Source organism: Phlebotomus papatasi, chromosome 4 (genome assembly GCF_024763615.1).
Source record: "Phlebotomus papatasi isolate M1 chromosome 4, Ppap_2.1, whole genome shotgun sequence".
Taxonomy (NCBI): domain Eukaryota; kingdom Metazoa; phylum Arthropoda; class Insecta; order Diptera; family Psychodidae; genus Phlebotomus; species Phlebotomus papatasi.
This window is the reverse complement of record NC_077225.1, coordinates 3,279,302-3,351,390: the sequence shown is the minus strand read 5'-3', so window position 1 is coordinate 3,351,390 and position 72,089 is coordinate 3,279,302. Positions and strand designations below refer to the sequence as shown.

The following is a 72,089-nucleotide window of genomic DNA, read 5'->3' as shown; positions in this document are numbered from 1 at the left end:
GTGTTGTAAGGTGGGACGGAACCAACCGTTATAAACGAGGAATCTGATAAGAATAAATTCACGGTGGTGGTAGTCCTACGCAGTTCGACTGCGCGAATCCCTCTACCACGGCGTTTGGGTCGAGCACTTGTGAGCCAAGTGCCTGGAAAACGTCTTCTGAAAAGGTTGGAGGATCGAAGAGCTCCTCATAAACCTAACGAAGATAAATCTCTGCTGAATCGGGCACATCATTATAGAGCATACACCGCTCCTGCGGTTACGACAGTATGTCTCCAGCAGACCTGAAAAAGATCTCTTTCTTCATTATAGATATTTTATATTATCTGATTAATTTCTGTTTTAAGCGTGGTGTTTTCCCGGATTGCCTTTGTGGAGAATTACCTATAAATATATTGTGGTGTTATAAATCTGTCAGGGACTGTGTGTTTCTTGGGCTTCCTTCTACCGTTTGTGATATTCACGTACCTGTGGTAAACAATAATTTCTCTGTGATAGGATTCTGTGATATCTAATACCCTCTTCTTCCTGCCCAGTTTACCTGGAAATATATATTCCTTTATTAAATATCTTCAACAGTGATCCGGAACGTAGGCGGCTGGATTTTCCAGAAGACGTTTCCTCGATGACCGCCAAATGCCCTTCTCCAAATCCACTGAGGCAGTGAAACACACTTTTCACCTTCACCAATTATTTTATTTACAAATATTCTCCTCTTAGATTTCACTGAACACGTTTAACTCTACGTCACGTAAATTTTTCTGTAGTTTGGACTAATATTTAATTTATAATTCACAAAATAAACTTATAACTTTTTCCCCTCACGTCTCTTTGCAAAAATCAAGTCTTACGTAACTCCCATACTCGTTCCCCTTATTCCCCTACTTTCTTTCCAGCTGATCTCATTCACCACTTTTTCCTCTTTCTCTCTCCCTCCATGCATGTTCAAAATCCAACCGTCTTTTGTCTCTTATTTTTAAGAGATCTCCAATCAATGGAAATTCTCTACAGCCTTAAAAAAGCCTTAGTCACGCCGTTGTATAAGAAAGGAAGTAGGTCGGATATTTCGAATTACCGACCAATTTCTTTATTACCTACTTTCTCCAAAATCGTTGAAAAACTTATTAAGTTCCAGCTTATTTCATTTCTTGAATCATCAAACTATTTTAGTGAAAACCAATTTGGTTTCAGGACGGGTCGCGGTGCTGAGGATCCTTTGCTCGAAGTGGTGGAGCGCATTCATGAGGGTTTAAATGGAGGTTTTTGCATGGCTGCTTTGTTTTTGGGCGTTTCGAAGGCATTCGACACAGTAGATCATAATATTCTGCTTGATAAATTATATGCTACTGGTTTTAGAGGTCATATTTTGGAATTCTTTAAATCCTATCTTGCAAACCGATCACAGGCTGTCCGCGTAGAAGGCTCAATTAGTGATTCTGCTATCTTGAATTGTGGTGTTCCTCAAGGGAGTGTTCTGGGACCAATATTCTTTTCGATATATACAAACGATTTATGCTCTCTCCCTTTAAGTGGTAAAATCACAGCCTATGCAGATGACGTCTGTGTTACTTTTTGCGGCTCATCTTGGGGTGTTGTGGACGACATGATTAATTCAGACTTATTGATGATAAGAAGATGGATGGATAGCCATTGCCGGGTTCTAAAAGTGATAAAAGTGTTGCCATGCGTTTAGGTGTCTTGCCCAATGTTGTCCTTTCTACTAGTATTTCCTCGCATTTGTCGACCTGTGAGGGAACGTCTTGTGATAGAGAAAATTGCTTTCACATTCCATTAGTGACTGAGGTTAGATATCTTGGGTGTATGGTTGACTCCAGACTTAGTTGGAGACCTCAGATTGAAAAACTTAAAAATGTTTTCTATCCGATCATCCGTAGTTGCTTTGAATTGTCAAGAAGTTGTCCGGCAGACATTAGGCGCAGTTTCTTTAGACATTATGCTTGTATAGAGAGTAGTCTTTGTATGGCATTTCTTCTTGGGGAGGTGCTTGCAAAACTGTTTTAAATCCTCTACGTGTAGCACAGAACTCTGGTTTGAGAGCATTACTAGGCATGCGGAGGCAGCAGTCAGTTAGAAGGTATTATTGTTCTTGGCGTATTTTGCCATTACAATATATTTTTGTGTACAAATCTCTGAAGACTTTCTTTCGCAGAGGAGGTTTCAATTTTTTTCGTAGACAGCGCGTATCTAGACACGGCCCACAGGTGTCAATTCATAGACCTAGATCAGAGCTCTTCAAGCGATCTTATTCTTATAGAGCTCCAGCTTTGTTTAATGATCTTCCTGTTAGTCTCAGAGCATCTACCAGTGTGTTCCTTTTTGAGAAAAACTTCAAATTTTATTTGTTGGAAGAGTATAAGTACACCCTGGGTTCCTATTAGTTCCTATTTGAAGAATTTGATTTGCAATACTCAATCAAAATTATCTACTTTGCTTTATATAACTGAATAATACTTCTCTGGTCGTAAGCTCTTTCTAACCAGGGATTCTCTCGCCTCTCTCTTGCCCTAATCTAATGTACAGGAGAAGCTTTCGACTCAGGGATGTGTGGTTTTTTTTTTTAATGAAAAACTTTTATTTTATTTTTCTTGGTTTGTGATACCCTTCAACTGGAACTCATTTTTTTCTTTTATCCTTTTTAGATTGTGTTTTTCATTGCTTTGAAATTTCTGTACTTAACTGCCGATTTAAAATTTAAAAATTTAAATATTTAAAATTAATAATTTATAAATTTATTAATTAATTCCTTAATTTAATATTTTTTCATTAACGATTTTTCTTTTGCTGTGGGTTTTACTTTACTTTAATACTTTACTTTTTTTTAACTTTTTTTTCCTATCTCCTTTTTTTTTGTTCCTGCTGCCTTATTGCTCTCTCTAGTATTTTGTATTTTTGTGACACCTTCTGAGCCTACTCGACATCTCACCCGCTTTTTCTTCCGATATATTGGTGATTCTCTGCTCCGACTTCCTAAGTTCTATTTGGGTATTTCTGGGTTTGGGCTGACTTTTCTTGGCTTCTCTGGTGTTGGTTCTTTTTTATTAATATGTGTTTTCTTTATAAACTAATTTTTCGGTTCTGAACTATTCTTATATATGGTATTGGTTGTGGTCTTAAATTTTTTCTTCTTTCCTCTGGGTAATTTCTTGCACTTTCGTTTGCAATTTCATTGGCAACGACACGAAAATCCTTTGGTTTTCCAGTTGCCTCTTATCTCGTCCCTTTGCTCCCCACTCTACCCACTAAACTGCTTTAGTTTCAGATGTAAATTAATGATTTGTAACTTATGTATGTATGTAATTCAGCCTGAAGCGGGGTTTCCGCCGTTTACTCGTGAAGGCTGCTGTTAAGACGGCGGCGGCCGCCGCTTGAGTACCAGCGTCAGGGTAGGGGCGGCCTGTGGGTTTAGTGGTGTGGGGCGCATTGGGCTCGAGTGTTCAAAATAAATTAAAAAAAAATTTTGTGTTTCATAAGCCAATTTCTCCATGTCCTCAACTCAAATACGGCTAACCAGATTTTGCAAATCCGAATGAGTGGACACATGGTATTGACGGTAAATAGGGATATGACATTGTCAATTAGCTTAAGGTAGAAAGTCAGACCCTCGACTTTGTCGATTCCCAAATCTTGAAGGGCATCTAGAATATTTGGCGAAATCAATTTCTGTACTGATGAAAAGTTCATCTTGTCCGTTGGTTTTACAACATAAGAGTTGAGGAAATGTCTGTCTTTCGGGACTTCATTAATCAATTTTACAAGTAGACTTGGATCAACATGGTGCTTTCCTACAAATTGGGCATTGTCTGTTTTTAACAGACGAACACGCAATTTGGCAGCAATATGTACGCTATCCTGTACATAATGTGTCTTTAGCCCTAATGTAGTATTAAACCATGGCCATTCTGTGTTTTCCTGACTCAGAAAGTTCATCAAAATCCTCACTGTCCTCAGGTATTTTGGATCACCGTCTGTCGAAACTCCTGGTATCAGAATATTAATATAAAAAGGGACAGATAATCCTAACCGGCTTATGTAGGTGAGATTCTTAACGTGAGCTAACTCGGAATGTATGCAAATTCGATTTAGAGCTGAAGTCGGGGGACGCCATTCTTGAATCAAATTCGTGAAATTATACTAATTTTGTATTAAAACCAAAATATCAAGGATTCGGATGAACTAACAGAAAAGTGATATATGGGTGAAATGTAGACGAGAAAGTTTTCTATAATTTTCCTATAGAACATGATCTCATCGATTACTCAGAAGCCAAGATAAGCGAGGTTTTTTGTTTCTTAACTTGTTTTTTCATCCAGAGTGCCCCAAGTGTTCATTTGGTGAACTTCAACTATATCAAAGAATTGTTGTATTTTGTGAGACTTTCCATTTAAAACCCTATTTTAAGTGTCTTGGTGGAGTAGAGGCAGTCAAATTGGCATCTGAGTGGTTTCAAAGCGTTATTATGGGAAAAGTCCATTTTTTCACACTTAAACGGCAAAATCGGACATATCGCATTATCTGATCGAAAAATGATGTATGGACGAAATATAGAGACAAATGTCCTCTACAATTATGTTAAAGTAATCATCAAAATCGGTTAAGCACGTGTCGAGATAATTGAGATTATGTGATATTGAAATTTGTTTTTTGACTGTAGCGCCCCTGGTGTTGGTCCCACGAAGTTTAAATATTCTAGAAAGTTGTAGCATTTGGTGAAATCTTTCGTTTGAGCTCTCACCCATTAAAATCGGTCACATAGAACCGGAGATATGATTTTTTGAATTTCGTGAACTTTGACCCCTCATATCTCCGGTTCTATTGAAACCACAGCGCACTTACGCCCCATTTTGGAAACGTCCTAGACTGGACTACAACACTCCAAAATTTCATAAACTTGCACAAATGAATTTTTGAGAAATTTGAGTTTGAATTTCGATGAATTTTGACGCTATCGCAGCGCCACCTGTGGTGACTTTTTGAACTTTTATCTGAAAGTGCTCATCGAGACAAAACCAAAAGGACAAAATTTAGGTCGATATGTTAATTAGAACCGGAGATAGAGGCCGGTCAATATTAGAATTTTGACCCCTTATAGCTCGGGTCAGGGGTTATGGATCGACTTAAGTATTTTTTGGTTTGATAGGTATAATCAGCGGCTATAACACACTAAAATTTCAATCCGATCCATAAAAAGATTTTTGAGTTATTCTACTTAGAAAATTTAAAAATCTTCTTTTTAAAAATAGCGCCCCTAGCGGTGGTTTTATGAACTTGTGATGTTAGAAGGGGAAGTGGCATTTCACGAGAGCTTTCCAAACACCCTCACTTTTTAAATTCTGATAATTAGAACCGGAGTTATGACCATTTTAAAAATTGTTTTCTGGACCCTTATTTCTCGGGCCAGGGGGGTCGAGGGACCTTAAGTTTGGTATTGATCGAAAGCCCTAAGGCCCGGCTATAACATACTAAAATTTGAGCCCGATCGATGCTATTGCGGCGGAGCCATTAAGAAAACAAAAAAGGGGGGTCTTCAAAATGGCGAAAGGAGGGGTGGCGCGTGGGGGGTCAATGCACCATGTTGCACTTTTCATACGATATATAACCTTTGCCGAAAACCGCAAGTCGATATCTCTTTTAGTTTAGGAGCTATTAAGTTCCAAAGAGCGGCCGGCCGGGAACGTAACTTGGCCCCCCATATATTCGTGATCAGGAAGTGGCGAAACACATTTTGGCCAAGTTTGAGGTCGATCGGACGACATGAAATTTTGTTAGGATTATAGTAGGTGAGATTGTTAAGAATCCCACCTAATAAGCGATAAGACAAAAAAATGTTAGCGTATTAAAAATGTGTAAAAGAATGGTGTTCCTTAACTTCATGTATTAGGTGAGATTCTTAATAATCTCACCTACTATAATCCTAACAAAATTTCATGTCCTGCGATCGCGCTCAAACTTTGCCAAAATGTGTTTCGCCACTTCCTGATCACGAATATATGGATCGCTAAGTTACGTTCCTGGCCGGCCGGCCGGCCGGCCGCTCTTTGGAGCTTAATAGCTCCTAAACTAAAAGAGATATCGACTTGCGGTTTTCGGCAAAGGTTATATATCGTATGAAAATTGCAACTTGGTGCATTGACCCCCCACGCGCCACCCCTCCTTCCGTTATTTTGAATACCCCCCTTTTTTGTTTTCTTAATGGCTCCGCCCCTATGGCATCGATCGGGCTCAAATTTTAGTATGTTATAGCCGGGCCTTAGGGCTTTCGATCAATACCAAACTTAAGGTCCCTTGACCCCCCTGACCCGAGCAATAAGGGTCCAGCAAGCGAATTTTACAAATTCAATGTGAGAATGAGATTCTCAAACTCAATTCAACTAAGATTGAGTTGAGAATATTTTTTGAGAATATTTCAAACTGTTTTACTGGAAAGTGATGTTTACATTTGGTAATTCCAGTGTCAGAACATTAATGTTTTCAAAAAGTGACTTAATCGAATTAATTCTATAATTCGCACCCTAAGGCACAGTTTTTAGTTCACGAAATAATATTTGAGGGTATCGAATACCCCTTAAATTTGCTAGAAAAAAATTCAAATTTTTATGCAAAATCATAAATTATGTGTATAAGCACATACATTCTACATGACTTGTGATTCTTATTTTGACCACACTACCGCAATTTTATTTTTTACTTGTATATAAATATTTTTAAAATTATTAGCATTTACATTAAAAACCACTGTAAAAAAAATTGGAACAAATCTTCGGTTTGGGAATTATAACTTAATTTTAGCTGCTCGAACTCCAAAAGAGAGCAGTTTCCACAATCGACTTTTTTTTAACTTCTCACCACCCTAGCTGCCAAACGGCAAGAGATATTGATTTCCAGTCTTTGGTAACCCCCCCCCCCCACAAGTCAATATATTCTCTATCCAACTAAATTGCTCAAAGTACCCCCACTCCTTCTATCCCCTCCAAAAACATGTTTTTTGACTTTGCAAAAAGTTGGCCCTGACGATTTCGTTCATTTTGGATATGTTTCGGAGGTAGTTCAGCTGAACATTTCGTCCTTAGACACCTGTCACCAGTTAATTCGCCATCTAGAATTATTTAAAATCAAAGGCCTAATTTTCACCCGCTTTGTTTAATTAAAAGGTTAATAATTTTTGAAATCCTCTTGAACAATTTTCAATTTTAAGCTGGTTTTGTGGTGATTTAAAGACAAATTAAATTCGACAATAATTTTATATGCGTCAGAAAAATTGCGAAAAGGTATATAAGGGCCTTGACAGACATGAGGATTCGCCGAGAGACGGCTTAGCGTAATTATATCAGAAATAATGGTTAAACTACATTTCTATAATTTTTCACTAAGTCGTCACTCGGCTTAAGTCGCAAGTGTGTCTAGGGCAAGGCAGAGATCTTTCTCGGGAGTTCGAGCAACTCGCAAAGCCTCGGACGCTTTGCCACCCTTTTTATATAATAAAATGGTACTAAAATTATCCCCACTTTAGGGATAGTCCTCAGAATGAAGATTTGTTGTTCAAACAGCGTTGGTGCTTTGACAGAGAAAGAAAGCACTAGATAAGTTACTATGTTCACCGTTATTTGATTCTCTTTCTCATGCGGTGAAATCTCTGTGTCATTTTGGTGAAAAAATACTAGTAAATACAAATTATTCAAAGTGTTTTTGTGAAAATTGTGCAAATGTTGCTTACAACTGACTCATAAGAAAGTAGTGATTAACTTAAAATTGCTTTGCTCTGGTTTTTTCGTGGATTTTTCAAGGATTTGTGGCAATTGGAAGTGAAAATTGCATTACAATAGACTACTTTGTCTAAGGTGGAAGTCCATGGTGGACAAAAGTTCATCGGAAAGTGTTGCTGGATATTCTAGGAGTTCTTAGTAATTGTCAGGGAACGTACCAATTCCATCATCTTCGAATATGAAATTGACTAAATCGGCTTCTCAAAAACTGAGTCCGGAAGTGCAGAAGATTGCGAAGTTCATGCTTAAGCTGGTCAATAGAATTCGCAACCACAAAAAATATGAAAGTCATCATGATCACTAACAGCATTGTCACCTTCGATCTAGTTCTCTTGTGTCCTGAACGCTTTGGCCAGAACATCAAATTCCCACCACCAAATGAGGAAGCTTGACTAGACATACTCATATTCCATTCGCGTAAGGTGAACCTCACCCGAGGTATCATTCTCAGGAGGTTGCTGAGGTGTAATGCGTGTAGCGTCGAGGGAGTGTGCAAGAAGGCTAGAAAAGGAAAAGCGGATCCGTATGACAAAAGAGAACTTCGAAATCGGGCGAATATCTAAAACTTTAAAGCCCATTTTCTCCCACTTATTTTTACATTTTTTTCGAAATGGCTGGAAAGATAGCAAAGACACTTATGGACCTTGAATCAATTTGCAGATTAATGTTGAAACGAATTATACAGATAATACGGGGATGATCTGCCATTTTGTAATGTTTAAACGTGAAGTAGAATAAATTAAAGCTTAAACCAAAGAGATAGTAAAGCGTCCCAGCTTTGCGGAATACTCGGATTCATGAGATAGAGATCTCTGTGAATTAAGTTTTCGCTTGATCTTTTCGTGCTTACTGATCTACTAGAGATCACATTCTTTCATAATTCACAAAAAAAAAATCAAAATCAAAAACTGGTAATAAGAAATGATCATTTTAGAATCTTCTGGCATGAGTTACATGCTCAGGGACAAACCAAAAATATAAACACGAGAAAGATAAGTTATTCTAGGATATTCAACCGTTTCATTACTGATTTCAATACCAGTGAAATTTTGGGTTTAAAGAATTGCTCGCTTGGATCACCTCCAAAACATTTCCGAAAATAAAAGAAAACATAAGAGCCGTTTTCGAGCAAAGGCAAAAAAAACATGGTTTTTGAGAGGATGAAGGAGGGTGGGGGAAAATAAAAATCATAGTAATGTTTCTTGGGTCAACTTATGGGAGGGAGGGGAGAAGAAAAACGTTTGGTGATATCGTTTTTTTTTAATCCGGGTCACTGAAGATCGGAGTTTGGTATCTCTTACCGTTTATGATCTAGAATGGTAACAAGTTGAAAAACTCGATTATATAACTGCTCTCTCTTTGAGTTCGAGCAGTAAAATTAAACCCTCGATTTTGTGGTCTAATTTTAGGCATACCTAATGGAACAAAGTTCCAAAAAAATGATTAAATTATAATAAATTAATATGATCTACACTTTAATGGGTTTAATAAAAATAATTAAGGCTTTCACTGTATTTACCAGTTTGTTAAAAAGCGAATTTTATATGAAATAAAAAGAAACATCCACTACAGTAGATTTTAAAAAATCACGTTTAGAGCAACAGCCGCACTTTTTTGTAGTCTGAGACATATACGTTCTTTCAGATCCGCAATATTGAATTTCATTTTATTCTAACAACCTGGGTGATTCAAGATAATCAAAAGTCGAAAAAAAGCTGCGGTATCTTGTTAAATCGAACGAAAACACCGATGAATTGACATTTTCTGGCATGTCAGAAAGCCAAACATATGAGAAAAACAGCTTACGCCAAAGCACTATTCCACGTTCCGGCATACGAAAATATATTTAAAACTGGCTTGACTTTAACTCTAGAATAACTTTGGTATGTGATACAAACTGAAGTTATTTTTCATTTCAACATTCAACTGTTAAGGTTTATTGTCTTTAGAATTAAATTCCCTTTTAGTGAAACCTATATAATTATTGAAAATCTATTTTTAAATTTTTTGCATATTTTACAATCAATATTTTATCTGTAAAAACTCATTTTTGCTAAACTGAATAAATGTTTCAATTTCACAATTTTCTCTATTATTTTTATTTCATGTTTCACAATTAGATTTTTTGTTATTTAGGAACACCATGACGAATTGGCCTGCTAATTCAGGAAGCCCTTTAACAGATTTAAGCAAATTTAGGTTCTATAGAGAAATCTTAGAACCCATAATGCAGTGGGAATTATTTTTTAAAATGAAGAGCGTAAAAATAAATTACTGAGTGTATCAAAAGTACCATATTTTCGTAAAAGATTGTACTAAATCAACGAGAAAATTGTTCAAGAACTTGAATTCAAAAAATTGAAAATTAATGCATAACGTAATTTAATAAAAAGTAAAATATCTCGCTTTTCAGTCAATTACAATAGCTGTGAATATTTGTAAAGATATGTGCTGACGTTATACATAACCTCCAATAAGTTCTTGGACAGTGTCTGTGTGTGGAGGGAAAGTGACTGAATCCCTGGATGAAAAAAATATGATCCCAGAAGCGTCTGGAAGGCTCTGACCGCGCTATCCGCCACCTGGAGTAAAGCAATTTTTGGTGTTGTGTTTTGTGTGTGCGGGAAAGGTGTAGTGAATGCATCTCTGGCTGCAGGAAAAAACTGCCAGAGGCGTCCGGATAAGTCTGGCCACGCTACCCACCACTCCAGGTGGAGGTTCGATCTCTTTCAGGTTATCTTCTAGACAGAGCCACCAGACGCTTCTCCTCAAAGTGAAATAACTCTTTTAGAGTTGTGTGTTTTCCGTGGGGGGAAATATGCGGTGACTGCATCTCTGGCTGCAGGCAAAAAGTGCCAGAGGCGTCAGGATAACTGGCCGTGCTATCCTTCACCTTGGGTGGAACTTCAAGATCTTCCAGGGCATGTGCTAGAGCCACCAGACTCTTCTGAGCCAGAAGTTCCCAGTACTTCTGCCTCGGACAAGTACTCGGAGCCGGTGTTGAGATCACATCTGTGTTGATCAAGGCTCTCCGCCTTTTCTTCACATAGAATTTTCTTTCCACTGGCTCAATGAAGAGTCTCAGGATTTTTTTTTCTCTAATTTAGCATTTTTTTCTGAAGCATTGAAGGTGCTAAGATTATATTAGGTGAGATTCTTAACAATCTCACCTACTATAATCCTAACAAAATTTCATGTCGTCCGATCGACCTCAAACTTGGCCAAAATGTGTTTCGCCACTTCCTGATCACGAAAATATATGTGGCTATTTTACGTTCCCGGCCGGCCGGCCGGCCGGCCGCCCTTTGGAGTTTAATAGCTCCTAAACTAAAAAAGATATCGACTTGCGGTTTTCGGCAAAGGTTATATATCGGGTGAAAATTGCAACTTGGTGCACAGACCCCCCACCCCCCACCCCTCCTTCCGCCATTTTGAAGACCCCCCTTTTTTTGTTTTCTCAATAGCTTCGCCCCTATGGCATTCAGCGGACTCAAATTTTAGTATGTCGTAGCTGGGCCTTAGAGCTTTCCATCAATACCAAACTTAAGGTCCCCCGACCCCCCTGACCCGAGCTATAAGGGTCCAAAAAAAATTTCTTAAAATGGCCATAACTCCGGTTCTAATTGTCAGAATTTAAAAAGTGAGGGCTTTTTGGAAAGCTCTCATGAAATGCCACTTCCCCTTCTAACATCGCAAGTTCATAAAACCACCGCTAGGGGCGCTTTTTTTAAAAAGAAAATTTTTAAATCTTAAAAGTTAAATAACTCAAAAATTCCATTGTGCATCGGGCTGAAAATTTAGTATGTTGTAGCCGTTGATTATACCTATCAAACAAAAAAAACCTTAAGTCGATCTAAAACCCCTGACCCGAGCTATAAGGGGTCAAATTTCGAACATTGACCGGCCTCTATCTCCGGTTCTAATTAACATAGCGACCTAAATTTTACCTTTTTGGTTTCGCCTCGATGAGCACTTTCAGATGGAAGTTCAAAAAGTCACCACAGGTGGCGCTGTGATAGCGTCAAAATTCATCGAAATTCAAAGTCACTTTTCTCAAAAACGGCATTGTGCAAGTTAATGAAATTTTAGTATGTTGTAGTCCAGTCTAGGACGTTTCCAAAATGATGCGTAAACGCACCGTAGTTAAAACAGAACCGGAGATATGAGGGGTCAAATTTCACAAAATTCAAAAAATCATATCTCCGGTTCTATGTGACCGATTTTGATGAGTGAGGGCTTAAACGAAAGATCTCACCAAATGCTACAACTTTCTAGAATATTTGAACTTCGTGGAACCAACACCAGGGGCGCCACAATCAAAAAACCAATTTCAATATCACATAACCTCAATTATCTCGACTGTCGCTAAACCGATTTTGATGATTACTTCGACACAATTGTAGAGGACATTTGTCTCTATATTTCGTCCATACATCATTTTTCGATCAGATAATGCAATATGTCCGATTTTGCCGTTTAAGTGTGAAAAAATGGACTTTTCCCATAATAACGCTTTGAAACCACTCAGATGCCAATTTGACTGCCTCTACTCCACCAAGACACTTAAAATAGGGTTTTAAATGGAAAGTCCCACAAAAGACAACAATTCTTTGATATAGTTGAAGTTCAACAAATGACTACTTCGGGCACTCTGGATGAAAAAACAAGTTAAGAAACAGAAAACCTCGCTTATCTTGGCTTCTGAGTAATCGAAGAGATCATGTTATATGGGAAAATTATAGAGAACATTCTGGTCTACATTTCACCCATATATTACTTTTGTGCCAGTTCATCCAAATCCTTGATATTTTGGTTTAAATACAAAATTTGCATAATTTCACGAATTTGATTCAAGATAACTGAATGGCGTCTCCCAACTTCAGCTCTAAATCGAATTTGCATGCACTCCGAGCTAGCTCACGTTAAGAATCTCACCTACATAAGCCGGTTAGGATTATCTGTCCCTTTTAAAATTTTAGAGATATTTTTGGAGACTCAGGGACTGTCCGGGAATTATTAATTCATGCATTCTGTACAATGTCTTCATCCTCATCCACTATGATTTAGGAATTTGCAAATTTTAGAGAGCAACTCTTGGATTTTCATCCTTTGCTCCTTACCGTCATCACATTTTCACAAGTCCAAGACTTTGTGAGAAATTTTCAAATTTATTTTCAACATGTTTTGCGCGCTGTTATACAATTATCACTGGAAAGTTATTTACATTTGAGTAAACTTAACCTAACTTTTCTCGCGCCACGCACAAAAAATTGATTTATATTGTATTAATTCATTATTTCCCTTAAATTAAAAGGTGTTTGTCAATAACTTTTCATGATAAGTCGAGGAAAGTATTAAAATGAATTTTAATTTACAGGAAAATTGATAAATCAGGCTGAAACAGAAATATTTTTGAACTCATATTTTACGCTAATTTCTTAATAAATACTCATTTATTTGCAGATAAAGAGCCTTTTTAAGTTTCAAAATTAATCAAAATTAACAATATTCTTCATTTTAAGTTATTTGGAACATTTTTTTTAAGTAAATGTGAAAGATGAAAATGTTGAGTTTATTCATTTATCAAACTCAACATTTTTGCTCAAACTCACACAATTTTACTCACATTGAGTTGAAACTCAACTCACATTGTTTGAGTTGCGAGCGATTTTTTCGAACAAAATATTCTCAAATTGAGAATCTCATTCTCACATTGAAATTGTAAAATTCGCTTGCAGAAAACAATTCCTAAAATGGCCATAACTCCGGTTCTAATTATCAGAATTTAAAAAGTGAGGGTGTTTGGAAAGCTCTCGTGAAATGCCACTTCCCCTTCTAATATCACAAGTTCATAAAACCACCGCTAGGGGCGCTATTTTTAAAAAGAAGATTTTTAAATTTTCTAAGTTAAATAACTGAAAAACTCCTTTATGCATCGGGCTGAAATTTTAGTATGTTGTAGCCGCTGATTATACCTGTCAAACAAAAAAATACTTAAGTCGATCCATAACCCCTGACCCGAGCTATAAGGGGTCAAAGTTCGATATTGACCGGCCTCTATCTCCGGTTCTAATTAACATATTGACTTAAATTTTGGGTTTTTGGTTTCGTCTCGATGAGCACCTTCAGATGGAAATTCAAAAATTCACCACAGGTGGCGCTGCGATGGCGTCAAAATTCATCAAAATTCAATCTCGTTTTTCTCAAAAACGGCATTGTGAAAGTTATTCAATTTTTAGTATGTTATAGTCCAGTTTAGGACGTTTCCAAAATGGTGCGTAAGTGCGCTGTCGTTATAATAGAACCGGAGATATGAGGGGTCAAATTTCGCGAAATTCAAAAAATAATATCTCCGGTTCTATTTGACCGATTTTGACGATTGGAGGCTTACATGAATGACCTCATCAAACGCTACAACTTTCTAGAACATTTGAACTTCGTGGATCCAACAGCAGGAGCGCCACAGTCGAGAAACCAATTTCAATATCACATAACCTCAATTATCTCGACACGTGCTTAACCGATTTTGATAATTACTTCGACATAATTATATAGAACATTTGTCTCTACAGTTCGTCCAGACATCATTTTCCGCGCAGACTACGCTATCTGTCCGATTTTGTCGTTTAAGTGTGAAGAAATTGATTTTTCCAATAATAACGCGTTGAAACCACTCAGATGCCAATTTGACTACTTTTACTCGACCGAGACACTTAGAATAGGGTTTTAAATGGAAAGTCTTACATAATACAATAATTCTTTCATATAATTGAAGTTCATCAAATGAAGACTTGGGGCGTTCTGGTCGAAAAACCCAGTTCAGGAACAAACAACCTCGATTATCTCGGCTTCTGAGTAATTGATGAGATCATGTTCTACGGCAAAATTATAGAAAACATGATATTTCACCCATATATCACTTTTCTGTCACTCCATCCAAATCTTTGATATTTTGGTTTAAATACAAAATTTCTACAATTTTAAGAATTTGATTCAAAATAATTGAATGGCGTCCCCCAACTTCAGCTCTAAATCGAATTAGCTTACATTCCGATTTAGCTCACGTTAAAAATCTCACCTGCAATAAGCTGATCTAGGCTTATCACTAGCTTGTTAAAAATCTCACCTAATAGTCACGAAAATGTCCAGCATGAGGTACTAAAGTCAGAATTGCGTCCTTGTCAGAGAGATGCTATTGAGTGGTTGCTCAAAAGAGAACTTAGAACGGGAACTCTCCCGACGAATTATGTGGATATCTCTACTCATACTTTGAGTGGTCAGAGGTTCTACTACAATCCCTGGACTCTGGATATTTTATATAGTGCACCGGATGTGATAGAAATTCCAACGGGAGGAATTTTAGCTGATGAAATGGACTTGGGGAAGAGAGTAGAGATGCTTGCCCTTATTTTAAATAATCCCCGGGAATGAGTTAAGAAGCTTGACTTTGGTGACCTCTATGAGGATGATGTACCTATAGCCAATATTGCCGAGGAATTGAACAATCGTGTGTGTGTGTGTGTGTGTGTGTGTGCGTGTGTGCGTGTGTGCGTGTGTGCGTGTGTGTGTGATGCAAAGCTCTGCTCTCCCGGTAGGCAATGCATTAATACGCCTACCATATTTTTCTTGTACTTCGTCAACAGAGACTACAGATGGAAATTGGTGGCGAGAAATTTTCGCAGCAATTCGAAACTCAAATCGAGAGACTGGGCTTCTTGATAAGGTCTAAATGTAAATCAATGAGCAATTTGCAGTGAATTTGCAGGAAGAATTGAACACATCGCACGGGATTGACCTGAAGTTGACAATTTGGCTGGACAAAGTCTTCGAGAGTCGAAGGTAAGTTGCAAAGGCTATTAAGAAATTGAAATTCCTCACAGAAAATACCTCTTCCTCTCGACAAAATGATCCGGAAATCCGTGAGAAGATTAAAGGGCTTATTAGGTGAGATTCTTAACAATCTCACCTACTATAATCCTAACAAAATTTCATGTCCTCCGATCGCGCTCAAACTTGGCCAAAATGTGTTTCACCACTTCCTGATCACGAATATATGGGGGGCTAAGTTACGTTCCCGGCCGGCCGGCCGGCCGGCCGTCCGGCCGTCCGGCCGCTCTTTGGAGCTTAATAGCTCCTAAACTAAAAAAGATATCGACTTGCGGTTTTCGGCAAAGGTTAAATATCATATGAAAATTGCAACATGGTGCATTGACCCCCCACCCCCCACCCCTCCTTCCGCCATTTTGAAGACCCCCCTTTTTTTGTTTTCTCAATAGCTCCGGCCCTATGGCATCGAGCGGGCTCAAATTTTAGTATGTTATAGCTGGGCCTTAGAGCTTTCCATCAATACCAAACTTAAGGTCCCCCGACCCCCCTGACCCGAGCTATAAGGGTCCAAAAAAAAATTCTTAAAATGGCCATAACTCCGGTTCTAATTGTCAGAATTTAAAAAGTGAGGACTTTTCGGAAAGCTCTCGTGAAATGCCACTTCCTCTTCTTACATCGCGAGTTCATAAAACCACCGCTAGGGGCGCTATTATTAAAAAGAAAATTTTTAAATTTTATAAGTTAAATAACTCAAAAATTCCTTATGCAATCGGGCTGAAATTTTAGTATGTTGTAGCCGTTGATTATACCTATCAAACAAAAAAAACCTTAAGTCGATCCATAACCCCTGACCCGAGCTATAAGGGGTCAAAGTTCGAACATTGACCGGCCTCTATCTCCGGTTCTAATTAACATAGCGACCTAAATTTTACCTTTTTGGTTTCGTCTCGATGAGCACTTTCAGATGGAAGTTCAAAAAGTCACCACAGGTGGCGCTGCGATAGCGTCAAAATTCATCGAAATTCAAAGTCACTTTTCTCAAAAACGGCATTGTGCAAGTTAATGAAATTTTAGTATGTTTTAGTCCAGTCTAGGACGTTTCCAAAATGGTGCGTATGCGCGCTGTGGTTTTAATAGAACCGGAGATATGAGGGGTCAAAGTTCACGAAATTCAAAAAATCATATCTCCGGTTCTATGTGACCGATTTTGATGAGTGAGGGCTTAAACGAAAGATCTCACCAAATGCTACAACTTTCTAGAATATTTGAACTTCGTGGGACCAACACCAGGGGCGCCACAGTCAAGAAACTAATTTCAATATCACATAACCTCAATTATCTCGACTGTCGCTGAACCGATTTTGATGATTACTTCAACATAATTGTAGAGCACATTTGTCTCTACATTTCGTCCATACATCATTTTCCACTCAGACTACGCTATCACTCCGATTTTGCCGTTTAAGTGTGAAAAAATTGATTTTTCCCATAATAACGCTTTGAAATCACTCAGATGCCAATTTGACTGCCTCTACTCCACAAAGACACTTAAAATAGGGTTTTAAATGGAAAGCCCCACAAAATACAACAATTCTTTGATATAGTTGAAGTTCAACAAATGACTACTTGGGGCACTCTGGATGAAAAAACAAGTTAAGAAACAAAAAACCTCGCTTATCTTGGCTTCTGAGTAATCGATGAGATCATGTTCTATAGAAAAATTATAGAGAACATTCTGGTCTACATTTCGCCCATATATCACTTTTGTGCCAGTTCATCCCAATCCTTGATATTTTGGTTTAAATACAAAATTTGTATAATTTCACGAATTTGATTCAAGATAACTGAATGGCGTCTCCCAACTTCAGCTCTAAATCGAATTTGCATGCACTCCGAGTTAGCTCACGTTAAGAATCTCACCTACATAAGCCGGTTAGGATTATCTGTCCCTTTATGATGCTTTCGATTGTCACCTGAATGTGGAAGATGAAATGGATTCTGTTCAGGATGAACATGAATATCAACCTATTCAAATTATAATATTCTGTGAAGGAGATTATTATTTGTAAGTCCTTCAGACTCTAAGTCTCCTTCAAAATAACTTAAATCTTATTAGCATAATCAACTCATACTAATTGCTGATCAATTGCAATCTCCTAGAAAGGGCTAGGAAATCAGCTCAATTACGAGGACTTAAAGGACAAGATCAGTCTCATATCCTTAATTAATAGGATAAGGAGACTCGTCCTTTTCGGACCACTAGGATTAGTTAATATTAGGTGAGATTCTTAACAATCTCACCTACTATAATCCTAACAAAATTTCATGTCCTCCGATCGCGCTCAAACTTGGCCAAAATGTGTTTCGCCACTTCCTGATCACGAATATATGGGGGGCTAAGTTACGTTCCCGGCCGGCCGGCCGGCCGGCCGGCCGCCCTTTGGAGCTTAATAGCTCCTAAACTAAAAAAGATATCGACTTGCGGTTTTCGGCAAAGGTTAAATATCGTATGAAAATTGCAACTTGGTGCATTGACCCCCCACCCCCCACCCCTCCTTCCGCCATTTTGAAGACCCCCCTTTTTTTGTTTTCTCAATAGCTCCGCCCCTATGGCATTCAGAGGACTCAAATTTTAGTATGTTATAGCTGGGCCTTAGAGCTTTCCATCAATACCAAACTTAAGGTCCCCCGACCCCCCTGACCCGAGCTATAAGGGTCCAAAAAAAATTTCTTAAAATGGCCATAACTCCGGTTCTAATTGTCAGAATTTAAAAAGTGAGGGCTTTTTGGAAAGCTCTCGTGAAATGCCACTTCCTCTTCTAACATCGCAAGTTCATAAAACCACCGCTAGGGGCGCTATTATTAAAAAGAAAATTTTTAAATCTTAAAAGTTGAATAACTCAAAAATTCCTTATGCAATCGGGCTGAAATTTTAGTATGTTGTAGCCGTTGATTATACCTATCAAACAAAAAAAACCTTAAGTCGATCCATAACCCCTGACCCGAGCTATAAGGGGTCAAAGTTCGAACATTGACCGGCCTCTATCTCCGGTTCTAATTAACATATCGACCTAAATTTTACCTTTTTGGTTTCGTCTCGATGAGCACTTTCAGATGGAAGTTCAAAAAGTCACCACAGGTGGCGCTGTGATAGCGTCAAAATTCATCGAAATTCAAAGACATTTTTCTCAAAAACGGCATTGTGCAAGTTAATCAATTTTTAGTATGTTGTAGTCCAGTCTAGGACGTTTCCAAAATGGTGCGTATGTGCGCTGTGGTTTCAATAGAACCGGAGATATGAGGGGTCATAGTTCACGAAATTCAAAAAATCATATCTCCGGTTCTATGTGACCGATTTTGATGAATAAGGGCTTAAACGAAAGATCTCACCAAATGCTACAACTTTCTAGAATATTTGAACTTCGTGGGACCAACACCAGGGGCGCCACAGTCGAAAAACCAATTTCAATATCACATAACCTCAATTATCTCGACTGTCGCTGAACCGATTTTGATGATTACTTCGACATAATTGTAGAGCACATTTGTCTCTACATTTCGTCCATACATCATTTTCCGCTCAGACTACGCTATCACTCCGATTTTGCCGTTTAAGTGTGAAAAAATTGATTTTTCCCATAATAACGCTTTGAAATCACTCAGATGCCAATTTGACTGCCTCTACTCCACAAAGACACTTAAAATAGGGTTTTAAATGGAAAGTCCCACAAAATACAACAATTCTTTGATGTAGTTGAAGTTCAACAAATGACTACTTGGGGCATTCTGGATGAAAAAACGAGTTAAGAAACAAAAAACCTCGATTATCTTGCCTTCTGAGTAATCGATGAGATCATGTTCTATGGGAAAATTATAGAGAACATTCTGGTCTACATTTCACCCATATAACACTTTTCTGTCAGTTCATCCAAATCCTTGATATTTTGGTTTAAATACAAAATTTCTACAATTTCACGAATTTGATTCAAGATAACTGAATGGCGTCTCCCAACTTCAGCTCTAAATCGAATTTGCATGCACTCCGAGTTAGCTCACGTTAAGAATCTCACCTACATAAGCCGGTTAGGATTATCTGTCCCTTTTCAAATTACTTTTATCAGTTAATTAGGGTCAAACACAGAAAATTACTCATTTTTTAACGTCAAAATTTTCATGTTTCTAGGACGAATCCTGGGATGAAATTAATACCAGAATATTTGTAAAAGCTTCAAATCCTAGGATTCATCCATAAAACTCAAATACTATGTACAGTCTTTCTAATATTATTGAAAAGGGTTCTATCATATTATGTGCAAAGAAAATATGAAAAATTGCACATCTTTTAGGACAAAATTAACACATTTAGGATCTAAATTAAGGACCTGGACTAACGGCAAATCATTTTTAAACTCCTTAAAAATAGATTTGCCATATCAGAATTCAAAATTAGTTAATAGTTTACTATTAAAGATAAAAGATGAGCTGTTTTGCACTCAAAAATTAGGTCACCCGCAAAATGTGAAAGACGACGTGGAAAAATGTAGCAATTCATCAACAATTTTTGGTAAATAGGAAAATTAAGTTAATGTGTCACCAAAGACACAACAGAAATTATTTAGAAAATATTAAGTTTTAAGTGGGAAATTTAAAATTGTATAAAAGCTAAAGAAATTGTTAAAATAAATCAGAATGAAAAAGCCAGCTTCAACAAGAGTTTCACTCAAGACTTCAGCGGCAGCTACTACAAGTAAGTGCCAAATAATAAGCAGGGCTTAATTATTCTCCTAGACAGGCCTAAATTCGGCGGCACCATCCTGAGTGCCAACACCTATCGGCCCCAGCTAAAACTTGCCTAACAAGCGGCAGGTGCAGAGAGGCTCTTGTAGAGCTGAGTTAAATAGTTGACGAAGGAGGCGCACCACAGCCAAGTCAGAAGGGCTAGAAACCCTTCAGATTCCCCGGAGAGGCAGCATCCAGGTTGCCATTATTTAAGTGGCAGTAATAGCCCTATACTTGAGGCTAGAGGTTGTCCAACTGTGGACGCCAGGGGAACGACTTATCCGGCAACTATTTAATTACAGCCTCCTGAGCTACGCAAAAGAGCAAGGAGACTTTCTGAACGATTCGGAAAGGCTTCTTCCTCTAGGCTAAGCTGTGCTACAAGTCAGGGCTTGGACATGGTCCTTCGACTTCTTAACTGATACATTTTCAAATCTCTTACCAGTGGCCAGGAGCTACAAACCGGAGCATCTTCTGAAGGGTCGAAGACACCAAAAGAAGACTCACGAAACACCAACAAATCATCAGACGAGCAGCAAAAGGCGGAGGAGACCAAGAAGAAAGTCCAACAGTGGCTCCTCGAGAACTCCCGGAAAGTTGCCAGTACCCCGGGAGAAAAACTGCAGTCGAAGAAGAAACTCAAGAAAATCTCCATCGAAGAGTATCTCAAACGGAACAGGGAAGGCCCAGGGAGCTCAAAAGCCTTCACCATTCCAAGAAGGCAGTCTTCGCCAGACGAGAAGATTGTCAGCAATTCTCCACTTCAGGAGATAGAGGCAAAGGCCAGACATCCACCAAGTCCACGTCGACACAGTGGACACCGTCAGAGACGCCATCAGACCACAAAGAGGGATTTTCCAAGGCACAGCCAAGTCCCGCACAGGCCTCAGCCATATAGGCCATTTTTAGAAAATCTACAGGTGAATCTGCAACCCGGATACGACCGGCAGATCACCCTATCATCAACCAGCCAAGCACCGCTACCAGCTCAACAAGTGGTGATCACACTAGAAGGGGCCCAAGCTCTGGAACTCCTTCAGAAACGTCAGGCAAAAGGAAACCAGACAAGTAATCCTAGGCCGAAGAAGAACAAGAGACGAAGAGGTAGGCTAGTCAAACTCCGACAGCTAAAAGCTACCCTTCGTCGCCTAAAAAAGGACGCAGAGAGGAGAAACAAATAAAATTTATATTCTGTGTTGAAAAATAAAATTAACAGCAGATACAAAGCATAATCTTTTGTCTGAGCTTTTTCCATTGTCCATGTCACAATGGACACAAAGGCCATAATTGAGTTCCAACTCTCAGTAGTCTCCTCAATTGTTAAATTGGGAGACAACTTCTCCAAAGAAGGTCCAACAAGGAGAAGGAAAAGAGGAGAAGCATACTACACTGAGAAAATCAAAATACTTGAAGACTTGTGGAATAGTTTTCAAGAATATCACGTTGAACTCAACAAAACTCTCGAACCGACACATGAATACATAACCTCAAACACATTTGTGCAAACTCAAGAAAAATACAAGAAAACAAAAGCTCTCATTGAAAATGCCAAGTTAAAAGACTTCATTGAGAATCCAAAGCCAGTACCCTCACCACTGGCAATCAACAATCCAGATCTCAACCATGAGAAATCTGAAACTTCAGCAACCAACAATGCTAATCCAAATCCGGAATCACAAAATCAAGGACACCAACCAGCAGGTGATCAAAAAATTGCGTCTCGGCTGAGAGCAATTTTAGCTATGATCGATAGCGATGAAGTACAGTCATCAGGCCCTGAAAACGATGACGCACCTCTAACAACACGGCAACGACCAAACGTGCCTAAGTTTCCACCAATACAAATCAAAACATTCACTGGAAATGAGAAGGACTGGCAGCCTTTCATTGAAATGTTTAACAGTATAATTCATAGCAATAAAACACTAAGCAATGTAGAAAAATTGCGCTACTTGCTATCTTACACTGACTCACATCCAAAAAAGCTGATCGAGCGTCTTGCACTGACTAACGCCAATTATGAGAGTGCACTGACCATACTCGAAGAAAGATATGAAAACACAAGAGCCATGGTCAGCTCATATGTCAATACAATCGTGACACATAAAAAAAATGAGGGCTGAATCAGCTGAGGATGCGATTTGCTTACATGACACTATCAAGTCATGTGTCGCTGGATTGAAAAATCTACAGTACAATGTAGAAAATTGGGACCCAATACTATTAGCCATCGTAACATCAAAGTTCGATTCTGCTACAAATCAGGCATTCGAAGAAAGCCTCAATGACATTATAGAGGTACCAACAACGTCCTCTGTACTAAAATTTCTATTTAAAAGATTCAGAATTTTACGCGCTATACCACGGGAAAATAAAGAGGTCAAAAAGGAAGAAAAAAGACAATCTTACTACACCAATTCTAACGAGAACTGCTCCAAATGCAAAGGTGCTCATCCCATCATGAAGTGTGAAGAATTCAAGAAATTATCAGTTTATGACAGAATTAAACACGTAAAAGAACACAGCCTCTGCAGGAATTGTCTTTGGCATGATAAATCTGACGAATGCAGGAGCACGAAAAGGTGCCTAACATGCAACAAGGCACACCACACAATGCTACACTTTGATAAGAAAGATAACAAAAAAGACAATGGGAAAACTCAAGGCAAGAAATCCAATTCCAAAAGCCATTACGTCAACACAAAGAAGGATGACAGTGTAGGAGAAGATTCTGATGATGAAATCATTGCTCTTCATACTACAAGCACTGCTATCATCCTTCCCACAGCAATAGTCAAAGCGCGTGGCAAAGATGGCCAATGGCATCCACTGAGAGCTCTACTGGACACAGGATCACAAGATAGCTTCATCTCAGAAAATGCAGCCCAAAGTCTCAATCTTCCAAGAACCAAAGTGAGCACAAACATAAAAGGAATTGGAGAAGTACATGCAGCAAACTGCAAATCCACAATCGAACTATATATTTCTCCAAGATTCGAATCAAAATTCAAGGCATCAACAAAGGCATTTATAATGCCAAAACTTACATCGGTACTTCCAAGCAACATCATAAAAACTTCGTTTAACCCTCAACAATATAAAAACTTACCATTGACAGATCCGCCATACAATATACCTGGTAACATTGACCTAATCCTGGGAGCGAATGTCTATGCAGCTGTACTAAAGCCTGATATAAACAAAGAAGAGAATGGGCTCATGGCTCAAAATACAAAGCTTGGATGGATTATCCTGGGAAAAACCACTAACGTCACAACTCAAAAGGAAGTGATCAGCATGGTATCTCTAGCAGAAATCGACAAAACACTTAGAGATTTCTGGGAGATCGACGTTGCAAACAATACTACTGAAGATTTACAAGAAGTATGTTAACTTCATTTCAAAGACACGCACACCAGACTGGAAAATGGCAGATATCAAGTAAGGCTTCCATTCAAGAAGGAAACTGAAATGAAACTTGGAGACTCAAGAAGCCAAGCACTTGCCAGATTTCTATCAATGGAACGTAAATTCGCAACAAATTTAGAGCTAAAACAAGAATACGCCAAATTCATGAACGAATACGAAGAACTAGGACATATGACCATGGCACCAAACTACATTGGCTCACCTCATAATGTATACTACTTACCACATCATGCAGTGTTCAAAATGGAGAGCACAACGACAAAGACAAGAGTCGTCTTCGACGCATCTTGCAAAAGCTCTTCTGGAATATCACTAAACAACATACTTCACACCGGTCCAAAAATCCAACAAGATCTGACACAGATACTTACAAGATGGCGAAAATATTGTATTGTGTGCACAGCAGATGTAGAAAAAATGTTCCGTCAAATAAATCTCCACGAAGATGATCGAAACTACCATCGCATCTTATGGCGAGACGACACCAGAGAAGCCGTGAAAGAATATCAACTGAATACCGTAACTTACGGCACAGGCCCAGCTACATACTTGTCAGTGAGAGTTCTGAAACAACTAGCCATAGATGAAGGTGATAAGTATCCCAAGGCCGCAAACATTCTTCAACAAGATTTCTACGTGGATGACATGCTAACAGGCGCTGATTCGCAGGAAGAAGCAGAAGAAATATATATCCAAATCACCAAGCTCATGGCGCTTGGCCAAATGAACATACGAAAATGGACAAGCAATTCAATGGAGCTAATGCAGAAAATTCCAGAGGAATCTCGAGAAAAGGGTATCATCCAAATAAAAGAAGACGAGACAATAAAGCCATTAGGAATCCATTGGAGTCCAACAAGGGATGAATTCCAATACACAATAAAATTCTCACATGACAAGCAGTGGATAAAGCGCGGAATATTATCCAAAATCGCCTCGATTTTCGATCCAACAGGCTGGCTTGCGCCGACAATCCTACGCGCAAAAATAAATATGCAAGCACTGTGGAAGGAAAACATTGGATGGGACGAAAAACCCTCACAAACGTTCATCAAACACTGGATAGAATTCTGCGAAGACATCATCAATATACAAAAAATACGTATTCCTAGATGGACTAGATACAAACCAGGAGCGACCATAGAACTTCATGGTTTCTCAGATGCATCGAGACTAGCATACGCTGCTTGCGTATATGTTCGCATCATCTACAAAAACAGAGTCACAATCTCACTAATAGCAGCCAAAACCAGAGTTGCGCCAATTAAAGGGAATATTACTATTCCTAGAATGGAGTTATGCGGAGCAGTACTTCTCGCAAACCTAATGAAAACTACAGAAGAGGCTTTAGACATGAAGATCAGCAAAAAATATGCATGGTGTGATAGTCAAATCACACTTGCATGGATCGATAAGGACCCATCAACTTGGCAGACATACATTGCAAATCGGGTCAATAAAATTCATCAATGCACTCCAAGAGAAATTTGGAATTACATTGCCTCAGACGAAAACCCGGCAGACATTGCTTCGCGAGGTATCACAGCAGATGCCCTTGTAGGCTGCAAGCTGTGGTGGCGGGGGCCAAGATGGCTACGCCATGACGAGGAAGAATGGCCAGTTAATAATCAAGATGAAGCATTATTAGAGCTTGAAAAAACCATGATGAAAGCAAACAACAGTCCATTTGCAAACTAGCAATCTTTACCGACGAGGGAGCAGAACAAGAAATCGGAAAAAAACAAATGGTTCGCTGAAGATCCAAATGAATGTGATTGGACAAACAGAGTCCTAGAAAAATTGTCCTCATTCCAAAAATGGTTACCACATTTGCTTATTTGAGGAGATATATAACAAACTGCCAAAGAAAAACACGAAAAGAAGAGAAAATCACTGGAGAGTTGAGCGTTAAGGAAAGGGAAGATGCGAGCCTGAAGGTGATCAAAATCATTCAAGCCATTCATTTCGCAGATGAAATAAAAGCAATCGAAAACTCCAAACCAATCTCGGTCAAAAGTAAACTAAAAAACCTAAATCCAATACTGCAAAACGGAATACTAAGAGTTGGGGGAAGAATACAAAATTCCCACTTGCCAACGAATCACAAAAATCCCATCATTCTTCCAAAATGTCATATGACCGACTTAATTATCAGGGAGACTCACATGGATGTACTTCATGGGGGACCACAACTCACCCTAAACCAACTTCGAACTGAGTATTGGATAATCAAAGGAAAATACTACATCGAGGCAATTCTAAACAAGTGTTTGAACTGCGCAAAACAGAAGGAAGAAATGTTAAGCCAGATGATGGGAGATCTACCAGCATCCAGAGTTACACCAGCGCCACCCTTTTCGAGATGTGGTGTAGACTACGCAGGACCCATCACGACCCGAAGGAACAAGGGAAGAGGGAGAGGTTCTGAAAAATCATACTTAGCCATATTTGTGTGCCTGGTAACCAAGGCAATCCACATTGAGGTGGTAACAGAGCTCACCACAGAAGCCTTTTTAGCTGCACTAAAAAGATTCATGGGGAGAAGAGGAAAGCCGTTAATAATCATGAGTGACAATGGAACTAATTTTGTCGGAGCTCAACGCAGTCTCGACAAAGAAATGCAACAAACCATCAAAGAGTCTTCAAAAGCAGCTGCCATACAAATAACAAAACAAGGCATAACGTGGAAATTTATACCTCCGGGTGCTCCACACTTCGGAGGATTGTGGGAAGCCGCCGTAAAGGGCATCAAATATCACATCCTCAGAACAGTAGGCCTCACACAACTCACCTATGAGGAACTCACAACTCTTCTAGCGCAAGTGGAAGCTTGTGTCAATTCTAGACCTCTAACGGAATTGTCAAATGATCCTGAGGACATCGAAGCCTTAACCCCAGGACACTTCTTAATTGGCAGAGCCATTACCAGTCCACCACAACAGGACATCCCCGAAAACAATCCTATTAATCGCTGGAGAATGATAACCAAATTCAACCAGCAGATATGGAAACGATGGTCCAGAGAATATCTATGCACATTACAACAAAGAACCAAATGGCAAAATAAGATGGAATGCCCAAAGATAGGAGATCTTGTACTCTTGAGGGAAGATAATCTACCACCACTCAACTGGCCTCTTGCTCGCATAATAGAACTACACCCAGGAAGAGATGGACTAACAAGAGTGGTAACAATTCGACTGAAAGGTAACAAAACAAAGCAGGCTCCAATCCATAAGTTACCCAGACTACCAATATCCACAGCACAAGAGTCAAATAATGAAGCTTCAACTCCTGATGATGGTGAAGCAGTTACAACCTCTACTCCACAGCCAACTACTTCAAAGGGTAGAAGTAGTACTCGACGAGAAAAACAACAAACAGTTGCTAGACGTCCAACAACGAGATCTTGTACCAAGGCACTGTTGCTCACAATCCTACAAATAATGTTAATGCTAACAACAGTCTTCGCCTCAAATTTTATAATCCATTCACCAGATTCTGGATTATACATTGAGAAATTGGGATCAGCTCACCTAAGCAGAGGAAATTTGAGACTGGACTTAGCATTCTCCAAGCAAGAACTCATAAGGGAAAGGGCAACCATCCTGCATGTCTGGAACAAGATTTCAAGTCAATGCACTGAAACAAAGAAAATTGCAGAAACTTCTCATTGCGAGATTCTCATTCAACATAAAGCACATGAGAGAAACATAATTTTGGATCAAATAAGTGAACTAATTAACTACGATACAAAAAAGGTTACAACAAACAAGCGTACAAAAAGAGGAATGTTTGGAAAATTAGTAAACTTCATATTTGGCAGTGATGAAGATGATCTCTACACTCACCTAGATGCATTGGGTCACAACCACAATGCATTACTGCAAACAATGAATCAACAAACACTACTGCTAAATACCCGAATATCTCAATCAAACACCATAGTCGAGAATAAGCTTAGACTATTCAACGAGCGTGTTGATATTCTCACTCAAGCAATCAAGGAAATGCAAGCTAATTGTTTAGGCATTGATCAAAACCAACTAGAAATTCGAATGTTAAGTGCCTACATGGGTGCCGACAATTACTACTTGGAGATAAAAGAAAGGTACAGCGCTCTTCTACAAGCCTTAAATGAGAAAACAAATGGGATAGAGCTAATCAGTAAGGAACAATTACAAGATACAATAGATAAAGCTCATAAAAAATTAGGGCCTGGGTTGATAATCTCCGATCATAGTCTCAAGACAGCGAAATACAAAGTCACAGAAGACAATATTACTGTTCACATATACTTTGATATCATGGAGTCTACCACCTACGAATTAATACACGTGATCGCAATCCCAAAACATCTTTACAATGACACGTATCTATTACGAGACATCGAGAATTCACTACTAGGAGTGGATTATCATAATCAAAAGAATTTCATCATGAACAATGAAGATCTCAGAAGCTGCAAAATTCTTACCCAAGGAAATCACATGTGCAAGACAGACATCGTATACAACATCCCAGATCGTCCATCGTGTGTACTAGATGAAATCTTCAGACGACATCAAGGTGAAGAGTGTGTCACAAAGAAAGTGACTGTTCAGGATGCAATCTGGAAAAAGTTAAACACCGAGAACACCTGGTTCTACATAACTGAAAAACCGATATCAGTAGCAGTGCTCTGTAGCGGATTTCGGGAAGAAACACTCATCAACGGTTCAGGAATTCTCCACGAAAGCGTGACTGCTTTGTGAAAACTAAAGCATTAACGCTACGATCAAATTACACCATGGAACTTCAAGTACAAGCAACCTATAATCAACCAATCATCTTTCCTGATTTCAATATGACAGAGCTAGTACATCAACATCCCATTATCCTGAGAAGCTCATCAATCATCAAAGAATCAGAAGATATATTCGCCAAGGCTGCTACTCCAGTTCCCACTGTAATGACAATGGAGGTACAACCGATACCCAAGCACACCCCATATACCATATCAGCGATAATCGTCGTAATCATTCTACTAGTCATCACTTGGAAGACCAGAGCACATTGGTGGCCATTCATCAAGAATAACGTCTGCAGCTCAGAAACAAAGGATATCGAAAAGGGACATCAGCAGACAAATCAGGAAGAAAAATTGGATCCACCACTGGCTCAGCGACTTCGGCAGATCTTGAACAAAGAAGAACCCACGCAACAGAATACTGTGGGCCCCCAAGATGTTCAGGATGAACATAAATATCAACTTATTTAAATTATAATTAAGGTACTAATTAAATATCCCGTGAAGGAGATTATTATTTGTTAGTCTTTCAGACTCTAAAGCTGGCTATACATTAGACATAATTTATTGAAATGTTTCTTTTCAATGTCAAATATTGACAAGGATTGCCTCCACATTGCAAAGATTTATTGACATAAATGTTTCCATATTGAAGAAAATTGCCCAGTGTGTAGGCAAATATTGAAATATTTGTTTCAATATGGAACATTTTATTCAATATTTTATTTCATTATTTTGAATGGCTACAAACTAGGCCAAATCATTTCAATAAAAAATTACAAAGTCACATTGAAATAAAATTTCAAAGAAATTCTAAATATCAAATTGATTTGATATTTCCTTCAATATTTTTTAATGGTCAGGAATCTTCGTCCTTCAGAACATCACAGAACTGCTCGATTTTCCTTGTACATGAATGAAAACACATCCAAGATCAAAATCCAAGTCAAGACACATCTCACCTGCTTTCTCCAGAAAATCCCAGATTCTCGGAATTTGATTACACATTTTGTTCAATCTCCTCAAGAACCCAACTTGGTCAGCACTAATCACCTGCTTCCTTCGGAAAATCTCAGAACTTCTGGGATTTTCTTGCATATTATGCCCAGAACAATTCAGATACCTTCTGTGGTCAGAAGATTTCTGGAGCTTCCTCCTGGAAATCCCAGATCTTCTGGGATTTTCTTGTATATTATGCCCAGAACACTTCAGATACCTTCTGTGGTCAGAAGATTTCTGGAGCTTCCTCCTGGAAATCCCAGATCTTCTGGGATTTTCTTGCATACTATGCCCAGAACAATTCAGATACCTTCTGTGGTCAGAAGATTTCTGGAGCTTCCTCCTGGAAATCCCAGATCTTCTGGGATTTTCTTGTATATTATGACCAGAACACTTCAGATACCTTCTGTGGTCAGAGGATTTCTGGAGCTTCCTCCTGGAAATCCCAGATCTTCTGGGATTTTCTTGTATATTATGCCCAGAACACTTCAGATACCTTCTGTGGTCAGACGATTCCTGGAGCTTCCTCCTGGAAATCCCAGATCTTCTGGGATTTTCTTGTATATTATGCCCAAAACCCTTCAGATACCTTCTGTGGTCAGAAGATTCCTGGAGCTTCCTCCAAGAAATCCCAGATCTTCTGGGATTTTCTTGTATATTATGCCCAAAACCCTTCAGATACCTTCTGTGGTCAGACGATTCCTGGAGCTTCCTCCTGGAAATCCCAGATCTTCTGGGATTTTCTTGTATATTATGCCCAAAACCCTTCAGATACCTTCTGTGGTCAGACGATTCCTGGAGCTTCCTCCTGGAAATCCCAGATCTTCTGGGATTTTCTTGCGTATTATGCCCAAAACACTTCAGATACCTTCTGTGGTCAGAAGATTTCTGGAGCTTCCTCCAGAAAATCCCAGATCTTCTGGGATTTTCTTGCGTATTATGCCCAAAACACTTCAGATACCTTCTGTGGTCAGAAGATTTCTGGAGCTTCCTCCTGGAAATCCCAGATCTTCTGGGATTTTCTTGTATATTATGCCCAGAACAATTCAGATACCTTCTGTGGTCAGAAGATTTCTGGAGCTTCCTCCTGGAAATCCCAGATCTTCTGGGATTTTCTTGTATATTATGCTCAGAACACTTCAGATGACTACTGTGGTCAGAAGATTTCTGGAGCTTCCTCCTGGAAATCCCAGATCTTCTGGGATTTTCTTGTATATTATGCCCAGAACACTTCAGATACCTTCTGTGGTCAGAAGATTTCTGGAGCTTCCTCCAAGAAATCCCAGATCTTCTGGGATTTTCTTGTATATTATGACCAGAACACTTCAGATACCTTCTGTGGTCAGAAGATTTCTGGAGCTTCCTCCTGGAAATCCCAGATCTTCTGGGATTTTCTTGCGTATTATGCCCAAAACACTTCAGATACCTTCTGTGGTCAGACGATTTCTGGAGCTTCCTCCTGGAAACCCCAGATCTTCTGGGATTTTCTTGCGTATTATGCCCAGAACAATTCAGATACCTTCTGTGGTCAGAAGATTTCTGGAGCTTCCTCCTGGAAATCCCAGATCTTCTAGGATTTTCTTGTATATTATGCCCAGGACACTTCAGATACCTTCTGTGGTCAGAATATTTCTGGAGCTTCCTCCAAGAAATCCCAGATCTTCTGGGATTTTCTTGTATATTATGACCAGAACACTTCAGATATCTTCTGTGGTCAGACGATTCCTGGAGCTTCCTCCTGGAAATCCCAGATCTTCTGGGATTTTCTTGTATATTATGACCAGAACACTTCAGATACCTTCTGTGGTCAGAAGATTTCCGGAGTTTCCTCCTGGAAATCCCAGATCTTCTGGGATTTTCTTGTATATTATGACCAGAACACTTCAGATACCTTCTGTGGTCAGAAGATTTCTGGAGTTTCCTCCAAGAAATCCCAGATCTTCTGGGATTTTCTTGTATATTATGACCAGAACACTTCAGATACCTTCTGTGGTCAGAGGATTTCTGGAGCTTCCTCCTGGAAATCCCAGATCTTCTGGGATTTTCTTGTATATTATGCCCAGAACACTTCAGATACCTTCTGTGGTCAGAAGATTTCTGGAGCTTCCTCCTGGAAATCCCAGTCTTCTGGGATTTTCTTGCGTATTATGCCCAGAACAATTCAGATACCTTCTGTGGTCAGAAGATTTCTGGAGCTTCCTCCTGGAAATCCCAGATCTTCTGGGATTTTCTTGTATATTATGACCAGAACACTTCAGATACCTTCTGTGGTCAGAAGATTTCTGGAGCTTCCTCCAAGAAATCCCAGATCTTCTGGGATTTTCTTGTATATTATGACCAGAACACTTCAGATACCTTCTGTGGTCAGAGGATTTCTGGAGCTTCCTCCTGGAAATCCCAGATCTTCTGGGATTTTCTTGCATATTATGCCCAGAACAATTCAGATACCTTCTGTGGTCAGAAGATTTCTGGAGCTTCCTCCTGGAAATCCCAGATCTTCTGGGATTTTCTTGTATATTATGCCCAAAACACTTCAGATACCTTCTGTGGTCAGAAGATTTCTGGAGCTTCCTCCTGGAAATCCCAGATCTTCTGGGATTTTCTTGTATATTATGCCCAGAACACTTCAGATACCTTCTGTGGTCAGAGGATTTCTGGAGCTTCCTCCAGGAAATCCCAGATCTTCTGGGATTTTCTTGTATATTATGCCCAGAACACTTCAGATACCTTCTGTGGTCAGAAGATTTCTGGAGCTTCCTCCTGGAAATCCCAGATCTTCTGGGATTTTCTTGTTCATTATGCCCAAAGTACTTCAGATTGGAAACATAATCCAAATGGAATTAATAACTTGAATTCTCACAGACTCTCAGGATCATGCTTCGTATCATACCGTAGGAGAGTTTACTATCGCGAGCAAAAGGACTGGATAGCCACAACTACAAGCCTTCGTTCCCTCTGTAGGATTCCAATTCGTATCATAAAATTATACCAAGAAGCGTTTGAAGTTTGACGTAAAATGGCAATTTATTAAATGATTTTTATACAATACTTTATTATTTTAAATTATTAGTCCTGGTGCTGAATAAAATTTTGTCACGTTCCTTGCAACACCTGTTACAATTGATTCCTTCCCACTGCTATCCAGAGGTTTTCTCCATTTCTCGTCGTGTGCAGAAGCCTTCCGAAACACTGCTCACACTTGCACTCTTGCATTTCTTGAATAAATCTCTAGTAAATGGAATCCTTCAGTATTTGGACACTCAGAGCACTCACGACAAGTTTCATCTTTCCAAACAATCCCTTTGCCACATCAATTCCACCCAAAATAAAATGCAGAGATAATATCCAGTAGTGCTGCAGCCTGAAGGAAATTTGGTCATGTGCATCTTGCATAAATGCTCTATCTACCTCTATCATGAGGTTTTTCTTCAACTCTGGAATCACACCTTCAAGGTTCAAGCTTTTAGCCAATACTCCTCCCACCTGCGTTCCTGAATATTTTGCAAAAAACAGCAATTGAATGGAAATCGTGGGCTTTCTTGGAGTTAGAGGACTCATGCTAAAGTACCTGGGTACAAGTTCAGGTTTTTAATGACTCCTGGGATTCTTCTGATGAACATTCTTTTAAAATATTGTAATAATTTGTTAGGAAAACAAAATTAGTTGATAGAAAAGGAAAAATAACATATTTTGAGGTTATGTTCTCACATTCCGGAATTCAGAAAATCTACCAACGTACAATGTGAAGTTGGCTATATACGCTATATATCGCTCGTGTGTACAATTTCCCTCCAAGTTCGCACGAAGTTAACATAGTTGCGAAATTGAGAATTATGCTCTGTGTTCTCAAGAGTATTTCTTCTATAGTGATACAAAATTTGGAGAGAATCCTTCAAAATGAACGCGAAAAGTCAAAATACGAGTGAATTTATTCAGTGTCTGAAAAAGCACGACTGCCTCTGGAAAGTTGACGCAGTTCAATATAAAGATAAAAACGCCAAAAACTTGGCAAAGGAAGAACTGAAAAATATTTTGAGAAAAGTAGAGCCTGATGCCAACAAAGACACTGTCTCAAAGAAAATTAATTCTTTACGCACGAACTTCAAACAAGAGTTAGCCTTGTTTAGAAAAGAATACCCTTCTGGCTCCGCTGGTAGTGATAATTATAAATCACAAACTACTTACTTACTTATCCGGCGCTACAACCAATTACTGGTCTTGGCCTGACTCAGGACCCGTCGCCACTCGAGCCTGTTACGCGCCACTGTTCTCCAATTCCGCACCCCTAATGAGTTGGCGTCCTGGTCCACGCCGTCGGTCCATCTGAGGCTGGGTCGGCCTCGTCTCCTCGTAGCATAAAGTCCGCCCCTAAAGACTTTCCAGGCTGGGTCGTCCTCATCCTTGCGAACCAGATGACCAGCCCACCGGAGCCTATTGAGGCGTATTTGCTTGACGACAGTTACCTCTCGGTAGCGCTCATACACCTCATAGTTGTATAGGCTCCGGAATCGTCCCTCCTCACATATGGGGCCAAAAATCCGTCGTCATGGCAACATCATTCAAACTGAGGCCCGTTTGGGACTTAGAACTGGCATTCATTACTATTCTGATCTTCGGTCCAGTAGGAGAGTGCTTAGTTACGCAATGGTGGGGCATATAGAAACTTGGCTTGTTGACTTCGTGAGGGGGAACTTCTTCAAAGAACTCCAAGTCAAGGTTTTCCTGCATAGCAGCATGATATAACTGTCGTAGATCTGGTTTGGAGGCAAGCCTTTTTTCTAAGTGGAGAAGTTGGCGTGTGGCATTTGGGAGGTTGTCGTGCAATCGCACTAATGTAGGCTTGAATGGAACTTGGACAATGAAGCGTCCCGTGGAATCTCTGGAGGTTGTGGTCTGGAAAATGTTTTCTACAATCTCATGATCTGGGGCCTTGATATGTGGAGAATCAATCTCTTCAACCTCCCAAAATCCTTTGAGAGATGAATCGATTGAGGCAAGTGTGGTTGCTACACACACAATGGGCTGGTTGGGCTTTGTTGTGGTATAAGGGCCTGAAAGGATCCACCCGAAACAACTATCCTTCATAACGGGGAACCCTGAGCCCAAGCGAAGGATTCTGTCCGTATAGATCTCATTATAGAACTCGTTTCCTATCAGGAGATCAATTACCTGAGGGAAGTGCCATGTGGGATCGGCCAATTCAATTCCCGAGGGAATGGGAATTTCTTGCTGATTTACCTCCCAGTTAGGAAGTTTCTGTTGGAGGACAGAAGGTACTATCTGGCATGTCATGGTAAAATGGGTTTCGCCATCTTGAGATTGGATATTGCAATCCGTTTGGAATCGTGATGTCGAACCACCCTCGACAACCCTACCTATGAACGTGTTGGACATGGACTTGGGCAGCTTTAGTTTTTGGAAAAATGATTGTGAAAGAAGGTTGACTTGGGCGCCTGAATATAATAAAGCGCGACATTGATGGGAAACTCCATATTTGTCGAGGATTCTGACAATGGCTGTCTCTAAAAAGACTCTTTTCCTGGACTGAGTGGACGTGGTAGACGTGATGACTGCATTGTCATTGGGCTGGTCTGTGGGTGGACTTGGAATTGGTGGCTGTTCTTCTGACTTATCAGTGGTCGTGGCAACTGTGGACTTTGATGGATTCTGTGTTTGATCTCTTATTGTTTCTGTGGGGGTCCGCAAATCAGGTCGACTGGGTCCAAAGGATCCATGAAGCAATGTGTTGTGGTGGCCCTCACACTTGCGACATGAGTAAAACGTACAATCTCGGGTTTGGTGGTTTTGGGTCAAGCACTTCCGACATCGATTGAACTTCCTGATCAACTCGAGCCGATCAGCAGAATCCATTTTAAGAAATGTTGGACATTTGAAGATCGGATGCCCGCTTTGATCGCAAGCGATGCATTCAGATTGGGATGGCGTGGCAAGAACTGTAGAGGAATTTCGGTTGAACTTGGAAATTGGGGTACTACTTGGTTTATTCTGATTCGTAGTGGGCTTACTGGGACATGGCTGATATCTTTCAATGGACTTCATTCTACTTTGGAGGAATGTCATGAATGTTGGGAGAGTGGGCGTGCTATTCTGGATTTCCCTTGACCAGAGAACTTTAGTCTCATGATCCAACTTGTCTAGCAATAAATATATTACCCATGGGTCTCGCGAGGTAACCTCGAGCGCGTCAAGTGCATCCAGAATGGACTTGGCCGTGACTACTAACTCGGTGAAATTAGCCTTTGTCGGATTGGAAATGGGAAGTAATTCGCAGAAGTCCTTGATATGTTCGTGAATAACCGATGCTTGATCCTCGAAATGATTAGAAAGGACATCCCAAGCTACCCTATAATTGGCATTAGTGATCTTTAGAGTCTTAATCATCTTCTTGGCATTCACGTCAACATTAGTGACAAGATAATGCAACCTTTGGACATCGGATAGCTTTCGGTCAAGATGGACAATATTGATGAACATGTCCCTAAAGGGAGGCCAATCGACATAATTACCGGAGAATTTAGGAATCTCTATGTTTGGGAGTTTGGACTTACTTGAACCAAGTGACTCAGAATCGTGTATAGGCTGTATGGACGTGGTCACTGCTTGACCTAGTTTCTCTATCACTGTTTGGGACCTGAGCTCTGCATTTACTTGATGTTGCAAAAGTGTGGCAAGGGCCTTTTCAATACTTGACAAATCTAGACTATTCGACGCAGATTGCTTTGAATCCAAGTGGTTATCCTTTGGAATGGGTGAATGGGACGACTGCCCTTCACCATTGTCATCGTCTTCATCGACCTCTACTTCGTCCTCTTCTACATCCCTGCGACCTAGGACATTTTTTAAGAAACTCTCGACAGAGTTTAAACGCTCTAGAAACGTCTGGTGATGCTCATTTTCTTGGTCTTCATCTACACCTGACCTGAGCATGTCCTCATGAAGCACCTCAATTTGCGCTTTAATACCTTCGAGAGTCGTGAGTTTCATGTAAATGTCTGTAGCTGTAAACGAAGCCTCATCCCGACCGACTCTTCTAACATAGTCTTCGAGTCGAGTCAAATGGCCTTTCAGCGTATTCCGCTTACCGAGGAGAGTCATTTTGGAAATTGAAATGATTGGGACGTAGATGGATAATTGTTTGAACCTATCTCTATAGTACTCTCGCAAATACCGTTCTTCAGTGGCAAGGTAGCGGGACTGTATTATCAATTTATTGAAGCCAGTACAATATGGGCAATGGGTATTGAATCGTCACGATCGGACGTCAAAGGCAGAGAAGGACCATAAAAAATGTAACGGAATTCCACTGACCTGATTAAATATATGCGATGAATAGGTTAGAAGGGGGCTCTGGATGGCACCTGCAGTCCCTCAGAGACGAACCTGATTAAATATATGCGATGAATAGGTTAGAAGGGGGCTCCTAGCCAGTATTCGGCTTGAAGGGCGATAAAAAATGTAACGGAATTCCACTGACCTGATTAAATATATGCGATGAATAAGTTAGAAGGGGGCTCTGGATGGCACCTGCAGTCCCTCAGAGACGAACCTGATTAAATATATGCGATGAATAGGTTAGAAGGGGGCTCTGGATGGCACCTGCAGTCCCTCAGAGACGAACCTGATTAAATATATGCGATGAATAGGTTAGAAGGGGGCTCTGGATGGCACCTGCAGTCCCTCAGAGACGAACCTGATTAAATATATGCGATGAATAGGTTAGAAGGGGGCTCCTAGCCGGTATTCGGCTTGAAGGGCGATAAAAAAGAATCGCTCTACTCCTTGCGCAGTCGCTCCTTCTGGCGTCTCTCTATGGTATGCGATACTCTCCAGAGATCCTGGGATATCTTGTGGTACGATTGATAATCTTGCACCCCACGTGCAGCCGCGTGTCGCCTTCCAAATCTCAAGGGTTTTGCAATTGCGGCAACCAGATAACGATTATATTGGCACCGTTCCTTCTGAGACCTTGGAAACACACTCCTTACAGGCACTGCACTTAAAGAGGCAAAATGACACATATCTTATGGCTAAAGCATAGGATATGTGTCATTTTGCCTCTGAGCTCCACAATTTTGCTTTTAATTCTTCGAAAGCGTCATTGCATTCTTTACTCCAATTAAAAATTACGTTTTTTTTTTAAAGATGATATAGTGGGGCCGAAATTTTTGCAAAGTGAAGTGAAGTGCAGTTTTTCAAGTGAAGGCCTCTATCTCTCATAGTTTCCGAGATAATCAACTTTAAAGATTTTCAGACACTTTTATGCATTTCTCGTCCGATTTTCTTAATTTTCCAGTGAAATTTTGCACATTTCAAGCCTGAGAGAGGCTCTAAATGGATGTAAATTTTGAGGCCTCTATCTCTCATAGTTTCCGAGATAATCGACTATAAAGATTTTCAGACACTTTTATGCATTTCTCGTCCAATTTCCTTAATTTTCCAGTGAAATTTTGCACATTTCAAGCCTGAGAGAGGCTCTAAATGGATGTAAATTTTGAGGCCTCTATCTCTCATAGTTTCCGAGATAATCGACTTTAAAGATTTTCAAACACTTTTATGAATTTCTCGTCCAATTTCCTTAATTTTCCAGTGAAATTTTGCACATATCAAACCTGAAAGAAGCTCTAAATAGATGTAAAGTTTGAGGCCTCTATCTCTCATAGTTTCCGAGATAATCAACTTTAAAGATTTTCAGACACTTTTATGCATTTCTCATCCAATTTAATGTAGAAATATCGTTCGAGTTTGTCACAATCCGATTTTGCAACGAAGGAATCACACCTCTATAAGCTGATCTAGGCTTATCACTGGCTTTTTTATTGCGTGAAATTTTTTAGGATCGGGTAAATTTCCCTTATCCGTTACAAGATGGCCTAAATAGGTAACCTCTTTATTCAAGAATGAACACTTCGCAGGATTGAGTTTAAGATTGTACTTTCTAAGTCTTTCAAAAATTTTAATCAAATTTTCGTTATGATGCTTGACATTACAGCCAAACACAATAACATCATCAACATATAAGAAAGCACAATCTGGCGAGAGTCCTGATAAAGCTATTGATAACATTCTCTGGAAACTGTTAGCGGATATTTTAAGTCCGAAAGGAAGTCTTTTAAAATGATAGTGATTTGATCTTGAAGTGAATGCAGTTAAAGGGCGTGACTCTTCATCGAGTTCAATTTGGTGAAATGAATTTTTTAGGTCTAAAGTAGAAAAGTATTTTGCCCTTCCCAGTTCATCTAAAATTTCGTCTATTCGGGGTAGCGGAAACTTATCCCCCATTATTCTTTTGTTTAATTCTCTAAAATCTAGGACGAGACGCCACTTTTTCGAAGAATCTATGGATTTCTTAGGTACCAAAAGCAATGGAGAATTATAACTACTGACAGATGCTTCAATACAGTCCTGTTTTAAAAGTTCATCTACTTGTAAATTAATTTCAGGAAGTTGTGTCTTTGGTACACGATAATTTCGGATAAATACCGGAGATGTATCAGTTAATGAAATTTTTTGTTTGTAAAAGTTATTTACTGTTAAATTATCATTTTCTAAACAAAAAATATCGTGGTATTTTATACAGATATCTATAATACTTTCTAATGCAAAATCCGGTATTGTGCTCAAATTTAACTCTTTTAAAAGTTGTTTAATGCGTTCATCTTTAGTATTTTTCAAGGAATTAACCGAGGCATTCTTTATATTGAAAACATGGTATGCCGAAAGAGGTTCTAGTTCTGGTGTAAAATCTTTAATTACTACTTCCTCTTCATTTGTGTTAATTAATTTTATATAAGCAGTACCTCGAACGATACTGTTAGCAACAAAGACACCTTCCTGGATCTCTTTGGACAAAATTACTGAATCTTCATCTATTAATGTTTCAATTTTTCTTATAATTTCGCATCGGGGCGGAATTACTATAACATTTTCGTCAATATGATTGTAAATAGGAATCGTAATTAAACAGTCATGTAAACAAATTTTTAAAATCCAATTTTCAAAATCTAATGAACAACCATATTTTATCAAAAAATCTCTACCTAAAATCACATATGGTGTAATAGGAACATATTCATCAATAATTTGGAAATCATGATTTAATTTTATTCCGGAACCAAAGTCTAACGCAAAAGAAGACACACCAATTGTTCGAAATTTTTCACGTGATATTCCTTTTAGTAAACAAAATTTTGATACATTTATTTGTACATTTCTAGCTAGATGTGCTTTACATATTGAAATATCAGCACCGCTGTCAACCAGAACAGTGACAGGGTGACCATTTAGTTTGATTTTAATAAAAGTGCCATTAGATATATTTAAGCAATAGCAATTTGATTCAATAATTTTGTCTTGGACTGTATTTTTTATTGATGTTGCGTATAATGCTCTGGTATTTCGTGAACAATTATAGACGGATTTTGCTGGTGTTCCGTTTCAAAAAAATGAACATTACGCGAATTATTATTTTGTCCATTACGGGAAGTATTTTGTGAATAATATTGATTTCCCGATTGATTGTAGTTTCGTCCTCGATTGTTATTATTATTAGAACCGCCATTGTCTTGTCTATAGTTTCCACGTCCTGATCCAAAACCGCCTCTCGTATTACCACGAGAAGATCTTCCACGGTTAGAATTTCCTCGACCTCGGGACGTGTTGTTATTAGAAAAATTGCCACGAGATTTATTAGATCCTCTACCCCTTTGATGTTTGCCACCACCACGTTTATAGGTGTAAATTTTTGCTTCTTGAGGGGTGGTCTCTGATTCTACCGCAATAGACGAGGCACAGGATAGTGTTTTAGGCCGGTCAGCTCTGACAACAGTTCGCACTGGTTCATTTAGACCAGATGCAAAAGCAAGTAAGCCCAGTTCATCATTTATTGATCGAATAACTGATGAATTATTCGTACCGCGATTAGAAATTTGAACATCATTAAGCTCGGCTACTAAAGCTTCCATTTCTTCACTAAACTTTGCAACCGATCGATTTCCTTGCTTCAGTTTATTAATATCGGAAGTTATTTTTTGAACTGTGCGCCCAGATTTAAAATTATTAAGGAGTAGATCCCTAAATTGTGCTACGGTCTTTGGCTCGTCATTACCTACAAGCTTGTTTTTTGCCTTCTGAGAAATGCGGGTACGAAATACAAATTTTAAAAATTTCTCTATTTTAGCATCGTCTCTCAAATCTTCACTCATAAGCTCTACAAGTTCAACAAAATTATGGAGCTTTTCTTGAGTCCCGTCGAACTCAGGAACAACTTTCAAAATTGAAACTACGTTAAATTCACCCATTTTTGTATCAGAAATATTATCCTGTTTTTTTGAATCAACAACATCTAATTGTTCAGGCTCACAATAATTGTCATCATCACTAGATTTATTGGAACCCGTGAGTGGTTTAACTTTCAAATTTGATAAAAGTAATTTAACTCTTTTTACAGCATCAATAAATGCTAACTTTTGGTAATTTAATTTAACTTTTTCAGTTTCCGTGCAATCCATCAAACTTGATAAATAGTAATCCGAAAAAGATTCTTCTATTAGTCTAATTTCTTATTGTTTAGATTCAATGAATTTTTTAGTTACTGGCCTATTTGGATTTTTCTTTAACAAATTTTCTAATTTTTCAATCGACTTTAGCGGCATAATTAAAATTTAATTAAAAACTCACGATGAGTCCCATGCTGTATCCAATAGTTGGCATTTTACAGTGGTGTTTTACCCTCTCCAGCAATCTGCAAAGTTCACCTTTGGAATTGCATGGTTTCAGCTGAGTTGAAGAATCATGCACAAAATCAGTTGACGCTGCATTGAAGTTCAATCGTCGTGTGTGGGTAAACAAAATTCTCAGGTTTCGTCTGATGACGCAGATCGACAGTGCTGGAATGTGTTGACCAGTTGACTACATATGCGTTTCTGGCGCACGCGCTGTCAGCAAGAATGAAATTTAGCCGTTCACAAAATGCTTCTGGAATAAGATAGATTTTAGCAAATGCGTGAAATGAGTGAAGATTTGGATGCTGTTTTGTAGACTCGAAGATCATCATTCGGTGAATCTTATCGTTGAAAAGGCTTTTAGCCTGCCATTCTGGTGCCTATAGAGCTCCACCGGGTGTTCCATGAATTGTCTGGATCGCCTCAGATTTGTTGTTCTGACATCTGGATGTTGAATGGCATTAAAATGATGATCATCGAGGCAGGATTTTCTTTTTACACATTTGTAATCACTTGAGGATTAATCTCCTTTTGCAACTGTTTATTTAACCCTTTCACAATGTCCTTTTTCATTTTGTTGTACAAATAGTACAAAGCAACGGCAATCATCACTGTTAGGACAAGAACGAGGATATTTTCCAACATCCTAATTGCGCTGCCGAACATCTCCTCTCTTGGAGCACTTTCACTACTGTGGTCATTATTTATAACCAAAGTGTCTTTATCGATGGTGGGCTGATTGCTCGCATTGTTGCCCATTTTGTCCTTTTTTGGTTTAAAATGTTGCACTCATCATTCACTGAATAAAATCCACAAAAATTGATAGTTCTAAACTTTATAGCTGCACAGTTAAGACAAGTAAGAAAATACACAGGCAGGATCGCCATGTACTGAGTTGGTGGAAAGTGATACTCATCGCTGAGGTGGTTGCCAAAAGACTGAATATATTTCCAACAGTATCTGCAAATAATGCATCACATAGTACAATATGGAATGCTGATCGAGCATTCCACTACAAGGGGTTTTAACTTTACAGTATTTAAATAAATTATTTCCATCCACTTTGTACTCTGGAAACTTCGCAGCATTCTGAGAAACATCCGCAAACAACTTGTTGTACCACTCATCCTGCTCTACCACAACAGATGAAACATTTCTTGAGAGAGCATCATGAACAACCATTTCTCTTCCTGGCCTATGTACTAGATCAAATTCATACTGCTGAAGTTCAATATAATCCATCGACCAATTCGACCCTTTGCCTCCTTTTGACGCAATATCCATAACAATGCTGAGTGATCACTCTCAAGACGAAATTTCTTGTACAGAAGAAATGGGGCAAATCTTCGCAGACATATTAAAGCAGCATAAGCTTCCTTCTCTGTGGTAGTATAATTTTGCTCGGCAAGAGTGAATTTTTTTGAAATGCAACAAATTACTCGTTCATCATCTCCACTACCTTGCAAAAGAATACCCCCAGCTCCAACATCACTTGCATAAGATCTCACGGTAAAAGGTTGACTGTAGTCTGGCAATTTAAGAATGGGTGCTGACGTCAGAAGTTTTTTAAATTCCGTGAAGGATTGCTCGGCCTTATCATTCCAAACTATTCTGCGCGGGCTACCTTTCAGCAAATCCGTTAAGGGTTTAGCAATGGATGCAAAGTGAGGTATAAATCTGCGGAACCAACCTACCATGCCCAAAAACTGCCTTAATTGAGTCACACTCATCGGAACCGGAAAATGAAGAATGGCACCGATTTTATATTCATTTGTTCCAATACCCTTTGGACTCAGCACATATCCGAGATATCCCAAACGCTCAGCACAAAACTTGGATTTATCAAGATTAATGGACAAATTTGCATTCCACAATCGATTAGACACCTGACACAGTTTTTCTATGTGTGAATTGAAATCATTTGTGACAATTATAATGTCATCTAAGAAGCAAAAGACCTGAGGTTCTAAATATGTGCCAATTACCATATTCATCAAGCGAGCCATTGTCATAGGCGAATTCATAAGCCCAAACGGCATTCGGGTATAACAATACATTTTTCTACCAGGGATAGCAAATGCTGTTTTAAGTTGAGAGCTCTCATCCAATGGGATTTGCAAAAATGCGTCGCTAAGCTCAATAGAACTTAAAAATTTAAATTCTTCAAGACGACCAATAATGCCTTCAATGTGGGGAAGTGCATATGAATCTTGGACAGTCACTTGGTTCAACCAACGAACATCTAAAGACAGCCTCACTTCACCAGATTTCTTGAGGACTGGTTGAATTGGGTTCAACCATGGACTCTCAGGACACTCCCTTATAACCTTCCTGGTATTTGTAAGCCGATTAAGCTCCTTATCAATATTTGACATCAAATGATATGGGACTGGACGTCAATTCCGTCGAATTGGACTTGCCGATCAATTTTGTGTTTAAGAACTTGGGTACAACCGAAAAAATCTTCTGTGGTAATAAGGAATGTTTTCACTACTTCCCCCAATCTCCTCTGTTCTTCCTTATTTAAAAAGATAAATGAAGTGATATCAGACGACAATTCCATCGAATTAATCAAAGCGGGAATAAAACCAAATACGTTCCAAAAATCCATTCCTAACGTGAGGAATGTACAAATCCGAGGGACGATCAATGTTGGTATCACCCGAGTTATCCCATTAAAAGTATAAGGGATATCAACAATACCACAAGATTCCTGATAGTCACAATCTGCGACGCGGACTAATTCCCTTGAAGTATGAGGAAACAATTTAAATTGGGCAAGACGGTTTCGCTCCCTTCACCCAACAATGTGCAGGTCGCACCACTGTCCATCAAGCCGACGACTTCCATATCGAACATTTTAATTTTTAAATGGGGTCTCGGATCATTTTGCAGTTTAGAATGGGCTTGAATATTTTTTTGCTGCGGAAAATCCTCTACACAACCAAATATTTGATCCACGGAACATTTTACAGGACCATCAACACCAATATGATTAATCAAATTAAAACTAGGAATACCCTCCAGCAAAATAGTATCATAAATTTTATCATCGACTTCAATATTATTGAGAAGATTTTCGTTATCGACTACGACGACAGACTCCTCGATTACTGCGTCGTCGTTGTTATGTTTCCCGGGGCGCTGCAATCAGGACATGTTCTTGTAATTACGTCACCTTTACCCCAACGAAAACAACAAATTCGGGGTCTAAACACGCAAGAACGTTTTCTCAATAATGAACTGGCGCAAATGATTTTAGAGAGGTGTCTCCGGTGATTGCCAGTGAAAAGTTAGTCACCCTAAGATGAAAACACTTTTTTGGTTTTTCCAAAGCTTTCGATCCTGATGTGGATCTTCTTCAGTGGTCAACTAAATTGTGATTTCAGAGTCTTTCTCAGGGATCGTGTGGTTCATGGGGTTCCAGATCATCACCAGCAGGACGTCAATGTGTGGCGGCTTTTTCTTTTCGAGAACTTTTCTCACTATTTTTAACTTTCTTGGTGTTTTTTTCCGTGAAAAACTAACTTTTTAAGAGGCGGTTGGTCTTTGTCTTTGTCTCTAACTGAATTCTAACTGAAAAGAGAAACCAGAATTTCAGGTTCAAAGAGATCAGGATTTCAGCTATTCCACTGAAGAAATTCATCGTAAAAATGTAGAAGCGGGAAGGAGAGTCTCACTCAGCCGAATTACAATGTTGGGGAAAGAGAAAGCCTGAAGGGCAAAGAGAAAACCCCTTTTTCCACGGACACTGCCCTATTGCCTCGAATAACGAACATAATAAAAATTTTCTCCAGATACTACATCCCGATCGGAAAAATGTGGATGCCTCTAACTGCAAAGGAGTGGGAAACAAATCGAGACCGAAAACAGTGCATCATAATCGAAAAAAAAAAAAATAAAATAAATAGATAATCGAATTAAGGTGTCCGAAAATTATATGTGACGTCAGACTTGACGGTGGAGAAAAATAATTAAAGTGTTGGCCAATAAGAATTGATTGGTTTTGTCGTCTTGACGAAATACCGAATCCAAAGGGACAGATAATCCTAACCGGCTTATGTAGGTGAGATTCTTAACGTGAGCTAACTCGGAGTGCATGCAAATTCGATTTAGAGCTGAAATTGTGAGTCGCCATTCAGTTATCTTGAATCAAATTCGTGAAATTAAACAAATTTTGTATTTAAACCAAAATATCAAGGATTTGGATGAACTGGCACAAAAGTGATATATGGGTGAAATGTAGACCAGAATGTTCTCTATAATTTTCTTATAGAACATGATCTCATCGATTACTCAGAAGTCAAAATAAGCGAGGTTTTTTGTTTCTTAACTCGTTTTTTCATCCAAAGTGCCCCAAGTAGTCATTTGTTGAACTTCAACTTATATCAAAGAATTGTTGTATTTTGTGGGACTTTCCATTTAAAACCATATTTTAAGTGTCTTATTGGAGTAGAGGCAGTCAAATTGGCATCTGAGTGATTTCAAAGCGTTATTATGGGAAAAATCAATTTTTTCACACTTAAACGGCAAAATCGGAGTGATAGCGTAGTCTTAGCGGAAAATGATGTATGGACGAAATGTAGAGACAAATGTCCTCTACAATTATGTTGAAGTAATCATCAAAATCGGTTTAGCGACAGTCGAGATAATTGAGGTTATGTGATATTGAAATTGGTTTTTCGACTGTGGCGCCCCTGGTGTTGGTCCCACAAAGTTCAAATGTTCTAGAAAGTTGTAGCATTTGGTGAGATCTTTCGTTTAAGCCCTCATTCATCAAAATCGGTCACATAGAACTGGAGATATGATTTTTTGAATTTTGTGAACTTTGACCCCTCATATCTCCGGTTCTGTTTTAACCACAGCGCACATTTGTACCATTTTGGAAACGTCCTAGACTGGACTACAACATACTAAAATTTCATTAACTTGCACAATGCCGTTTTTGAGAAAAGTGACTTTGAATTTCGATGAATTTTGACGCTATCACAGCGCCACCTGTGGTGACTTTTTGAACTTCCATCTGAAAGTGCTCATCGAGACGAAACCAAAAAGGTAAAATTTAGGCCGCTATGTTAATTAGAACCGGAGATAGAGGCCGGTCAATGTTCGAACTTTGACCCCTTATAGCTCGGGTCAGGGGTTTTAGATTGAATTAAGGTTTTTTTTTGGTTGATAGGTATAATCAACGGCTACAACATACTAAATTCTCAGCCCGATGCACAATGGAATTTTTGAGTTATTTAACTTTTAAGATTTAAAAATTTTCTTTTTAAAAATAGCGCCCCTAGCGGTGGTTTTATGAACTTGCGATGTTAGAAGGGGAAGTGGCATTTCACGAGAGCTTTCCAAAAAGCCCTCACTTTTTAAATTCTGATAATTAGAACCGGAGTTATGGCCATTTTAAGAAATTTTTTTGGACCCTTATAGCTCGGGTCAGGGGGGTCGGGGGACCTTAAGTTTGGTATTGATGGAAAGCTCTAAGGCCCAGCTATAACATACTAAAATTTGAGTCCGCTGAATGCCATAGGGGCGGAGCTATTGAGAAAACAAAAAAAGGGGGTCTTCAAAATGGTGGAAGGAGGGGTGGGGGGTGGGGGGTCTATGCACCAAGTTGCAATTTTCACCCGATATATAACCTTTGCCGAAAACCGCAAGTCGATATCTTTTTTAGTTTAGGAGCTATTAAGCTCCAAAGAGCGGCCGGCCGGCCGGCCGGCCGGCCGGGAACGTAACTTAGCCACATATATATTCGGAATCAGGAAGTGGCGAAACACATTTTGGCCAAATTTGAGGTCGATCGGACGACATGAAATTTTGTTAGGATTATAGTAGGTGAGATTGTTAAGAATCTCACCTAATACTAGTGACAGCAAGAAGTGCTACTCACTTTAAATTCCCAAGGGACACTGCTAGCTATGTGTCTTAAAAGGGGATAACAATTTGATGATTGAAATAGCCGAGCAGAGTTCGCTTCAGCATAAGGCTGGGCTATATCTGTATCAATCATCTCGACCAAAATGAACACCTAAAGGCGAACGACCATAATTTTAATTTAGGTCTATCCATAATGAACGATGGCCTATTTATGCATTTCTCCGTCCACAAAAAAAAATAGAAATTAAATATAATTAATAATAAGGTCTCTCTGTATGTTACCCGCTCATACACCCGTACAAAAATTAAGCTACGTTAAATACAAAAGAAAGTCCTAGAAACGATGCCCATGTTGTTGCCAAAAAAAATCTGTCCTGCCAGCAAAAATCCCTTAACCTGGCTTGATGTTCTTACGGTGGAATACTGCCTTGCGATGAGTGTTCAGGTCTTCCAACTCGTAAGTTTATCCGTGAACGGACACCACTTTGCTCTTAACCCATGGACAAAATTTCGCCTGGATCTTCTTATTGGCATCAGCCAACACAAAGGATCGCCTGTAGACCACGTCTATTTTGTCACAGAATACTTTAATGACTTTAATAGTTAATTACTTTCATATATGGTCATAAATTGAAATTTTTTCTCACGTATTTTAAAAATCACAGAAATTCAATATAATGTTAGCTAATTATTTGATAGCTTGGCCATGGTTTTGTATCAATGTATTGCATCTGTGTGCATCGAATTGATCAGATTCCGACAGTTATTTATTGGGTTCTTTGTCCACTCATCTTGCACAATTTCCCAGAGATGCTACTTATTTTTTTATCCTATGTTACTGTACTGCCTTTATGAGGTCCGACCACAAAATTGTCAATGGGATTCAAATCTGGAGACTACAATGGCCAAGCCAAGACACCGATACCAAGATCCTGAAAACACGCCTTTACTTTCTTCGAGGTGTGCTTTAGGTCATTATCTTGCTGATAAACTCATCACCCATCGCATGATATTTTCATGAATCATGATATTTTGGAGGATGTTGAGGTACCATAATCGGTCCATATTTTCTTTGATCTAGTAAATTGAACCGGCGCCATTCCAAGAGAAGCAACCCCTACAGCTTGATATTTTCCCCGCCATGTTTGACAGTACCTATAGTGTACTTAAGAAAAAAAATCAGTAGAAGGCCTCCTGACGTATCGTTTTCCATCGGATCCAAAGAGATTAATTTTTGTCTCATTGCTCCAGAGTCTATTGAACCACTTCTTGATATCATTGTCACATTTCCAGCTCTCATGGATCCTTGCGATTTACAATCTCTTCTTTAGATTCATTTGACTCAAAAAAAGGCATTTTCTTCGCAATTCTGCCATGGAGTTTGTTCTCTGCGAGAACTCATCGAATCTTACGGAAACTCACATCCAATTGTAGATCCTTCTTTATGTCACTAGAGAACTTGAATGGGTTCTTTTTTTACTCCCTTGTCATTCGACGGACCATTTACATACACCATCTTCTGGGAGCTACCAACGGTTCTTTCAATTTCCCTGAGTATAGCCTATTTTGTGCAAGGTTAGAATCTTAATTTTCTCGGCGACGGACGGTGCAATGACGACCAAGACCCATTTCGTCATAAATATATGATTTTCAATATCAAGAAATTTGAAAAAGAATCATACAGTGTGTCTTACCAATTTGCTGAAAAACTAAAACCAACTGAATTTCTTACTCTATAAAAATATTACCAGAATTTCCACGTATTATCTTGCTGATTACAGTACGACTTCGACAGAGTCAACACATTCAATTTTTATCTGAAATATTCTAAGTTACTAATTGTTGTAGATACTGTTTTACTCATTAAAAATTTTCTCAAGTTCTTACTTAACAAAATTAGTTTCAAAGTTTCACATTAAACATGGAATTCTACAGATTTTTACACGGTGTTTAAAATTTTGAGGAGTTGAATCCATTGGAGTTGTACTGTATATATTTTTTGTCCTCGCTGAACTTCATTATTGATGTATTCTGTGTCAAAATAGAGACCTCTTAGGGCAAACACAAGACATATTTGACGTGTCAGAGAGAAATCTTATGAATTAACAGCTAATAAGGGAAGTACTCGAGTCATCAATTGCAGATTCGTTTGGGGCTTTGCTCAACTACGCAGAAAGTATAAAATTAAAAATGAGCGGTGAACAATAAGAAGTGGTCAGAAAAAAAAATAAAAATTAGCAGGAAAATTTTTTACTGGCCACATTTAAATTTTTACTGACTACTTTCTATTTCCTACTGCTCATTTTTAATCTTGCTGACCGCTTTTTATTTATTACTGGTCAGTATTTATTTTTTACTGACCAATTTTTATTTTTTACTGCATTTTTTAATTGTTTTACTGCTCAATTTTTATTTTTCCCTAATCATTTCGAATAAAAAATAAAAATAAAATAGTAAAAAATTCAAAAATAGTCAAATTTCCAAAGGGTGAAATTCGAAAATACAAAAATATTGACCCTAGCAGAGAATGAAACACTACCAAGAAAAAAATAGATCTTTTTTTTTTTAAACAGAAGCATGTGAGAAACGTCTGTCTTTTATCTCTATGAACCTTTCACAAAATCTCATAATGAGACTTGCTCTAGCAATGAAATTTTTCGTGAGCTCCTTTAGAATTTCTGGAAAGTGTAGAGGTACAGTATGAATTCTGAACAGAAAACAACAAAAAAAACGAGACGAGCGATTGCGCTTGTAACCCCTTTTCATCACTAGAAGGAATCCAAAACTGCTGCAGAGCTTAAATCGAAGCTTTCATTTTGGATAGAGGAAACCTACTGAATTGTTAACAAAGCTTTCATGACGTTATTTTCTGTGTTTGTGCATAGGTTTTTTGATTAATTAATAAAAAAGCCTAATAAGCAGCTGTTACTGTGCATACCAGCCATTGATTGTGCAGAAATTAAATTATTAAAAATCGTCGTTTGCATTCCAGCTTTTAACGGTCAATAAATTTAAATTATTTACATATTATGTGACAATCACTCACCCTCTTTTGACTCCTCGTTTTTCTGCCTGAAGCAATCTAAAAACAAACACGAAACAGCAACCAAACTATTAACAAAAAGATCTAAACTAATTCTACAAAACCAATATTGAATAATAGTGAAGGCACTTATCAAATTATGGGTTTTTTTGCCAGACACAGTATTTCGGCTTCCAATCTCTATGGACGCCAATGTTAAACGACAGCGATTACAACGACCCTAACAGAATGGTTGAAAACATTTTGTCCAAAATTTTTTTGGACAAAGTTTTCAATTGATGTGTTAGGGTCGCTGCAATCGCTTTCATTTCACTTAGCGTAAGGGAAAAAAAACATTTGTATGGATAAATATTAACAAAATAATTTGATGTGTTTTATATAATTAATTAGGGTGAAAGGAACGTCTATTGACACTTTTAAGAACTCGTGTCAGCACTTATTGACACCCTACTCTGTACTATTTGGGATATAAAATTTGAACATATATGTTTATAGTAAAACGTTTTAAAAGAATTTCGGTTCGACAGAATGTAGCAGTAAATAGACGGAGACACGGAACCTTTCTTGATTTTCACAATTTTATTCTCTACGACGTTTCGAGGATGGATGTCCTCTTCATCAGGTCTACAATTCAATTGAACAATTTTTAGAAAAAACACTTCTATCAAAAATATTATGAATTTTCTTTTCTTACATCGAATATGGCAGGGAAAATCACGTACAGGTGGGAGTTGTTACACTGCACTTGAACTTTGATCACAGATTGATCCGTGATGTTCACCATTCGACCTCGCTCTTACAACGAGTAAAAATGAGACAATAACATACTAATGCAACAAGGGAAGATGGATTTCACAGCTGTGATGAAAATTGATCTCAAAGGAGAGCTCATTCTGTGTCGGTCAGTCGAATGGTGGACATAACGGATCAATCTGTGATCAAAGTTCAAGTGCAGTGTAACAACTCCCACCTGTACGTGATTTTCCCTGCCATATTCGATGTAAGAAAAGAAAATTCATAATATTTTTGATAGAAGTGTTTTTTTTTTCTAAAAATTGTTCAATTGAATTGTAAACGTGATGAAGAGGACATCCATCCTCGAAACGTCGTAGAGAATAAAATTGTGAAAATCAAGAAAGGTTCAGTGTCTCCGTCTATTTACTGCTATAGTAAAACGTATATTACAGTAAAAACGTTATATTACTTGTATTTTACTAGATATAGGGTAAATTAAGCTAATTCAAAACCTGTTCCAAATGGAAACTTTCGCTACTCCAAATGGAAACATCATTTTTTCCCATGATAAATGCAGCATTAAATTTTTATTTATATATTTTCTATACTTCAGTTTCATTATTTAGTTAATTTTACTCCAAATAATGCGAAAATCCATTCATATTCACAAATTTTAATTTGTTAATTTCTCAGAAAAATTAAAAGTGTACCTTTTCACCTCCGAATTTTTCTTCGATCGACCATGTTTTCAAATGAAAAACACAATAAGGTGATTGTTGTTTATTCGTTTTTTTTTAACATTTATGTCATATTTCTGGCTAATTTTAGTTAAATTAAGTGCTAATTTTTATTGTTAACGGTACGCGAAGTTTTCAAATGAAATAATTACCTATTTCGTGAACAAAAAGGGTTTTTCTGAAGTGTCTGCAAATGCTTCAATAGGAAACCCCGGAAGTATGATTTTTTGGAGAGATTTTCTTATTGTTTTAGATGGGAAAGGAGAACAGACCAGGAATAAGAAAAAATCCTTCAGTCAAGAGCAACTTAACAACATTTTGGAAGTCTTTCATCGCGGTTTCACTTACACTGTTTGTCTCCAATTAGAAACTTTCCCTTGTCTCCATTTGAATTAATTTGTTTCCTATAGAAGTATTTTAAACTCGAGTGTTTTTCTTGTATTTAAGAAGTTTTCAAATTATATTTTAAAAATTTTCACTAAACTGCAATATTCTAGAAGAGACAAGGAGCAAATTTACGTAATTCTCTTCAGAAAAAATATGAACTTAATGTGTTGAATCTTCTGTCAAAGTTTAAGCGTCTGGAAATGGTTTTGATTTAGGACATTTACCCTATTCAATAATTTTCAACATTTTGACAAAAGTGTCAATAGGAGTTCCCTGTCTACAGACGTTCATCCGACCCTAATAGTAGTTTTGTAGACTTGGGTTTTATTTTTTTATTAGAATTTTATAAAAATTAAAAAAATGTAAAATTTTTCTAAAAATTGTAAAAATCGTATTTGGCGATTATGAGGCTTCTTTTATTGGCTGTATAAGTATTTGACCATTCATTTACTCATACATTTTCCACATGGTGCATCTCACGGATTTAAGTTGAAACAATCATGGTTTTTGACTGATTTTTACATCAAATAGAAAATGTGCAAAACGTTATTTAAAATACTCTAATAATTGTCTAAAATTGATGTTACCAGGTCTATAAGTTTGATGTGCGATTTTTTTGCTTAGAAAAAACATAAAAAAATCAGTAAAATGCAGATAACTAATTTATTCAAAGAATCTTCCATCACTTTTTATACAGTTTTCCCACTTTCTTGGTAATATATGGACTCCTCGCTAAAAGCAATCCTTCCCTTTTCTCCTCAAAATAATCGTCAAGTCATTCCGCGATGTTATCGTACGAATTGAAGTGCTGCTCTGCAAGAGCGTGACCCATTGATGCAAACAGGTGATAATCGAATGAAGCCAGGGGTGAAATGATAACTTTGACTCTCGCTAGTATCGATTCGACACCATCGAATCTCTAGTATCGTTAGATCCAAATGATGAGATGAAATGAGTGTCGGCTCTTCACGCATTATCGCCTCGTTAATGTGACACTTTGGGACAATGAAACATAACCTCAAAAACGCTTGTTTTGAATTTGCAATGTGAGTTATTACGGTCGTTTCCATCGTTTCAGTGACTGTAAGTTGAAGTAGTCAACCCATTAATGATATTTTTATGGAAATTGGGCTTATCCAGGAAGCCCCGGAAGCCCCTTTTTCATTTGGAGCCAAGATGAGAAATTTGCAGTATAAAAACAATTCTGGAGCTTCCGGAAGAAATGCAAGTAAAAAAAATCATCTACATTGTAGACCTGACCCAACCGACATGACATTTAAACTGACGATTTGACGGAGTTCCGCGAGGCGGCGCTCCACGACGGACGAGGACTGACGAACCAACGGACGGCGACAGAACGAGAGTGGACGTGGACACGTTAACACCTAATAAAGTAGAGAGTCCAAAGTATTGAGCGTTTTTTTTTGAGTGAATCGAGTGAAAAAATGAGGAGGTCTACAGCTTCAGGTGTGGGGTACAGTAGGCCCACAGTGGAGGAGATGAGGCAAGCCTTGATGGACATAGGAGAGAATCTGCCCTCCACAGTATCTCCCATGAAAATTCGAGCGCTTTTTGAGAGGGTTATTGGAGTGACGCCATCACACGCGGTAGAGTCTGCAGTGAACAAGGGGAAGAATCAAGATGCAAAAGATTCTGGAGTGAGCGCCCCATGGAAAGCACGACAAATTCCTATAAATTTTGCAGTGAGCTCAGATGAGGAAAATTTTGTGGATGAACAAGCAGCGGCGGCCACCAAATTCAAATTGGCCGTTGAAGAGCGAGTGACGCCAACATTGCAAATGGAAAATTCCATTGGGAGTTCAGCCCCGAATCTTCTAGAAAAACGAGTTGATGATGAAAAACAACAAGCTACGATCAATGAAGGCACGATTCGTACAACACTAGTGAAATTATTGAGTGTTCCAAAACAGGATATTGGAGTCAAATGTACATTCCAAGACATTGAGAATGCAGTAGAGGCTTTCACAGGCGATGATGGCTTCAGAGTGCAGCAGTGGATAGAAGATTTCGAGGCAAATTGTGATGATTTTGCCGTATCTGACAGATCCCGTCTTGTTTTTGTTCGACGCCTTATCAAGAGTGAACCAGCAAGGGATCTAATTCGTAGTGGAAGATTCAAGACCTGGGCGGAATTGCGGGAAGCACTGAGGGATGAATTTGGCCGGGAATTGACAGTGCGAGAGATATTGGATAAGATGAGAACACGCAAGAAGACATCACATGAGACTTGTCACCAGTATGTCTTGGCAATGCAGGCCTTGGTGTCAGGCTATCCAATACCTGAGGAGGATGTGATCTGCGCAATTCTTGAGGGGCTTCAGGACAAGTCCACGAATATTTCAATCCTCGCAGGGTGCAAAACAATTGATGATTTGAAAAGGAATCTGCGCAGATACGAGAGACAGTTGATGAGTGCAACTCCAGCGGTGCAGAGAATTGAGAAATTGCCTGTCAAATCAACGACAAATGCCCAGCAGATCCGCTGTTACAACTGTTCAGAGAGAGGACATTTTTCCTCGGAATGTTCCAAGCCCAAGAGCGAGAGAGACACCTGCTTCAAGTGTAAGAAGGCTGGTCATCAGATTAAGCAGTGCCCACTTTACAAGACCAAGGGAGAAGCAGGAGCAGAAGTATCAGCGGCAGCAGAGGAATCCAACGAGGCAGGGATTAGCTCAGATGACGTGAAAGTTTTTCAGAAGGTAAGTGTGATATTTGATTCTGGTTCTAATAAGGGCGAGGTAATATTGGATCTCATGTCTTTGCTCGACACCGGCAGCCCAATCAGTATGATCCAGAGATCTAGAGTGCCGGACAAATTTGTCCCCAATGATAAAGCTAAAGTTCTTCCATACAAAGGACTGAGTGGAGCCGAAATTTATAGTTATGGAAAGATTCATTGTCAAGTAATTTTGATGAATTCAAACAAACCAATTGAAATATTTGTTGTCCCAGATAGAGTCATGCCATTTGAAGTTTTGTTGGGACGAAATGCTATGAAGTCTTTTAATATTGGATTAACTCTTAATAAAGATTCTGGAATTTGTTTCGATGAATTTGGCAATTATTCAGGTCTCCTCCAGTGCGTCATGGGCACATTGGCACTTGAGAATCTTAAAGATACAAATTCAGTTCAAGATGTGACAAACCATTCTGAGATTGGGAATGAGCTTCAGTTTTCTACAGGGGTGGAAAAGTCTACTGATCAGGTTTCAAACTGGAGGACTGATACGAGTGGCCAAGAGGAATATGAAGAATTAACCTGTAGAGATGAAGAGCCGGTTTCAGGGATGTTAGGGACAGAAATAGATAATGGGGAAGATAATGCTGAATTCGATGAAGTGTTCGAAATTTTCGGTAGAGATGAGGACATTCTAGTAATTGTCCAAGAGTGTAATTTCAAGGTACCGAGTGCAAGTAGTGAAGGTTTTGTTGGGGTAGTAAATCCCGAAATTAGTGTTTGTCCAGAGTTGTCAAATAATTGCCAGAGAGAGCTGAAAAATCTAATCAGAAAATGTTATTTTTGAGAAATTTAATGCGGAAGCGAAATCAGAGGGATTTGATCTTAAGATCAGATTGACGAATGATGTTCCATTCTTCCAGCGTCCTAGAAGGTTAGCATATTCGGATAAAGAGGTAGTGAGAAATATTATTCAAGAGTGGTGTGATAATGGCATTGCCAGACCGAGTGACTCTCCCTACGCGTCTCCAATTGTGTTAACCACGAAAAAGAATGGAGAGCCCAGGTTGTGTATCGATTACAAAGCATTAAATGCATTAACAATTCGTGATAATTACCCCCTTCCGTTGATTGAAGATTGCTTGGACCATTTGAGGGGAAAGAATATCTTTACGATGATTGATTTAAAGAGTGGGTTTCACCACGTTAAAGTGGCAGAAGATTCAATAAAGTACACTTCTTTTGTGACGCCAGAGGGGCAGTTCGAGTTTTTGAGGATGCCTTTTGGGTTGAAAAATGCCCCAAGTGTTTTTCAAAGATTTATCGTGAGAATTCTGCGAGAATTCATTGAGAAGGGGTTAATAATAGTATACATGGATGACATTTTAATAGCCAGTGAGAGTTTTGAGGAACACGTAGATACGTTGCAGAAACTATTGATTTGTTTGGCCGAAAATGGCCTAGAGATTCAGGAATCTAAATGTAAATTTGGATACAATTCCATTGAGTATTTAGGATACTCAGGTTCTGGGGAAGGGATTCGTCCCAGCAATGACCACTTGGAGGCTATTGAAAGGTATCCAGAGCCCAGAAATGCAAAAGAGTTGCATTCATTCGTAGGACTATGTTCCTACTTTAGGAAATTTGTGGCGGGGTTTTCAAAAATCGCGCGTCTATTGCTTAATTTGTTGAAAAAGGGGGTGACATTTGAGTTTAGTGATGAGTGTAGAGATGCATATGAGAGATTGAAGGAGAAGTTGGTTTCTGCGCCAGTGTTGGCGATATATGATCCAAAAAAAGAAACAGAATTGCATACGGATGCTAGTTCTTTGGGTTTTGGGGCAGTGATTTTGCAGAGACAACAGGATAAGAAGTTACATCCGGTAGCTTACTTTTCAAAGAGTGCATCAACAGCTGAATCCAAGTACCACTCATACGAACTTGAGACGTTGGCGATAATTTATGCGTTAAAGCGATTCCGAGTATACTTAAAAGGTATTCCTTTTGTAATAGTGACAGATTGTGGGTCTTTGGCCATGACACTGAATAATAGGACACACAGTCCTCGGATTCAAAGGTGGGCATTAGAATTAGGGAATTTTAATTACAAGATAATTCATCGAAGTGGGAGTCAGATGAACCATGTTCATGCATTGAGTAGGAATTGTCCGGTGGCGGCAGTGGATTGTGAGGACGTAGATTTTCAGTTGAGTGCTACCCAGAGTAGGGGCGGAGTGATAAGGGACTTGAAATTGAGACTAGAGAAAAGCGACCACAAGATGTATGCGCTGAAAGATGGGCAAGTCTATCGTAACGATAGACAAGGAAGATTGTACTTTTACGTACCAGCTGAGATGGAAGTAAATCTCATTCGACACGTACATGAGAAGATCGGTCATTTTGGGTTCCAGAAGTGTTATGAGAAAATGCGCTCTCATTACTGGTTCCCTGATATGAAAGAAAAGATAGAATCATATGTGAAGAATTGCGTCAAGTGTCCATTTTATTCGGTCCCGTCGCGGAGAAATCAACAAGCGTTGTATAACATTCCAAAACAACCAGTGCCATTCCACACTCTCCATGTGGACCACCTAGGTCCTCTCCCTTCCCTGCAGTCGAAAAGAAAACACTTATTGGTGGTTGTAGTTGGGTTCACAAAGTTCACGAAATTTTATGCAGTGTCATCCACCAGTGCAAAGGAAGTGTGCTGTGCCCTTAAAAAGTTTTTCGACTACTACAGTCGCCCAGTCAGAATAGTGTCAGATCAGGGTAGTTGTTTCAAGTCAAACGAATTCAAGTCCTTTTTGGCCGAGAGGAATATTTCACACGTTGAAGTGGCGACAGCGTCACCCCAAGCGAACGGGCAGGTAGAACGAGTGAACAGAGTAATTACGCCAATGTTGGCAAAGTTGAGTGAACCTTTGCAGCATTCTGATTGGGTCCAACAATTGAGCAAGGTTGAATTCGCAATTAATAATTCGTGGCAAAGGTCGATTGGTACTACTCCTAGTAAGCTGCTATTTGGAGTTGACTAGAGAGGTGATGATATAGATTACTTAACAGAGTATCTGGAAATGAAGGGTATCGGGGAAGAAACGAGAGATTTACAAGCTCTAAGAGAAACTGCGGCCCAAAGAATAGCGAGAGTCCAGGAACAGAACCTGAAACAGTTTGGGAAGACTCATCAGCCTCCAGTTGTATACCAGGTCGGTGATTTTGTTCTTTTGAGAAACATTGACAGCACAGTAGGGACCAATAAGAAGCTGATTTCCAAGTACAAAGGGCCGTATGTAGTAGAAAAGGTGCTGCCACACGACCGTTACGTGGTTAGAGACGTGGAGAATTGTCAAATCACTCAGATACCATATTCGGGGATTGTCGAAGCAAGAAATATCAGACTTTGGAGATCCATTGATTGCTTTCAGAACCAGAGCCGACTGTCGCACGTAAATGAAGAATCAGACGAGTAGGGTAGGGTTCTCAATCAAATTACTTTATTGATAGATTAGATTTAAATTTATATTAGATTTAGTTCATTTAATAAAGAACATGTTATTATATAAATAGACAGATGGACGGTAGGGTGATCGAGGCCGATCACAGGGTCAGGTTGGCCGAGCTGTAGACCTGACCCAACCGACATGACATTTAAACTGACGATTTGACGGAGTTCCGCGAGGCGGCGCTCCACGACGGACGAGGACTGACGAACCAACAAACGGCGACAGAACGAGAGTGGACGTGGACACGTTAACACCTAATAAAGTAGAGAGTCCAAAGTATTTAGCGTTTTTTTTAGTGAATCGAGTGAAAAAATGAGGAGGTCTACAACATATATATATAATTTCTGCCTATTTACGCAGATCTCTTTACTTTGTCTTAGATTTTCACAAAATAATTGACCCTAAAAGACTTGCTACACGTCAGTCGCTGAGTGAATGGCTCCAAAAATTTCAGGAATTATTTTTCATCTCATCAGTGCGGTGATTTTTGGTGGCTTGTAGTGTGTTTTACATTTGGCAAGGAGAAGCAAAAGACCTGAAGGAAGCAGACGGATGAGTGTCCACTTTCTACTCTATGAAATTTTCACGAGAACTAATCCATGAGAAACATCACCATTAACTTCCTGGCCAGTGTTTCAAACTTAATCACCGAGTATAAGATCACTCTCTAATAAACCTTTCCCGGACTACAAGAAGAAACTATTATTCCTTAAAATGTTCCATTTTAAGATTGGCCCGGAAATAAAATTTCACAAGGATCATACTTATTATTAAAAAACAATTTAATAAAGATAAATTAAATGAGTAAAAAAGGGTATTTACTTATAAAAAAAAATGTAAAATGTTCCTTAAATTTCACTTCGACTATACAAATCGACAGCTCTAGAGGTGTCGATAAATTAGTGTCGAGAATTATCGACACTAGCGACAAAAGTTGCAAGTTATCATCTCGATCACTCATAAATCGGCACTCGACACTAGAGACCTGCACGGGTCGGGTTTTAGGGTTTTTTCCAACCCGCACCCGCAGTGAATTTGATCTGTACCCGACCCGACCCGTTGAAATTTAGTGCTATCCGACCCGGCCCGACCCGCAATACAAAAAATAATACCCGTACCCGACCCGATCCGCAAGAAATGTAAATTTACCCGTCTTTTTACTTATTAACCCGAAAAACAGTAATGCGGTATTTTTGTTTCATTAACACGATTAACAAATTAATTGGACTATTTGGACAGTATAACGATTCAATTTACTCAGTAAAATATAAAATTTCATTTTAACAAAAATAAAAACCTTAGAATAACTTTTTAAGAACGAGATGCTTTTTTTCTGACCGAAAATCAACAATAAGAAAGAAAATAATAAACAATTTTTTATCTTTATGGATAATAGGGACAAAATTGCCTAAAAATTTAAGTCATTTTTCTCACGATACCAGTAAATAATTTTCAGTCTGATGAAATATGTTATATAAGAGTAGGGGAAACTGGGGCATCACCAAACACGGGGTACCACCAAATACTAATTTTTAGTTCTAAACTACTTGGATTATCTCGACCATTTCTTCAGTGGACAAGCATCCCTATAGTGCCTATAAATTCCTATAGGTCTTATCCTCTGAACTCGAATATGTGATTGAAAAATCGCAGTGTTCTCCAGTTTCCCCTAATTGTGACTTTTCTATTCCCAAAAGGGTTTTGCTTAAAAAATTGATAATATAAATAAAAATTAAAATAATTTACCAGTGCAGTCATTTGAAAATTCATCACTTTAGAGCTTAAATATTTACTATATAGCAGATAGTTAGATATTTAACTATCGTAGATACCTACAACCTTCTACTTTATGATTACATTCAAACTTCAAACATTACAAAGAAATAATTTTAGGTAGACAAGAAAAAATATTATTTTGTTTTATTTATCATGTTTTGTGAGTAAAATAATGCAAGTAAAAATCATTTTTGGTGTGCTTCACGTAGATCTAAGAAATTTTATTGAAAAAATTAAAGGAAATTCACCGTAAATTATTTTTTTGCATAATCTTTTGGTATCGCTGATCTACTAGAGTCATAAATCACAAAAGCATTTGAAAATCAAAAAATCGGTACTTAACCGGTTCACTACCGATGAAGACCGATGCAGCTGCGTTAGAAATTGCAATACATTTCGAAAAAAAAATCAAATTTAACCAAATCGGTTGAAAAATGAGCCTTCTAAAGTGGTTGATCTTTGATCTTCAATAATTTAAAATGGAGAATTTTCCGGTCATAGGTGTGTTTGGGCGAAATGTTCGCCTGGCCTAGCCCTAAAACATATCCAAAAATCATTCCAAAAGCTGGGCCAATTTTGAGAAAAACCAAAAACATGGTTTTCGGTGGTGATAGAGTAGGGGTGGGGAGGGGGAAAACAAAGCAGTAAAATGGAATAAGTGGTAGCGCGTATAAAAAGTTAACAGGAGGAAATTGAACAAAATGTGATTGAAGAAGTCGAGCCAAAAAAGAGCCGTATGGATGCAGTGTCAGATTTTTTCAAGCCGTTAAATTTAGGAGAGTTGGAAAATTAGAAAGCCTTGGCAGTCGGAGACGACGAAAAATTCACCCTTTTCTCATGCTTGGAATCTGAAAAAACACGTTCCCAAAATTATGCAAGTTGTCAAAATTCATATTTGCTATTGCGGCCAGCTCTGCTCCCTCGGAAAATATATTTTCTGCTGCAGGAAATATAATTACTGACAAAAGGAGCAGTCTGGATCCTGACCTTTTCGATGACATATTAATACTGAAAAGTAATTGGGACGTTCTAAAAGATCCATAAAATATTAAAAATATTTTTTTTATTCTCAATTTCACGATTTTTTATTTTATTTATCTTATATTTCATTTAAAGTAAAACTTGTAGTATATGTAAAACTTAACGTAGACGATATTGCACAATTCAAATTAATCTATGAATTTGTAAAAGAAAGCATTTTGTTCCTAAAATCGACTCCGAAGATTGCTAGGATTGATTTTACAAAACTTCTAAAATCAATCCTAATGGTTTCTGCGCACACCTTTTAAATCTGGAAAATTTTATGGAATCAAAACTAAAACCCCTGTTCGTCTAAAACTTTTGCACATCTCTGACTCATTTGCACTCTTCTCCTTTTGAAAATCACATCAAATTCAATTTAGTTCAAACCGATTTTGAATTATAAAGAGTGAAATAAATATATGGAAAATGTTTGAGAAAGAAATGAATGTGAATTTTGATTTCGTTAAATTTTCCTGATCTGAAAGGTGTACCGAAACCAAAAGTATTGATTTTAGAAGTTTTGTAGAATCAATGATACAAATCTTTAGGGTTGGTTTTAGAAACAGAATACTTAATTTTAGAAATTTATAGATTAAATGAATTATCTAATGTCGTCTACTTTACGTTTTACATACTATATGCTTTACCTAATAAAATATAAAATAAATAAAGTATGAAATGTTGAAAATAAAACTTAATTTTTTTTTTAAATATTTTTATTAATCTTTCAGAAGGTCCCAATTACTTTTTAGTATTAATATGTCACCGACAAGGTCAGGATCTAGTCTACTTCTTTTGTCAGTAATTATATTTCCTGCAGCAGAAAATACTCTTTCCGAAGGAGCAGAGCTGGCTGGAACAGCAAATATGAATTTTGACAACTTGTATAGTTTTGGGAATGTCTTCTTTTGGGATTCCCACCATGGTAAGAGAGCAAAGCTCTCGTCGTCTCCGACTGCTAGAGCCTTGTAATTTTCTAGCTCTCCTAAGTGTCACGGCTCGAAAAAATCAGACACCGTGTCCATCCGGCTCTTTTTTGGCTCGACTTCGTCATCTTCAACCACTTCTCGACATATCTCTAGTATTTCCTTAGCCTCGTCATTCTGATTAAGCGCATTGTGCACCGTATTATTTAACATATGTGCAAAACAATTGATCCAGCACGTATCTTTGAGCGCATTTATTATATTAGCTCCACGATCGGTCACGAAAACAATGTTCTCTATGCTTCCATAAAGATTGAAAGTTTGGAGTGCATTAATAATTTCACGCTTTAAGTATTCTCCAGTTTTATTCTCCGGCAACAGGGGGCGTATACCCAGGCAACGCTTTTGGGTTTTCATGTCTGATACATAATGGAAAGTCAAAGACATATAGGTGAGGTTATCGTATTTTTCCGTCCATAAATCTGTAGTTATGGCTGCACCTTCAGAATTTTGAAGCATATCACTCAAAATTTCTTTCAAGCTGGTCCTTGCATTCAAGCCCAATGAGCTGATATTTCGTGATATTGTTGTGGGATGCGGAATTTCATCTTTAATTGGTATTATTTTACCATGTTTGACACTCAGGTTGGAACATCGCAGAGTGACCGTTAGAATTTTAAAATTCACTTGCGATGTTTTCTACATCAATTTCGCCGCAACAACCATTCACCACGAAAACACGTATGGCGAAATTTTGACAGACAAGAGTTTTTTACCGCGATTGAATGAGAGAAGAAAAAAGTTTTTGTTCCGTGAAATTTATTTAGACTCTGAATTTGATTTGTTCAATAAAAAGTAGTGAAGTAAAAAATCGCCTTTCGATCCAGATAGTACTCAATATTTAACTATTCCAGGTATTTGAGGCAGTACTCTAACCTTCCGGACAGGTCGAATAACTCATCTTTGTATCATTTTATTCAGGTATTTGAGGCAGTCCTCTGGAGCCTTCCGGATAGGTCTAATCACATTTCTTTGTATTATTTAATCCAGGTAACACATTACCATTTTAATGGTCCTTTCGATCCAGATAGTACTCAATATTTAACTATTCCAGGTATTTGAGGCAGTACTCTAACCTTCCGGACAGGTCGAATAACTCATCTTTGTATCATTTTATTCAGGTATTTGAGGCAGTCCTCTGGAGCCTTCCGGATAGGTCTAATCACATTTCTTTGTATTATTTAATCCAGGTAACACATTACCATTTTAATGGTCCTTCGTCCGCCAACTTTGAAGCAACTCCTGTGGAAGAATTCAGCCAACTGAACATAAGCTCATCTTGCTAAAGCTCGAAGCATGGCCACAATTGCTACTCTACACCGCCAAAGGGGTGCTTACAAGGGGAAATTGACCAAGCTTGAGGGTCTCATTAGCCAGAAGTTTGATCATTCTTCTCAAGAACTCCTTGTCTATGAGAAAGAGCTTCAAACCCTCAGTGAGAAGTTCGACAGTGTTCAGCAGCAAGTATACAGCGCGCCAGCACTCAGTGATGAAGGTTTTTCCGCAGAACAAGAGGAAGAGTCACAGTTCAGTGATCGAATTTTGGCACTGCAGATAAAACTCAAGAAGCTTTTGAGCGAAATTGAAGCACAAGATGATGCCCAATCTACAACCAGTCACGACAACATCAATTCAGAGTCAATGCAGAGTCTCACACGCATGTGGGAAGAACAACTCAAGCTCAACAGCAAGCTTATGGAATCCATGAATGGCTCAGCGTCAGGCAGCACCAAATTGCCCCAGCTCTCGGTTCCTAAGTTTTCTGGAAACTATACCGAATGGATATCATTCAGGGAAATGTTCACCAGTGCTGTTCACAACAAAAGCTCTCTCTCAGACGCCGAAAAATTCCAATATCTAAAAGGCTACCTGTGCGGAGAAGCAGAGTCTGTCGTACATCATCTCGCAATGACAGGCGAAAATTACCATGTGGCATGGGAGCTCATTCAGGATGAATACGAGAAGAAGCAGAATATCACCACAGAATATCTGCGCACATTCTTTGAGCAGCCAAATATTGTTGATGCAAACCCGAAAGTTCTACGCAGCCTTTACATCACATCCAACAAGGTTATACAGGCCCTGGACACCATCGGTTGCACTGAACGCGACATTTGGCTCATTTACATCATTCTTAACAAACTGGATAGTGAGACAAAGACACTTTGGTCCAGGGAAATCACAGCTTCAGAGGTTCCCACATGGCAACAATTCATGAAATTCCTTAAGAAACGCTGTGATTCTCTTGGAATGGTCTGCTCTGGCGACGCTTCTGCAGTCAAGAAATCCAAGGATTCCAAGCCAGCTAAGGCTGACGGAAAATCTGAGGCTAAACCCACTCAACGGGTCAGTTGCGCTGTCACTACTGACAAAAAGTGTGTCATTTGCTCTCGAGGATCCCACAGGATCATTCAGTGCTACAAGTTCCTGAACTCATCTCCATCTAATCAGTTGGAATTGGTCAGGGCACACAAGATTTGTATCAATTGCCTCAGACATTCTCATCCCATTGAGTCTTGTGAGTCATCCAATTGTAGACGCTGTGGCTTGCGTCACAATACGCTTCTGCATGAAGCAATTACGGCAGGCACTTCTTCAGGAAACACTTCAGTTTCACCACAAGTGCGCTCGCAATCAATTGAAGACACAGCAGCTTCACCTCAGGCCACATCAGGGACCTCAGCAGTTCCACAATCGACGCAAACACAGAAACCGTCTCAATTGTCAGCTCCAGCTACACTTGTCAGTCACCCAACAGTGGCCCAGCATTCTCTCCTTCCCACAATCAGTCTCTTCATCATTGACAGCGATGGAAGGAGGCAGAGATGTAGAGCTTTGCTTGACTCTTGTAGTCAAGTCAATTTCATTACAAAACGATTTGCTGAAAAGATTCACCTGCGAACATACGTGAAGCAAAATTTCACTATTGCTGGCATTGGCAATATGTGTACAGACATTCCCCATGCCACGCAGGCGACAATTGCGTCCAGAGATTTTTCATTCACCGCCAAATGTGAGTTTCTCATATTGGACAAGATCGTCAATAATCAGCCCACAGCAAAGGTTTCAGCAAATTGGACACTTCCTCAAGGAATCAATTTTGCAGACCCGCAGTTTGCATATCCAAATTCAATCGACATGCTTTTGGGAGTTGATATATTTGCCAAGGTGATCCTCCCGGGGAAGATTGAAGGCTCACCAATGCTACTTGAAACTGTTTTTGGGTATGTGGTGGCCGGAAGCTTCACCTCAACACAGACCAGTGGGGATGCCAATTGCTTTTGTGCAGTCGACACCTGTGAGCAATCCGATTCACTTCAGCACCAGCTGGAAAAGTTCTGGAAAATAGAGGAGCTGGAAGCAACCAAGCCCATCCTATCCAAGGAAGAAAGTACTTGCGAAGCCCACTACAAACAGAACACACATCGAGATGAACGTGGTAGATATGTCGTCTCTCTCCCTACTAGGGACAATTTGCATCTCTTGGGTGATTCACATGATATTGCCAGGAAGAGGTTCCTCTGTATAGAGCGAAAACTTCGCAAAAACCCAGAGTTGCGCGAGAAGTACATGAAGTTCATGACAGAGTATGAACAGCTTGGACACATGAGATTGATGCCCCCGGACTACTCATCTACCAAACCAGCAGTATATCTTCCTCACCACCCGGTTGTGAAAGAATCATCCTCGTCTACGCCCGTTAGAGTGGTTTTTGATGCATCCGCCAAAACCACTACAGGAGTAGCCCTCAATGATGTTCTCATGGTGGGCCCAAGGACTCAAGAGGATATTTTCAACATCTTGATTCGCTTCAGACAGTACAATGTTGTGATCAAAGCCGATATACGTAAGATGTTCCGACAGGTGTTGGTTCAGGAGGAAGATCAAAATCTTCAACGCATCTTGTGGAGGAATGACCCTTACAAGTCAATCCAAACATTTCTATTGTCAACTGTTACGTATGGGACAGCCAGCGCGACATACTTGAGTACCAGAACAATTCAGCAGCTTGCAGTTGACGAGGGGAATCAGTATCCATTAGCTCAAAAGGCAGCAGTTAACGATTTTTATGTCGATGATTTTCTTTCTGGTCAGGCAACATTGGAGTCTGCCAAGGAACTTCGTCATCAGATGAGTGAGCTAATGGAGAAGGGAGGCTTTCACCTTACAAAGTGGATGTCTAGTGACTCTGCAGCACTAGATGGAGTACCTGAGGAAGAGTGTGAAGTCCAATCAGCGGATTTACCAGGAGCAGATGACAGCATCAAAGCACTCGGAGTCAGGTGGAGCCCTTCACAAGACGTTTTCACTTTCACAACTTCACCATGCAGTGAGATCATCACAAAACGTGTCATTTTGTCAGAAATTTCCAGGGTCTTTGATCCATTGGGATTTCTGGCACCAGTAGTCATAACCGCTAAGATTCTCATGCAGTCATTGTGGCAGCTGAAGGTCGATTGGGACACTGATTTGTCTGGAGAAGAAGAAATCATGCAAAGATGGTTGGTCTACAGGCAAAACATCATGGATGTCACACATATTCACGTTCCGCGACACGTCACTTCCCACCAGGAGCCAACAGAATATCACATTCTACTTTTTTGTGATGCGTCCGAGAAAGCCTATGCGGCTTGTGCCTACATCATGACTGTCAACAAGAATCAGGAGACAAGTTGCAGACTTCTGTGCTCCAAGACAAGAGTGGCACCACTCAAGCAAGTTACATTGCCACGTCTTGAATTGTGTGCAGCGGTACTGGCAGTTAAACTTCTACAATCAATCAAGGGAGCACTCACAGTCAAAATTATGTCTGTGAAGGCATACTCAGACTCAAAAATCGTGCTTTACTGGCTTGCCAAGGAACCCCAGAAGTGGAAAACCTTCGTTGCCAACCGGGTTTCAGAAATTCAAAGTGAAATTCCACGCCATCTTTGGAATCATGTTCCATCAGAACTGAACCCCGCAGATGTAGCTTCGAGAGGAATATCACCAAGCGAATTAGCAAGGCACACACTCTGGTGGCATGGTCCAGACATTTCCGCCCTTGAAAACTCACTCACAGATGACATCTCGGATTCTGAAGAACTAGAGAATACTCTAATTACTTGCACAGTGAGTCTTGAAACTAGCTTCTGGAAAGTAATCGAAGATTTTTCATCCCATTCCAAGATGGTCAGACTTTTGTCGTACTGGAGAAGATTCATTTTCAACGCGAGAGCGAAGATTACACACACAAGTGGCCAATCTGGTCCACTCACCGCTTCCGAGCTACGTGCGACAAACACTCACATCATTTTTCACATTCAAGCCCAAGCTTTTCGCCAAGAAATTCAAGCCTTGAGTTCCAAGAAGCCATTGCCTAGGCAGTCGCGAATTCTTGACTTGAATCCTTTCATCGATGAATCAGGACTCATCAGAGTCGGAGGTAGGATTCAAAAGTCGAACTTGCCAGTTTCTCAGAAGCATCAGGTGCTACTCCCGGACAAACATCATTTCACACATTTGGTTGCGGAGAGGGTTCACTTGGAAACTTGCCACGGTGGTCCACAAATGATTTTATCTACCATGCGACAGCAATACTGGCCTCTCCGTGGACTTGACATCGCCAAGAAAGTCGCTCACAAATGTGTTCAATGCTTCAGATGCAATCCGAGATCAGCACATCAAATCATGGGAAATCTTCCGGCAGATAGAGTGCAGTTTTCACGCCCTTTCTCGAAAGTTGGTGTTGATTTTTGCGGCCCTTTTCACGTCAAGTTACCGATTCGTCGTGGAACTACTGTGAAGATGTACGTGGCTGTCTTTATCTGTTTCGTGAGCAAGGCCATTCACCTGGAGTTGGTCACAGAACTGTCTGCAGAAGCATTCATCGCAGCGCTGAAGAGATTCACTGCTAGACGAGGAAAACCATCAGACATATTCTGTGACAACGCGACAAATTTCGTGGGTGCCTCTGGACAACTCACCGAAATCCATCGATTCCTCACCGAGAAATCTCTTAAGGAGAAAATCATCAAGTATTCAGCTCAGGACAGTACAACATTTCATTTCATCCCTCCACGAAGTCCACACTTTGGGGGTTTGTGGGAAAGCGCAGTGAAGATGTTCAAGAGACATTTTTATCGAGTCACCGGAAATGTCAAGCTCACCCAGGAAAACTTTCTCACAGTACTTGCAGAGGTAGAAATGTGCCTAAACTCGAGACCGCTTACATCACAATCATCAGATCCTTCAGACATGGACGTCCTTACCCCTGGGCACTTCATCATTGGAGGACCAATGAACTCACTACCATCTCATGACGTCACGAACATTCCTCCCAACCGACTCAATCAGTGGAGGATCAACGACCAACTCGTGCAGCACTTTTGGCGACGTTGGAGTCGCGAAGTTCTTCTCAACATGCAGAAAAGACGCAAATGGAAGGCGGCTCAACCCAATGTTCAGCCAGGAGATTTAGTTCTTCTCATTGAAGAAAACATGCCGCCACTTGCTTGGATTCTGGGAAGAATTACGGATGTTCATCCCGGGGAAGACCAGAAGACAAGGGTGGTGACAGTTCGCACGAAGAATGGTACGTACAAACGAGCAGTCACACGAATCGCTCCACTTCCGATGTCAGAGGAAACAGAACAAGAAGTTCTGAAGCAGCCGCTTCATCCCGGGGAATATGGAACATCGCAGAGTGACCGTTAGAATTTTAAAATTCACTTGCGATGTTTTCTACATCAATTTCGCCGCAACAACCATTCACCACGAAAACACGTATGGCGAAATTTTGACAGACAAGAGTTTTTTACCGCGATTGAATGAGAGAAGAAAAAAGTTTTTGTTCCGTGAAATTTATTTAGACTCTGAATTTGATTTGTTCAATAAAAAGTAGTGAAGTAAAAAATCGCCTTTCGATCCAGATAGTACTCAATATTTAACTATTCCAGGTATTTGAGGCAGTACTCTAACCTTCCGGACAGGTCGAATAACTCATCTTTGTATCATTTTATTCAGGTATTTGAGGCAGTCCTCTGGAGCCTTCCGGATAGGTCTAATCACATTTCTTTGTATTATTTAATCCAGGTAACACATTACCACAGGTTATATACAGTTTGGAGGACTGAGAGTAGACCCTCTCCGGATACTGCTTCCATCGGTCTCATGTCCTTGACGACCATCTCGCACATAGCTTTTGTCAATTTCTTTATGTCTTCTTGTGGAAGTTTGACACGATCTGCATCATTTGCTTTTGTTAAATACGATGTAATTCTATTTATCCCCTCGGAAGCGGTTGCGCAGTTATGTCTTTGAAGATTCAGCGTCCCCGTCTTCCGGCTATCGAAGGAGTATATTTTCAAGCAATCACCGCATGCCACCCAGTTTTTTATTTCATTAATTTTCTCGTCACGTATAAGCTTAAATTTTTTCCAAATAGTTGACTTGTCTGATTTGGAATCTAAAAGTTTGAATATTTTTTGCCAAACTTTCTTCTGAACCTCCTGTTTTTCCATATCTTGGCCTCTCTTACAACAATCCTAAAATAGTAAATTTAAACTAAAAATCTATTGTTTAAATAAATTGTAAAAGACAATCTTAATAAGGGGTAACTCATTCTGAAAAACTCAAACCATCAGTGTGTCCGAAAACCCATGAGGGGGGCCTCGAGGAACCCACGGGGAACGCGTACCAGTGTGGCAGAGAACGCACGGGAGGGAATCTCGAGAAACCCCTTGGGAAACACGAATCAGTGCAGTGTGGCAGGGAACAAAACGAAACTTCGAGAGATCTATGGGGACGTCGAAGAGCACATGATTTTTTTCAGAGATTTAGCAGCTTAAACTCGAATTACTTCAATCACATATGAGTTGCCCCTTATGTTGGAATGAAAAGCCGTGAAATATCTACAAAATTTTGTATTTACCGCAATTATATCGCTCAATATTTCTTAAAAATTCTCTTTGCAAGCTTCACGAATGACATTTATTTGCTCAAATGAAAATTGGTCTAATTTACCCCTATAACTCAAATTATTTATACGTAACACCCTATAAATGATATTAGTTAGACGAAATTCTATAATGGATTATTCCATTTCAGCAGTGTGGAAATGTCAGCGGAAAATTCTATAACTTTGTTGAATTCCAATACAATATTAGGTGAGATTCTTAACAATCTCACCTACTATAATCCTAACAAAATCTCATGTCCTCCGATCGACCCCAAACTTTGCCAGAATGTGTTTTGACACTTCCTGATCACGAATATATGAATGGCTAAAAACCGTTCCCGTCCGTCCGTCCGTCCGGCCGCTCTTTGGAGATTAATAGCTCCTAAACTAAAAAAGATATCGACTTGCGGTTTTCGGCAAAGGTTATATATCGGGTGAAAATTGCAACTTGGTGCATTGACCCCCCACCCCCCACCCCCCACCCCTCCATCCGCCATTTTGAATACTCCCCTTTTTTGTTTTCTCAATAGCTCCGCCCCTATGGCATCGATCGGGCTCAAATTTTAGTATGTTATAGCTGGGCCTTAGGGCTTTCTATCAATACTAAACTTAAGGTCCCCGACCCCCCTGACCCGAGCTATAAGGGTCCAAAAAAATTTCTTAAAATGGCCATAACTCCGGTTCTAATTGTCAGATTTTAAAAAGTGAGGGCTTTTTGGAAAGCTCTCATAAAATGCCACTTCCCCTTCTAACATCACAAGTTCATAAAACCACCGCTAGGGGCGCTATTTTTAAAAAGATTTTTCAATTTTCTAAATTAAATAACTCAAAAATTCCATTGTGCATCGGGCTGAAATTTTAGTATGTTGTAGCCGCTGATTATACCTATCAAACAAAAAATACTTAAGTCGATCCATAACCCCTGACCCGAGCTATAAGGGGTCAAATTTCGAATATTGACCGGCCTCTATCTCCGGTTCTAATTAACATATCGACTTAAATTTTGGCTTTTGTGTTTCGTCTCGATGAGCACTTTCAGATGGAAGTTCAAAAAGTCACCACAGGTGGCGCTGCGATAGCGTCAAAATTTATTGAAATTCAAATTCATTTTTCTCAAAAATTCCTTTGTGCAAGTTAATGAAATTTTAGAGTGTTGTAGTCCAGTCAAGGACGTTTCCAAAATGGGGCGTAAGTGCGCTGTGGTTATAAAAGAACCGGAGATATGAGGGGCAAAATTCACGAAATTCAAAAAATCATATCTCTGGTTCCATTTCACCGATTTTGATGAGTGAGGGCTTAAACGAGAGATCTCACCAAGATAAAAAAGATACCGGCTCAAATTTTTTTCTATAGATAGCCTCCATAGACTTTCTTCAATGTCGTAAGTTTTTTTGAAATCGAACAAGGAATTTAGAAAATAAAAAAAATTGGAAATTTTTAGGCATGTTTTTGAAATATTTTCCTTACAATAGATATCAATTATTACCTACCTATTTTCCAAAATTGATGAACTTGGGAATATTTCCTAAATATTTTGGATTCTTTGAATACGAAACCGCTATCTATTTTAGAATTTCACAAAGGTTCTTTTCTCCAGAAATCCTTTTATTTTAAAATGGCCACTTGGGGTAAAAAGTAACAAAAGGTATAGAGCAAATAGTAACAAAAAGCGAAGCAATTTCTGATGTCTCACGGCGAGAAAAAACGTCATTACCATGTCTCGCCGCTTGTTGTTTGCATTGGTCAAACGATTTGTAGTCTTTTGTGTATTTTTTCTAAAATAGCTTAAAAAACGCTCTTCTCGTTCAGATAGAGAAAACTGTGTTTTACAAAGGTCTAGTAGGTGAATAAATTTTCTATGAAAACATGTCCTCTAGGTATTTTTTCAAATTCACGGAAACCCATAATGAAGCGAGTCAAAATGTTATAATATCCCATGCCTGATACTATTTGCCCCAGCATTTTTGAGAATGGTCACATAATTACCTTTTAGAAATTGGCTCGATAAACGTATTTCCTTACAAAATAGAGGAATATTACTTT

General features: G+C 39.0%; 3 protein-coding genes across 3 annotated transcripts; 2 read left to right on the top strand and 1 right to left on the bottom strand.

Moving 5' to 3' along the window:
• The first annotated feature begins 24,230 nt into the window (after window positions 1–24,230).
• On the top strand, window positions 24,231–25,511 carry LOC129808538 (uncharacterized). The gene has a single exon (XM_055858316.1). The coding sequence runs from the start codon at window positions 24,231–24,233 to the stop codon at window positions 25,509–25,511; it is 1,281 nt and encodes a 426-aa protein (XP_055714291.1).
• An 8,608-nt stretch (window positions 25,512–34,119) lies between these two features.
• LOC129808537 (uncharacterized) lies at window positions 34,120–36,717 on the bottom strand. The gene has a single exon (XM_055858315.1). It carries the CDS (start codon window positions 36,715–36,717, stop codon window positions 34,120–34,122), a length of 2,598 nt encoding a protein of 865 aa, XP_055714290.1.
• Window positions 36,718–63,403: 26,686 nt separating this feature from the next.
• Window positions 63,404–68,663, top strand: LOC129808535 (uncharacterized). The gene is made up of 2 exons (XM_055858314.1): window positions 63,404–68,566; window positions 68,643–68,663. The coding sequence occupies exons 1-2, from the start codon at window positions 63,404–63,406 to the stop codon at window positions 68,661–68,663; spliced, it is 5,184 nt and encodes a 1,727-aa protein (XP_055714289.1).
• Window positions 68,664–72,089: the final 3,426 nt, after the last annotated feature.

Excerpts from the sequence above, each read along its gene's own strand:
- LOC129808537 (XM_055858315.1), bottom strand. The coding sequence starts at position 36,717 with ATGACTCTCCTCGGTAAGCGGAATACGCTGAAAGGCCATTTGACTCGA.
- LOC129808538 (XM_055858316.1), top strand. The coding sequence starts at position 24,231 with ATGTTCCGTCAAATAAATCTCCACGAAGATGATCGAAACTACCATCGC.
- LOC129808535 (XM_055858314.1), top strand. The coding sequence starts at position 63,404 with ATGGCCACAATTGCTACTCTACACCGCCAAAGGGGTGCTTACAAGGGG. Across the intron at positions 68,567-68,642 it reads ATGTTCAGCCAGGAGATTTA|ACCAGAAGACAAGGGTGGTG; the intron begins GTTCTTCTCATT and ends ATCCCGGGGAAG.